Genomic DNA, 72,089 nt, shown 5'->3' with positions numbered 1-72,089 from the left:
GGGCAAAAATGGCAAAAAAGTGTCAAATAGGACAAAAAGTGGCATTTAATGGCAAAATGTAGCTTAAATAGGCAAAACTGGGATAAAAGTGACAAAAATGGGGAAAAAGTAGGATTAAAGTGGTATTTAATGGCAAAAGGTAAATTAAGTGGGTGAAATGGGGAGAAAAATCTGTGAAAAAGGGCAAAAATGGGCTAAAAGTGGTAAAAATAATGGGTAAAAAGTTGCAAAAAAAAGTGTCAAACACTGGGAAAAGTGGTATTTAATGGCAAAAGCGAGCTTAAATGGACTAAAATGGGATATAAGTGGCAAAAATTAGAGCAAATTGGCTAATATGGGGAATTAGTAGGATAAAAGTGGTCTTTAATGGCAAAAGGTAAATTAAGTGGGTGAAATGGGGAGAAAAAACTGTGAAACAGCTGTTATTCAGAGAAAAACGCCTTAAATTAAATAATTATAGATGAATATAACTCACTCAGAAACCATCAAATATGTTCAAACATGTATGTGGAAGTCCAGAACATCATTTGTGAGTAAGGGGAATCATTGTGTCCCATCTATGCAGGTCTATGGGTGCAAAAGCCTCGAACTGTTTAGTGAATTAGACTTTAAGTCTGTCCAGTGCAGCTGTGAGAGCCCCAGCCTCCCCAGCAAACCTGCTCAGAGGTTTGTTTGTAGGTTTTCTGCGGAGGATTCGGGGGTATTTCCCAGGTCCTGTGGCAGACTGAAACTCTCCCTTTCTCTCCAGAGATGTTTTTGTGGGTGAGTTTTTTATCGATCGGGCAAACCGATGCCCACCCCCCAACCAGCCAACGGAGAGCTGTCGATAACGCCAGAGGGAGGGGGAGGGGTTTGAAATGACATTGAGGAAAGGTCGCCATGCAGTGGCATCCCTGGTACTCAGGCCTCGCCCACACAGGAAGACATCGATTGTTTATCAGTGCTGACCTCCATGTGAGTGACGGGTTACTGTGGGTCCATCTGTGGTTAGCATGGGTAGGGACGTGGACTTACAGTTCCTATAAACGTCACAAACAACCCCAGTGTCAAAGGGAACACAGATTTCTACAAAGTTATGTCGACTACATGAAAATCTGTCATGTAAAATAAGTGACTGCATAAATATTCACCTTTTTAAAGTGACTCAACTCGTTCAACAGGGGTCCAGACAGTTGTATCACAATTTAGTATAAAGACTCCTGTATCTGGAAGGTCCAGTCACTGATTCATCAGTATCCCTGGCTACCATTATACCATGAAGACAAAAGAACACTCAGAGAAAAGGTTATTGAAAAGTCTAAGTCAGGGATTGAGACAACTTCTCCAAGGCTCTGAACGTCCCCCAGAGTTCAGTTAAATCCATCATGAAGGAATGTCACATGTGTAAATCTGCCTAGATCAGACCGTCCTCAAGAAGGAGACTAGAGAGAGTCCACCAAGACACCTATGACTATTCTGAGGGAGTTCCAAGCTTCAGCAGCTGAGATGGAGAGACTCTGCAGACAACAACTGTTGGCCGGGTTCTTCACCAGTCAGAGCTTTATGGGAGAGTGGAGAAGAGAAAGACACTGTTGAAGAAAACTCAGATTCAATCTGGACTAGAGTTCACCAGAAGGCATGTGGGAGACTCCATGGTCAAGAGGAAGAAAGTTCTTTGGTCTGATGAGACCAGAATGGAGCTTTTTGACCATCAGACGAGACGCCAAACACTGACATCATCACAAACACACCATCCCCACTGTGGAGCACGCTGGTGGCAGCATCATGCTGTGGGGATGCTTCTCAGTAGGTAGTAGGTTCACCCCTGATCCCTGTTTACCTGACAGAGCTTGAGCAGTTTATCAAAGAAGAATGGAGTCCAGATGTTTGATCCTGACTGAGACCTATCCACTCAGACTCAGAGCTGAGACTGCAGACAGAGGAGACTCTACTAAACACTGACTAGAAGGAGGAATATTTATGCAGTCACTTAATACCTTTTTTTTTTTGCCAGAAAGTCAAATTACATCAACCATGATTGATTTATAAAATCTATTAAAGGGTAAAACATCCAAGGATGTAAATACTTCTTATAGGCATTGTAAATTTCTAATGTTGAGTAGTAAAAGAAAATAAAGTTTTATCTCCTTTCTACTGTGCTTAAAATAAAATCACGTATTCATGTTAAAATTTGACATAAAACCACCGTTATAAGTCAGCAGGGTTCCACAGAAAAAGAGGTTGGGATCCAGGGGTTGATGGTTTTTATTTGCCTCAGCTAAACCTCACCTGTTGTCGCCTCTTTCTCCTCAAATGACTCTGATTGGTCCGGTCATTCTCTGACCAGGAAAAGCCTGTCGGCTTAAAGCTTTGGAAGAGGGATGCTCCTGATGACAGACGGCTCAGTTATTTTACCAGTGAGCTCCTAAAGTTTGATATAGTTCTGCAGAGTTCTAGGGGATTCATTGAGCTTTATTTAAAACTGTGTCAACCCTGCCACCCTGCTCTGCAAGAGCCACAAACTAAGTGGTGAAAAGTGGCAAAAACAGCTTGAAGTAGCAATAGAAATAAGTTAAATGTGTCAAAAAAATGGTCAAAAAGCAACAGAAATGGGGGAAAATGTGTGAGCAGAGACAAAAATGACTTTCAGGTGCCAAAAATGGTGCAAAATGGCAAAAACATGGCGAAAACAGTGAAAAGTGACTAAAATGGGCAAAAAGCAGTCAAGAGTGGCAAAAATGGGTAAAAATTGGAAACAAATTATATTTAATGGCAAAAGGTAGCTGAAATGGATGAAAAGTGGTGAAAAAAATGGTGAAAAAGAGCAAAGGATAAAAGTGGCAAAAGTGGGCAAATACTAGGAAAAAAGTGGTATTTAATGACAAAATGTAAATTAAGTGGGTGAAAGGAGAGAAAAAAACCTGAAAAGGGGCAAAAATGGGATAACAGTGGTAAAAATAATGGCTAAAAAGTTGCAAAAAGTGTCAAAAATCAGAAAAACATGGTATTTAATGGCAAAAGGTAGACTAAATGGGCAAAAGTGGCAAAAATTGGAAAAAAAATGGCAAAATGGGGAAGAAAAGTTGGGAAAAAGTGGTATTTAATGGCAAAAAGTAGGTTTAATGGATGAAAAGTGGTGAAAAAATGGTGAAAAAGGGTAAAAATAGGATAAAAGTGGCAAAAGTAAGGGACTAAAATGGGCCAAAACTAGGAACAAAAAAAGTGGCATTTAATAACAAAACTTAAACTAGGTGGGTGAAATGAGGAGAAAAACTGAAAAAGGAAAAACGTGTCAAAATTCGGAAAAAATGCGGCCAGGGGTAGCTTATATTGACTAAAATGGGATTAAAGTGGCAAAAATTGGAAAAAAGTGGCAAAAATGGGAAAAAAGTATGAAAAAAGTGATACGTAATGGCAAAAGGTAGCTTAAATGGGTGAAAAGTTTTGAAAAAAATGGTGAAAAAGGGCAAAAATGGGATGAAAGTAGTAAAAATAATGGGTAAAAGTTGCAAAAAAAGTGTCAAAAATCAGAAAAAGTGATATTTAATGGCAAAAGATAGCTTAAATGGATGAAAAATGGCAAAAATGGTGAAAAGGGGCAAAAAGGTTTCCCTTTTTAAAGGTTTTCTGGGGAAATAATATTTAAAATTAAGACCTAATTAGCCACAGATAATCATAAAAAACCACATGTGGCCCCAGAGCCACACATTTAGTTTCACTGATTTAAACCCTGCAGACAGAGAGTCGGTGACAGATGTCAGAACCCTGGAATAAAACATTAAAATAAAAAGTCTGAGTGTCCAGCAGCCAGTGCAGCTCGTGTTTATCACCGTTTAGATACAGGTGAGCTGTCAGAGCTCTCTGCCGTCTCCACGCTCAGAGTCAAACTCGGTGTCACAGTGGTATCGGCCCGAGTCTGACCTGCAACGTGACTCCGCTAATGGACGATGGATTTCCTTTTGCAGATCGACTTCGCCACCGCTCACGTTTCACACATCGAGCCACAAAAAAAAAAAAAAAAAAAGTAAAAACTACCCCCAGCTGGAGGTCGGCAGGGTCATCTCTGCTGCTGCTGTCATCCCGGTGGACTCGGAGAGAGAGAGCAGCGTGTGTCTGTGTGGCGGGCGAGAGAGGGAGGGAATCATTGAGAAGTTTGGAGGAGAGAGAGAGGCAAACACCATCTGTGCTGCTGATTCAGACCGCAGAGAAACCTCATTGTCTCTGCTGATGGCGGTGATGTCATCAGTGTTTTTGTGTCTTATTGACAGCATGTGTGTTCCTGTGGGAGCGTGGCGTGGAGGGATGTACAGCGTGTTTTTATCTTCCATGGTGATGGAGTAAACAGACCACCAGAGGCTTTTCCCTTCATCTGTGGTCAGATCCCTCTCTAAGCAGCCGGGACGTCCCACCCTGGCTGAAACCAAACACACACTCTAGCCTACGCTTTGCATTACGCTTGGTGATGTATGGCTGTGTAGCAGCTGTTACCATGGAAACCCATTCATGAAGCTCTCTACCACTGTTCTTGAGCTAATCTGAAGGCCACATGAAGTTTGGAGGTCTGTAGCAACAGACTGCAGAAAGTTGGTGACCTCTGCGCACTATGACCTCAGCTATGACCCCGCTCCGTCATTTTACGTGGCCTACCACTTGGTGTCTGAGTTGCTGTCGTTCCCAATGGCTTCCACTTTGTTATAATGCCACTGACAGTTGACTGTGGAATATTTAGGAGCCAGGAAATTTCACCACTGGACTTGTTGCACAGGTGGCATCCTATCACAGTACCACGCTGGAATTCACTGAGCTCCTGAGAGCGAGCCATTCTTTCACTAATGTCTGTAGAAACAGTCTGCATGCCTAGGTGATGATTTTATACACCTGTGGACATGGAAGTGATTGGAACACCTGATTTACATTATTTGGATGGGTGAGTGAATACTTTTGGCAACATAGTGTATTTACGCTGGTATCAGAATCAGAACAACTCTGGAAATAAGTTTTAAAAGTGGTAAAAAATAGGGAGAAAATTGGGTAGAAAAGTGGTGAAAGTTGGCTGACAGTGGTAAAAATTTGTCATAAATTGAAGAAAAGTGGCACCAAGACTAGCATCAATGCTACTGATCCAACTGCTGCTGTGGAGCGCCTGTTCTCTGGGATTGTCCAGGAGTTCAGTCAACCCACAGGCCCGAATCTGGTCTTACTGAGTCCTCATGAGTCCATTTCTCACCTCATAGAGTTAAACACTGACCGTACTCTTTCTCCATTCAAACCCTACATTGATGTTCCATTAATTCTCCAGTCTGTCAGCCTGTCTGTGGCTTTAACACGAGCTGCACGGGTCAGGGGAAGACTACAGAAACATTTCTGCTGCTCTGAGGGTTCCCAAGAGAACAGTGGCCTCCAGAATCCATGAAGAAGTTTGGACCAACCAGGACTCTTCTAGAGCTGGGCACCACCGGGAGAGAAGGACCTTCGTGAGAGTGAACCTCATGGTCACTCTGACTGATGATCACTCTGACTGATGGTCAATCTGACTGATGGTCAATCTGACTGATGATCACTCTGACTGATGGTCACTCTGACTGATGATCACTCTGACTGATGGTCACTCTGACTGATGGTCACTCTGACTGATGATCACTCTGACTGATGGTCACTCTGACTGATGATCATTCTGACTGATGGTCACTCTGACTGATGGTCACTCTGACTGATGGTCAATCTGACTGATGGTCACTCTGACTGATGGTCAATCTGACTGATGATCAATCTGACTGATGATCACTCTGACTGATGATCACTCTGACTGATGGTCACTCTGACTGATGGTCCATCTGACTGATGGTCACTCTGACTGATGGTCACTCTGACTGATGATCACTCTGACTGATGGTCAATCTGACTGATGGTCACTCTGACTGATGATCACTCTGACTGATGGTCACTCTGACTGATGGTCACTCTGACTGATGGTCAATCTGACTGATGATCACTCTGACTGATGGTCACTCTGACTGATGGTCACTCTGACTGATGATCACTCTGACTGATGGTCAATCTGACTGATGATCACTCTGACTGATGGTCACTCTGACTGACGGTCACTCTGACTGACGGTCACTCTGACTGACGGTCACTCTGACTGATGGTCACTCTGACTGATGATCACTCTGACTGATGATCACTCTGACTGATGGTCACTCTGACTGATGGTCACTCTGACTGATGGTCACTCTGACTGATGGTCACTCTGACTGATGGTCACTCTGACTGATGGTCCCTCTGACTGATGGTCACTCTGACTGATGGTCACTCTGACTGAGCTCCAGAGATCCTGGAGGAGACGGGACAAAGTTCTAGATCAGGGCTTTCAAAGTGTGTGAGAGTGAGCCTCCCCTAAGGAGGAATGATTCATCCGGTGGACCCCCACCCACAAAAAGGATTCAAATTGAAAAACAACTAAACAACATATCAAACATTTCTGTCTAATCTTTAAGCATTTTTAGCATTATTAATATATTTTGGATATTTTGGTTTGCAAATGTCCTTAAACATCTGCCTTTCCCTCTTATTCAGTTATAATGCCATTTAATACCCTTTATCATATATTTTTTGGCCATTTTACAACTTCTTTTGCCTCTTTTTCCCCATTTTGCCACTTTTATTCAATTTTTTGCCACTTTTCATCCATGTAAGCTGCCCATTGCCATTAAATACCACTCGTTTCCTCTTTTTTGCCCATTTCTGCCACTCTTGACTTCTTTTTGCCCATTTTAGTCACATAATTCATTTTTGCCACTTTTTAGCAGCTGTAACTCATTTGTTTGTCACTTCTTGCCCATTTTTGCTACTTTCTGTCCACTTTCCACTTTTTCTCTCCATTTTGGCCCTTTTTTTGCTGCTTTTTGACCATTTTTGACACTTTTTTACCATTTGTTGCCACTTTTTGTCTAAATAATCTACCCTTTGCTGTTAAATACCACTTGTTTCCCTTTTCCCAGATTTTAGGGTAACCCTAACCCTAATCCTAACCTTTTGCCATTTTTCCCATTTTTGCTCTTTTTCACCCTTTTTTTTGCCACTTTTTGCCAGCTGTAACTCATTTGTTTGTCACTTCTCACCCATTTTTGCTACTTTCTGTCCATTTTTCCACTTTTTCTCCCCATTTTCACCCCTTTTTACACATTTTTGTTGCTTTTTGACCATTTTTGCCACCTCTAACTTATTTTTATTGCCGATTTTGCCACTTTCCTCCCATTTATTCCACTTTCATCCAATTGTCAGTTGTCTTTTTCACTATTTGTTGCCACTTTTTGCAATGTCTTTTTTTTCCAAATTTTAGCCCATTTTTGACACTTTTAAGACAATTTTTGCCACTTTTCATCTAAATAAGCTACCCTTTGCCATTTAATACCACTTGTTTACCTTTTCCCAAATTTTAGGATAACCCTAACCTTTTGTCATTTCTTCCATTTTTTGTCCTTTTTCACATTTTTTACCACTTTTTGCCCATTTAAGCTACCTTATGCCATTACATACCACTTGTTTCCTATTTTTTGCCACTCTTGACTGTTTTTTGCCCATTTTTGTTACTTTCCACTCACTTTTTTGTCACTTCTCACCCATTTCTGCTACTTTCTGACCATATTTTCACTTTTTCTCTCCATTTTCACCCATTTTTTTGCTGCTTTTTGACCATTTTTTGCCCCTTTTCACCTCTTAGATTGTGGCTCTTGCAAAGGTATTTTTCAAAATTTTGGCTGTTTGGTTGAGTGACGCTGCTCCATAGCATAGTCCCTATAGAAACTATAAGTTTATCCATTTAGCTCCATGCACAGCAGAGGTTAGCAAAACAAATCACCTTTTTTATGGTTTAAGGTTTTGCGCCTCCCCTGAAGCTCTGTGGCGCCCCCTAGGGGAGGCCCGCCTCACACTTTGAAAACCACTGATCCAGAAGGACAACCATCACTGAGAGATGAAGACTCTCCTCTGTGTAAAACACATGGAAACCTGCTTGGAGTTTGCAGCAAAGTCAAAGTAAATAGCCGTGCAGGATTTCATGTGTTCTGCAGAGTGACCATCAGGGTCTTGTTCACTCTCTTAAGGCTCTTCGCTCCTGCTTGGCTGAAACGGTTAATCTGGTGTGTCAGACGACAACAACAACTAAATCATCCTCAAACATCTGAGTATGAATGCCGAAGAATTTTAGAAATAATGCATGTTCAGTAAGATCATTCTGTGATATAAAATCCTCTACAGAACCTTCTCAGTCGCCATTATGCTGCTGCACATACGTGATCCTCCACCAAACTAGCAGAAAGTAGTCCCTCCTGTGTGAGCGCGTGTTTGTAACTCTGCACGCTGCCGGCTAATGCAGCGATGACTCATGCAACACACACTCGCCATCTGTTTGACAGGCAGGCTGATTCACACGGCGGAGGGATGCTGAGTCTCCGTGGTCGTTAGGATGCTCTGTGTCTGAGCGCTGAAACAGGAAGTGAGGAAGGTGGTGGACAAGATGCAAAAATGGGCACAGGAAGCATGTATCTCACCGTTCTCTGATAACAGAAGGTCTCTAACAGACTCTCTTGTGGGGACGGCATCTCAGCAGAGACTCTGGTTTAGACGAGGCCTGACCTCAGAGTGAGGATCCCATTGAATCAAATAATTACTAATTTGGGCCGTAACATGCCTTAAAACATTTATCACGATTTGCTGAGATGTCAATTCTGATAAAAATGTACATATTTTGGTGTTTTTCTCTGTCAGAACTTGAGCTAAATGTATGAAATTCAGCACACATATGCATCATGTCTAAACAAACAAAAAACTATTTTACTGTCTGTTAAAAATATGCACAGGAAGAGAGCTCATGAAGGTTAAATTCAAATTTTGGACTTTTTACAGGTCTCACATCTGGAGGATCTCCTCTGAGAGATTTCATCTGATTGACTCCAGCCATTTCTCACTGATTCTAGACAAGATGTTCATCTGAACTTGTGCTAACCGTGAGTTTTCACTGAAGGATTGGGTCGCTATCTGGCCCCAAAGTTTGAATTCTGATTTTTTCCCCCTCCAAAATAATTTCAATCAATCAGCCCCTCCAGACCGTTCAGCATAGGCTGATGATGTTTGGTCTATAAATGCATCATTACTACACCTACAAAAAAGCCTCTTGGAACCATAACGTATTACAAACAGGAAGTCCACCAGCTTCCTCTGTTTTTCAAAATAAGACTTTTTGGATGGTGCTGAGTGACTTATATATATTTTAACTGTGGTATTCAATATTCTGCATTCTTCTGAATTTTAAGGCAAGACCACAGTATCATGCTGAACAAGCCTACATACAAACAACTCATGAGAGCGCCCCCCACTGGCAACAGGAACTGACACAACCAGGCAATTTGTTCATTCCTTTTACTCAGTTAAACCTATCGGGCTCTGAATTTGAGGAAAAGGCCTCAGTATCCTCACAATATATCAACACTGCACTGAACCATTTTAATATCACGCCACTTAACAGGAAGTGAGCATAACTCTAATAAGAAAACACCTGCACACTGTCCAACTTGCAAAGAAAAGGGATAGTTATTTGCAACGTTTTGGTACTAAACTGAAATGTTGTAAATAATAAATACCCCTTTTCTTTGCAAGTTGGACAGTGTGCAGGAGTTTTCTTTGAAATGTTTGCAGGATACCTTCCCCTCCAACGAACCTGTCCTGGCAAATAGATGTGTGAAGCAACCTTTCCACTACAACTCTAATATAAAACATCCGATTTGTTTTGATTTTAGGGTTGGGCAATTGATCGCTAATTACATTAAATCACAGTATGATGTGCTGCAATTTACAAATCACAGAGGTTGCAATATTTCTTTAATTTCTAAAATGTGTCAAGAAACAGTTCTATATATATAGAATTAAATAGGACATACTTCTCTCTAATTCCTGCTTGTATCAATGCTGATGAACCTTACTGCTGCTAGCATAAAGCTTCACCTCCTCCACCCCAGCCTCCTCCTTTATAGACTAAAGCTTCACCTCCTCCACCCCAGCCTCCTCCTTTATAGACTAAAACTTCACCTCCTCCACCCCAGCCTCCTCCTTTATAGACTAAAGCTTCACCTCCTCCACCCCAGCCTCCTCCTTTATAGACTAAAGCTTCACCTCCTCGACCCCAGCCTCCTCCTTTATAAACCAAAGCTTCACCTCCTCCACCCCAGCCTTCTCCTTTATAAACCAAAGCTTCACCTCCTCCACCCCAGCCTCCTCATTTATAAACTAAAGCTTCACCTCCTCCACCCCAGCCTCCTCCTTTATAGACTAAAGCTTCACCTCCTACACCTCAGCCTCCTCCTTTATAAACCAAAGCTTCACCTCCTCCACCCCAGCCTCCTCCTTTATAGACTTAAGCTTCACCTCCTCCACCCCAGCCTCCTCCTTTATAGACTAAAGCTTCACCTCCTCCACCTCAGCCTGCTCCTTTATAGACTAAAGCTTCACCTCCTCCACACCAGCCTCCTCCTTTATAGATTAAAGGTTCACCTCCTCCACTCCAGCCTCCTTCTTCATAGCATAAAGCTTCACCTCCTCCACCCCAGCCTCCTCCTTTATAGCATAAAGCTTCACCTCCTCCACCCCAGCCTCCTCCTTTATAGCATAAAGCTTCACCTCCTCCACCCCAGCCTCCTCCTTTATAGCATAAAGCTTCACCTCCTCCACCCCAGCCTCCTCCCTTAGAGCATACAGCTTCACCTCCTCCACCCCAGCCTCCTCCTTTATAGCATAAAGCTTCATCTCCTCCACCCCAGCCTCCTCCTTTATAGACTTAAGCTTCACCTCCTCCACCCCAGCCTCCTCCTTTATAGCATAAAGCTTCACCTCCTCCACCCCAGCCTCCTCCTTTATAGCATAAAGCTCCACCTCCTCCACCCCAGCCTCCTCCTTCATAGCTTGTTGTACTCTCATATTCAGATTCAGGCTACTCTGGATAAATTGCTTCTGAAATAATTTCAGTTTTTAATACACATTACCAAAAATGTATCCATCCATAATTTTTTTTTTTTTTTTTTTTTTTAGCTATGCACTCCCTGGAGAGTCAAAGAATGCTGCTTGACTAACTAAGGAAACAACTTTAGAGCAGAGCCTTCTCTGCAAAGTAAAACTGCAAATGTATTTAGCAATAACAGGGTTAAATGTATAATCACTGCTTGTATTTTTAATTATTACTCTTTAAAGCTTCATCCAGAGAAGAACTGCAGTCATCAAAAATACGCCAAAAACAGAGAGTGGTGCTGTTGTCTTAGTAGCTAAACATCCACCATGCTAACTGATGCGGTTCTTGTGTTCTGTTGCAGTGACAGCTACATTGTGCGTGTCAAAGCGGTGGTGATGACCAGAGACGACTCGAGCGGCGGCTGGTTGGCTCAGGACGGCTGTCTGAGCAGAGTGGGCGTGTGCAGACTGCTGCCGGCTGAGCTGCTGGGACGAAACAGCTTCCTGATCCATGGAGAACGCCTCAAAGACAGGCAGGTCGGTGCAGAAGAGTGGACGTACACGTTTCACTTTATTTTACAGAGATAACATCTGAATGTGGGGCGTTTTCTTGACATTTCCACTTGTCTGTCTTTTTATCTTGGTGTAACAAAGCTGGTTGTCTCATTTAACTGTGCTAACTTTTTTGAGATCTCTAGAAAAGGACCAACATGTATTTTCATTCATGTCTTGATTGTTAGAATTTTTAAGAAGTATGGGTTGTGATTTCTCCTTAGGGTGGTGGTTTGAGGATAAGCCAGCTGAGAGGCTACCCTCCATTCAGACGGTCTAAAGTTGTTTCCCCAACACAATTTTCTTTTAGGTGATTCTGGAATGTTTCTTGAAGAAGGATCTGGTCTACACGAAGGCCACGCCCACATTCCACCACTGGAAGGTGGACAATAAAAAGTGTGGACTGACCTTTCAGAGTCCGGCTGACGCCAGAGCCTTCGACCGTGGGGTGAGGAAGGCACTGGAGGACCTGACAGAAGGTACGAGTTATCATCTAGTCATGAGACTTTTAGTAAAACCTTGTTTTTATAGAGCAGGTAAGGAGGGGAAAGATTTTAACATTGCTAACAGAACCAGCAGTGAAGACATCTGTCTGTATGGAGGTAGAAACCTTGAGAACAACTGTGGTACCTTCACAGTTGTTTCAAATCATTTTTATTCTCATTAATCTACACTCAGTACCCCACCAAGGTGAAAACAGGATTTTAGATTTGTTTGCAATTTTGTTGCAATTTATCAATAAGAAAAAACTTAAATATCACACCAACATAGGTATTCAGACTGTTTGCAACAACATTATGAATCAGTGTTACTCAACCAAAGAGCCAAATTGTTGAAAAATACCTTTGCAAGAGCCACAATCTAAGTGGTGAAAAGTGGCATAAATGGCTTAAAGTAGCAAAAAAATAAATTAAAGATGGCAAAAATGGTCAAAAAGCTGCAAAAAATAGATGAAAAGGGGTGAAAATGGGGAGAAAATGTGGAAATATGGTCAGAAAGTAGCAGAAATGGGTGAGAAGTTTAAACAAAAAATGAGTTACAGGTGGCAAAAAATTGTCCAAAAGTGGCAAAAACATGGCAAAAAAATGAGTGAAAAGTGACTAAAATGGGCAAAGAGCAGTCAAGAGTGGACAAAAAGGGGCAAACGATATGAAAATTAGTGGTATTTAATGGCAAAAAGTAGCTTAAATGGGTAAAAAGTGGTGAGAAAGGGCAAAAATTGGATAAAAGTGGCAAAAAGAAGTGGCAAAAACTAACAAAAAAGGAAACAAGTTTTATATTATGTTAAAGGTAGCCTAAATGGGCAAAAATTGGCCAAAAAATGGTGAAAAGGGTAAAAATGGGATAAAAGTGGCAAAAAGAAATGGCTAAAATGGGCAAAAAGTAGGAAACAAGTGCTATTTAATGATTAAAGATAGCTTAAATGGGCAAAAAATGGTGAAAAGTGGCACAGAGGAGGCACAAATGGGCAACAAAAGATGAAACTAGTGGTAATTAATGGCAAAAGGAAGCTCAGTTGTGTGAAAAGTGGAAAAAAATGTGAAAAAGTGACTAAAATGGGATAAAAGTGGCAAAAAACTGAAAAAATGGCAAAAAGAAGTGGGGGAAAATGGGGGAAAAGGGTATTTAATGACAACAGTATCTCAAATGGGTGAAAAGTAGCAAAAAATAGTAGAAAGCAGCAAAAGTTTCCTTTTAAAGGTTTTCTCGGGGATTAATATTGAAATTCAGACATAAAAGAGCCGCAAACATCACAAAAGTGTGATGTGTGGCTGTAGAGCCACACGCCGAGTATCACTGCTATAAATGTAGCTCAGGTTCCTCCAGTTCTCTGATCTTTGCTGAGATGTTTCTACACCTTGACTGGAGTCCACCTGTGCTAAATGAACAGCAGCAGCTGCAACAAAAGAAAACGGAGAAAAAGTGAAGGGTACCGGAAAACGCTCTGAATGCCCACTTTGGACAATTCTACCTTATAGAGTGTTAAAGGTAACATATTATGCCAAAATCACCTTTTCAGGCTTTTCTAACAAAAATATGTGCTCCAGCCCTGTCCACAATCCACTCAAATACCAGAAAAATCCATCCTCTCCCCCCTCGCTTTCTCCACCTTTCAGAAAATGTGTGCTGAAACAAGCCATTCTCAGATTTTCCCCTCATGATGTCATGTGGGGAATTAGCCCCGCCCCCAGGGTCAGTTGGCCCACCCTGCTTGAAGAAAATTCCGCCCCCTTATGGATCAGTAGAGCTAAAGCCACATCCATTACCTGAGTGGGGCGTGGTCAGGGGCGGAGTCAGACAGCTCAGTAACATTTAAAGCCACAGACACAGAAACAGCTCATTCTGAGCAGGGCTGAAACAGAGGAGGTTTTAGAGACTCCTATACTGGAGAGTTTTTACAGCAATGAACTTCACAGGCATGTTTTGAGGACCTCTGAGACCAATGTGGTCTTGTCTTAAAGGGGTAAAATATTTGACCTTTAAAAGGATTAAACCTCTACTATGAAGAATACAGAAATGTCATGATTTTAACAAAAACTCTGAGAGTAATGTCTAAATTGCACAACAATCTTGGACCTGGCAAAGCACAAGGGCTTCCTTTGGATGAAGGTTATACTGTATCCAGGAATGTAATGCCTACTTATGTCATCAACTTTCAAAATTGCACAAATATGTTGGCAACATTTGGTAAAGTATGTGGAACTGGTAAGAAGTGAGGGTTTCCCCTCAGATATTGGTGCTATATCAGGTTATCAGAACAAAATAGGGAGTGACAAAGTGCCGTGTAAATTGCAAAAGTATGTTACCAACTTTCACAAAAGCTTGTGGAACTGCTGCAGAAGAGGATTTCCCTCAGACATTAATTTAAAAGTTAAGTCAAATTACTCTGAGGTAAAAAAAAAAAATCTATTAATGCTTCCAAAGAGAGAAAGCATCGTCTGAGTTGCACACATGAGTTGGCAACATTTGGGAAAGTGGGTTGACGTGGAGGGAGTGAGTGTGTCACTCTGACAGTGGTTACATTCTACCCAGGAATGCACTGTTTTGTTATTAACATGAAAAAGTACTGTGAAAATTGCAAAAAGTATGTTGGCAACTTTTGGAAAATTTGGTGGAGCTGCCAAGAAGTGAGGTTTTCCTCAGACATTGGTGCTCTGTCAGGTGATCTAAAACTAAGGTATGTTGTTAGCTTTAAAAACGAGTGACAAATCACGGGCCAAAATTGCACAAATAAGTTGGAAACATACAATACTAAATCCAGTAATGCACTATTGAGTTATGCAACCAAGAAAATAAAAATCTGTGTTAATTGCACAAATACATTGCCAACATTGCTACTATGTCTTGTAATACACCACTGAGAGCAAATCATTGTCAAAGTTGCACAAATATGTTGACAACATTTAGAAAATGGGGAGGAACTGAGTTTCTAGTGCTTGTCTCATACACCGTGTGTAGTTTGACTTCATAGCTGTTTAGGTTTCATTGTCTGAGCTGCTCCATGCAGAGGCGTTGTTAAGAAAGACTGTTGTGAAATAACTGTTAAAGCTGTTATTCCTCCCTCCACTGTTTTGCAGGGTCGACCACATCATCATCCACGCTGCAGAACGAGGCGGAGCTTGGCGATGATGACGTCTTCACGGTGAGAAAGTCTTCCTCATTTCACTGAGGAAGGAAATATGCAGGATGTGTCCTACTGTCTCTGTTTGATTTCTGCAGACTTAAACTGCAAACTTAATGAATCTTCCATCCTTGATATGGTTCGTCAGAGTGGTGGCAGTTAAACTGGTATCAGTACTGTAGAGCAGGAGTTCTCAACCTTAAAGGGATACTTCAACATTTTGGCAAATTTGCCCTTTTCCATAATCCCCACAGTCTTAAAAATAGGTTCGTTACCTTTAGTTGTCCGTGCAAGCTTTTTTTTTTTTTTTTTTTTTTTTTTACTCCAAAACGCTCTCATGGACAAGTTGTGACCTGCACATTCACCACGCTATGAAATAATAACGTATAATTATGTAACATTACGACACATGAAGCAACTATTTCTTGAGTGAACCACTGGGCGGAGTGACACAGTGCAGCAGCCATGCCTGGAGTGTGGTTCCGGCTTTGCATTTAGCTTTAAAACATCTCCTTCTTGTAATGTTCCATGATTATTTCATAGTGTGGTGAATGTGCAGGTCACAACTTGTCCACGAGAGCGTTTTGAAATTGTTGGATTGTGTATTTGATGAGTTTGATGAGGGAAAACCAGAATATCATGACACCATAGTGTTGGCAGAGCAGCTCGTATCCAAAGGCGGTTTTACCATTAGGAAAAGGTAGGCAATTGCCAGGGGCCTCCTCCATAAGGGGGGCCTCAAGAATTTGCCTAGGTTTTTTCCCTACAATTATAGCTCACTTTTGTTTTTGCCAGTCCCCAGGTCAAAGAAAATTATTCATAGTTTACCATTTAGAGCCGTGAGGAACATCATAAAAAGACACACAGCAGAGCGCAGCTGCAGCATCAACTCTGCTCTCTCAGTAAGGGTTGTCCTGTCCACCTCTGACTAGTTTCTTGCACAAGCCTTAACAAATGTCAAAGCTGGAGGATTTTGCCTTGTAGAACCAAAGTTCTTCCCCTGAGTGGGATTAAAACAGCTGCTCTCAGGATAACAAATACTTTCTCTGCGTAATTGTCCCTCAACCACAAACGCAGACATCGCATCACGCTTTGGTGAGCAACTCAGTTCAATCTCCAGCCTAATTTAATCCTACATTAAAACAAATCTGCAATGCCAGACTAATATAACCTCATTTTATTTACATAAGATCTTATTTTATGTCATCAAGAAGTGAACTTGTGGTCTTGATCACTTAAGATTAAACAGGACATCATTTATAAATCCTGTGGCATATTTAACTCCAGCTCTCATTAAATGGTAGAAATTCTTCTCATAACGGTGAAATGATTTAATAACTGAACATTCAATCCTAATCTGGACACGGACTGTCCTATGACATGAAGTCGGCATGTTTGATCTTGGCGCAGCTTATCCATAATTACGCACGGAGATGGCCCCGTTCATGATGCATGCAGGGATGTCAGGGAGATTCAAAGAGTGGACATGAAGAAGAGCTACTCTGGGGGCTCAGACATGTGCTTAAAAGTCAAGTTTTTACTCAGCAGGTGAGGGTTTGTGTCTCTATAAGCAGTAATAGTGCCGAAGTGTGATGAAGCTCCGCAAGATCCTCGTCTCTGTCTCCGTCTCTCTGTGCCTCCCCAGCTCTTTCTCTCTCCCTCTCTCTCTCTCTCTCTCTCTCATCTCCTCGTTGGACTCTATGCACTGTTCCCAGGCCCAGTGAAATAAGGCTCAGATCAGGCATTGTGGACAACAGGCTGCTGTTTTAGATCCATAAACGGTCGTGTTAAATGTATATTTATAATGAATATTACAGTCTTACGTTAAAATCTGTAAAAATGGTCATATGTTACAAGGACAGCATATTTTTGCCTCACCTGTTCAGATTACCTGCAGGTAAATTCTCTTTCTAAAGTAGCTAATTTACCTTTTAGTTTGCAAACATGCAGCACTCATTAAAATGGTGGCTACATCTAATATTGGCTCATTTCTCTTTATAAACATTACAGCAGCCTTTACATCAGCTTTTGTCATATTGATGTCACTAAAAAATTCCCAGCCAACAGGACGTCTCACTGGAGCACAACTGGCCCCTGACCCAAAATGAGTTTGACGCTCCTGTTTTCCTGCAGTACAGTATGATTCAATAAAAAAATGACTGAAAATAGAACCTATTGTATTTTTCTCTTAATAACATAGTAAAAACTCATGTAATACAGCTGATTTGATGCAGAAATACAGATGAACTGTATTAAGTTCTTAATGGGACCTTGGACCAGATACACTTACTAAGATATTGTATCTGAAAACATGAAACCCTAAGAACAGGAGAGTACATGTTTAGAAAATGATGAAGAGAAGCCACAAGTTTGTGCATTAAAGTCATTTAAGCATAGAGTCTTTATTCTCATCTCTCTTTGGAGGAGATGTCAGATTTATGTTTGTTTTTTTATTCTCTGCCTAAGGTGGATGCAGTTTGTTCAGCCTGATGTCACCAACTATTCACTAATATTCAACCCAACAGATGTTGGTTATAATGCAGATTTTCTTACACTGAATGAAGTTAAATGTGTCGTTAGTGGCCACTGCACTGTACTGCTTCTGTTAAATCGCGTTCATATGACGGTCATCAAAGAAGCTGAGGTGAGTGATATTAGGGGGGCCTCACATTGATCTTTGCCCGGGGCCTCCAGTTCACTAAAACCGCCCCTGCTCGTATCTCATCCCCACCAATCTAAAAATAGCTTGCACCAACAACTAAAGGTAACAAACCTATTAGTAAGACTATAGGAATTATGGCAATATGCAAATTTGCCAAATGTTGAAGTATCCCTTTAAGGTGTGAGACACCAAGAAGGGGTCTCCAGATTCCCTGAAAAAACTAAGAATATTTTCAGAATTACAGTGTTGCCACTTTATACCAATTTGCCAAATCCTAACCAGTTTTTAACATTTTCCCACAAATTTTAACACATTTTTGCCATTTTAAACTCTTTCCACCACTTTTTTTCTGCCTGTTTTTGCCACTTCTAAACCAATTCTTGCCAAATAAGCTCAAAACTGCCTCTGTTGACCCATAATTGCCACTATGAACTCCATTTCACCACTTTTTATGCCCAATTTTCCTATATTAACCACACTTCGCTGATATGCCCATTTTTGCCAGTTTGACCAATTTCTGCCAATATCTGCCTATTTTTTCGATCTCAGTCAGCACTATTTTGCCAGTTTTTTTCTATTTTTCTTCCCATTTCTCCAGATTTCCACCAATTTTTGCCAATTTAAAGCCTTTTCTGCCACTTTCTAATTCCCTTTTACCACTATCATTGCCCACTGTAACCCATTTTTGCCTTTGTTTCAGTTATTTTGCGTTTTTATAGAAAAATTACAAGAAACCAAACTGAAAACTGTTGTTTAATTTTTGATTTTTTTCTTTTTTCAATTTCTTTTTTATTGAAAAACAGATTGCCTTTATTTTGTTTCTTAAATGTGGCCCTAATAAACCATAATAAAGCAGTGGTTCCCAACCTGGGGTCTGGGCGCCTCTAGGGAGGGGGACCAAAGCCACCCTAAATGAATTTTAAAAAAGAAAGGAAGAAATAACTCATAAAACAGGAGCTGATGTGCAGCACAGTAATGGGCTAAAACATGTTCTTTCCTCTGCAATATGATGTCTGTAATAACAGCAACTGGCAGCGAGTCTGCCCACTTTGCACACCACTCTGCCGGCCTGTCCCAAATATTGGATGGTAAATATTTTAGTATTGCATGCACTGACCAGGAGGAAAAGGAAAACTTTCAACCCACTTGTTTGAATGTATAAAACTAGATTGAAGACAGTTTTAGTTTTTTTGTGCAGTAACAGAATGTAAAACTGAGAACATGATGTGGCCTTAAAGAGGTCATGATATAATTTTTCTGTATTTTAATACGTCCCATTAAACCCAGACAGCACCTTCTTCTTAATAAATGTGTATCGAAGAATTAGATGGCAGTCCTCTCCTCATTTAGCCATGATGTTCTGCAGGTTCTTCAGTGTCTCTGTTTTTTCTGTTCTTTAATGAAACAACTCTGATCAGAGTAAAACCGCATTAAAGCTGCGGCTTGTGTCGACCATGAGGATGACGCATACCTAACACACTACGCCGGGCGCTCTGGAGGCCGCAGGCTGGGATTCATTTAACACAGACCCAATAAAAACAGCCACACTGCTCTGGTTCTGGAGGTCTTTAAAGTTTAACTTCTGTCGTCTAATTGCACAAAGAAGTCTGGTGGAACTTCAGAGAGGAACTTAAGACTTTAAAGAACAAATTAAAACACTCACGCATCTCTTCCTTCTGTGTTGGGTTTGCTGAATTTACCATGTAACCTCGGAGAAACGCCTGCTTTGACCTTCCTGGTTTACTCGGAGATCATGCTCGGCTGCAGTTTGAACCTCTGCAGGTTTTCATCTCACCGTCTCTTCTCTCTCCTGCAGACGGCCACCGACAGCTCGTCCAACTCATCCCAGAAGAGAGAGCCCGCCATGCACTCGCTGGCTCCGCCCCACTTCTGCGAGGCCAGGCGGCACCACTGCATCCTGGGGCATTTCTACGAGCATCACCACAGGCCGTCTGATCACTACTTCCTGGACCAGGTGAGTCAGAGTAAAAGCTGCGTTCCCTCCTCTCTGATGACCTCGAGTCTCCTGGTATCAAAGTTTTAAACCGTTTCCGTCTCCTCTGCAGGCCGTGCACATGTTCCCTCGCCACGTCAGCTTCCAGCTGGAGGAGGAGGAGATCGTTCGCATCAACCCTCGAGAGCGGACCTGGCTCACCGGCTATGAGGATTACCGCCACGCCAACTCTACGCGAGATAAACTCACGCAGCCTGACAACCTGGATGCTTACGTGCACTTTGCCAAGAGCGAGCTGCCCAAACACGACTACACGTACCCGTACCCGCTCAGCTGCGACGTGCAGCGGGTCTGTGACGGTAAAGCAGGCTGCCTGGAGCTGGGCGGCGGCCACAGGGCCGTGGTGACGGTGCAGCCACGAGCCCTGCAGCCCAAAGGGAAGAGGAGAAAGGAGGACGGCGAGCGTCTGCGCTGTGTTTACTGTCAGGATATGTTCAACCATGAGGATAATGGGCGGGGCCGCTGCCAGGAGGCCCCCGACCCCATTCAGACCTGCATCAGACGGGTCAGCTTCATGTGGTGCGCCGACAGCCTGCTGTACCACTGCATGTCGGACCCGGAGGGGGATTACTCAGACCCGTGCTCCTGTGACACCAGCGACGAGCGCTTCTGCCTCCGCTGGACGGCGTTGGTGGGTCTGTCTCTGCTGGCGCCCTGCATGTGCTGCTACGCCCCCCTCAGGGCGTGCTACCGCTGCGGCGTCGCCTGCCACTGCTGCGGCGGGAAACACAAAGCTGTGGGATGAGCCATCGCAAAACCCGCCCCCTTCACAGAGACACTGCAGACTTGTAGGAGGAGGTGGGATGACGTAGCCGCTGTGATTTACCCGGTGTTTTTTTTTGTTGTTGTTGTTGTTCGTCTCGTCTCCGAGTTTTTAAAGGAGCAAAGAAGAAGAAGAAGGTTGTCTCAACTGATGGGAAAAGGTTAGATTTTTTGTTGTTGGTGGCATCGAGAACCAAACGGATTTAAATTCTCTCAGACTGAACAAAGAATATTCATTTCTATATAGAGATCTATATAAATGAATATAAATATGAATATATATATATGAACAGGTACTTTATATTTTTACACTCATATTTGAAAAGCTTGAATGTGTCTTTTTTTCAGCATCTTGTCAGTATGAATGTTTTCATGTTTGTTCAGGGAGCTGCAGTTCGCCAACTCACTGCAAAAGAATTCAGCCTTAACAGGAAATAATAATCATCTTTATTAGTAATGAGCTGTTTGGGCAAAAAGTTCAGACTAAAACATGGATACTACGTAGTTTTTCAGGGCTGATATCAATACCGGTTATTAGTAGTGCATGTTTGGAATGTTTAAAAAAATAAGCAAAATCATTTAGAGCTACCTCTGTGGCAGGAAACAGGAAGTGATGCAGCACACTCCCTGTGTCAGTGCCACCCAGGCCTCAGTGCTGATTGGCTGGAAGTTGTGTGACATCTAGCCAGTCAGATGGTGATTTTGGCAGATTATTGGTCAATAAAATGCCGATAATGATAATCAGCTAAACGCCAAATATCTGCATCAATAATCGCCCCGGCCGATAATCAGCGGCCCCTGCACGGATGCAGGTAGCCTAGTTTGGAGTGAAGAATGGAGGCAGAATGAAACTAGTCGGTTTTGTTTTGTTTTGTTTTTTTTTATTTTACTCCTAACCTTCAACTGAATCCCTGTCCTGAAGGCGAGAAAGCCTTTCTACTGCTGAACACTATGGCAGTGGTTTTCAACCGGTCTAGCCTCAGATCCCACCTGTGTCTTAAGCACTGGTTCCCAACCTAGGGTCCGAGCACCCCTGGGGGGGTGCCAAAGATCCCAGGGGGGCCCAGGACCCTGTTTGCTCTGACGTTGTCAAAATTAGATGTGCATGTAGCTTTTTAAAATCATGATTAGAAAGATAATGTACAACAGCGAGTTAAATCCACCTTCAAAGATAAATAATAATAATAATAATAAAATAATAAAATGATGAAACATAAAGAGAATCTGTTCATTTTTTAGCAATAAAGTCAAAAGTTTGAGGTAAAAAAATAAATTTAGATTATAAAGATGCATATTTAAAGGAAAACATTATCCAAATTTCACAGATAAAAATTTAAAAATTAAAGAAAAAAATCTAATTTTTTTAGTTTAAAAATTCTCAACTTTTGACTTAAAGAGGTAAATTTACAACAGTGTGAAATAGAAAAATTACAGGAAACCAAACTGAAAACTGTTGTTTCATCTTTTATTTATTTTTTATTTTTTTCAATTCCTTTTTTTTCTTGAAAATGAACAGATTGTCTTCATTTCATTGTATTTTTTTAAATGTGGCCCTAATAAACCGTTGTAATAAAGCAGTGGTTCCCAACCTGGGGTCTTGGTGCCCCTGGGGGGGGACCAAAGACCCCGGGGGGTGCAGGACCACATCTGCTCTGATGTTGTCAAAATTAGATGTGCATGTAGTTTTTTAAAATCATGATTAGAAACATAATGTACAACGGCGAGCTAAAGCCACCCTAAAGGATTTCTTAAAAACATAAATAAGTCTGTTCATTTTTGAGCATAAAAATCAATATTTGGGGGGATTTTTTTAGATTATAAAGTTGCATATTCAGAGAAAAACAAACTCAGAAGTTCACAGTTTAAAACGTTGAAAATTACATTAAAAAAAATAGATTTCTTGAACTGTGACATTCAAAACTTAAATTTACAGCAGTGTAAAGTCAAAAATGTACAAGAAGCCGAAGCTGAAAATATTGGTTTGATTTTTGATTCTTTTCATTCGTAGTCTCCAAAATTCTAAGTTTTTGTTCCTGTACATTTATTTGTACTAAAAACTGTAATTTTTCTCATAAACAGTAACACAGCAGTGTCAGTCTTCCTGCTCTTCAGGTGAGTTGTTTTGCAGCGTGGCGGTTCAGCTGTGGCTCCCTGACGTCCAGCAGAGGCTCTTAACTGTTCTGAAAGCTGCTCTGAAAACCTCCCAACAAACTGGACAGATGAACCAGTTTGGCTGACCAGTATGAGTCACCTCTGACCTCTGATTATCCCAAAACACAAAGAGAATCTGCAAATGTGTGTCGTAGTGTGTTGGGTTTAAACCAGGGCTGTCAGATGATTCAAGTCTCTAATTGTGATTAGAATATAAGAGTTAATGGTGTTTAATCAGTTTCAATCACATTTAAATATTTTTTGTATTTTAAAATCAGTTTTAAGCCCATGTTGCCAGTGTGAATGAATTCTTCATGGTGTTTGTTAGTGAATGAAATGAAGTTAAAGAGATGATTTTATGTTGATTATTCAGCTGCATTAATACTGTAAAACCAAACAAGATGAAAATACTCAAATTTTGATGAAAGTTTTTTAATCAAAGTTTATAGATAGTGGAAATACATTTTTGAGTAATCATTACCAGCTCATTCATGTTGGTTTAGTTTGTATTTTCAAGATAAACTGAACTGTGGGAACTTTCCTACACTTGAAAATTCTTATCCACTCAAAACAACATTTCTAAGTCCTTTTTATAAAATTACGTGTTCTTTATCAACTGCAACTTTCTCTCATCTCTCTCAGATACTTTTATCTTGAATATTAATGCCACCCAAGGTTATCCAACATCAGTGACTAGTGATGACTAGAAGTGAACGGTGCACACTGAACAAACATTATTTATTATGGCTGCTCAACTCGATTGGGACGTCTCTGACTGAGTCAGCAACTTCACTCATGGTGCAAAAGTGTCTAATCCCCAAAGCATTCTGGGAAAACTCTGCACATTGAGGGATAATTGTCAAAGAAATTGAGCACAATGACAAAAAATAATTCGAATGATTGTGTACGCTTTACTTAGAAGTAGACATGTGCTCTATTACCTCAGAAAAAAAAAGCTTAAAAAGGTATTTTGGAATGTTGACTTAGCACAACTAATATTTTAAAAACGTTCAACGGTCTGGTCTATCAGTGCACCAGTGTGGTCTGATTTCACGACTTAGAGCGAGGAGACAGCTTCATAGTGCTTCTTCTGTCGAACACACTGTAAAACAGGACTGCATGTACAAAATGACTCACTGTTAACGTGACCACATTTACACATTTAGTTTCTTTGTCTAAGTAAACAAATTAAGATTAACAATTAAGCCGGTTACACACCGCCACCCAGTAACTACCCTGAAAACTGCCTCCCTGCCGGAGGAGTCCCCCAAAATGCCGAGCATTTTTTAAGGCAGCTGCTGCCGCCGCGGTACGAGGCGGCAATGACGTAGAGGTGCTTCGGTGAACGTCATAGCACGGCCCGCCCACAAGTCCATCACAACCCCCCCTCCCCAAAAACACGTAGAGTACCTCACAGTCTCTGTATATTATAATGTATAATGTACTATAAAACGGTAGTACATTGTCTTTGTCTGGTTGTCTTTGTTCGACGGTAGAGCTGTGTTTTAGAGCTCAGGATATTCCGACACCAACATTATGAGCTCCTCCATTGTTCACTTTGACCTGCGAAGCCTGCTATATCCGGGCTCTCTCCCTCCTTCAATGTGATTGGCTGCCGCCAGAAAGTTCAACACACTGAACTCAAGGCGGCAGGGCAAAATCTGTGCGCGTTCACATTGGCGGCAACCGCTTCTGGATCCTACCACCGCGGTTAAAACCGTTTCCCGTGTGCCGCCCGTCCCTCATTAAAATGACTGGAGGGGGTGAGTTGCCGCACGGCGCTGTGTAACCGGCTGTAAGATCTAAAATCAGACCATGAATTTAGCCAGATTTTGACTTGATCACGTCATTGCAGCCCATCCATTTAAAGCCCCCCAAAAAATGAGTCATCTGATCAGACCGTCTAGCTAAGAGCACTTAATTTTATTTATTTTTTTATAGAAGAATAGAAGAAACTTCCACTGGGTAACGCCGTTAGCTCAACCATGAAAAAAAGACCTTGCTATGGATAGAAGGGTAAATAAAAATACAAGGTTCAGATGGCTTCTGACTGGTGAGTTTTTAAAGTCAGATGAGACATTAAGGAACAGCGGTGGACTTATTTTACATCAGTGACGGCTGGAAGACACTGCGATGAGTAGCATCCTGCCACTGCCATGCTACATCTTAACTACAGTGCACAAAAAAAACATTAAAAACATTGCTGACTTTCATCTTATCTTTTCTGTGCATTTAAGCTGACAGCCGTTATTTCAAATCTTACGTTTTTTGTAGCTGAATCATCCACATTTGTATTGATAAACATAATTTTTCAGTTTTAGTTCATCTCCTGCTGTCCTGCATACTGGTCACACTGGTCTGTTTGCACTGGTTTATTGTTGGGAGGTTTGATTGACTATAGGAGAAACAAAAATCCCAGTGATAAGAAAGCTAAGTTAGAAAACTGTCAGATTCTCACGCCTGTTGTGTGTCTGTGTGTGAAGATGTGAGTTAAAGGGAGATGAATGTGTTGGAGAATGTATCAGAGGTTATCTTTAAACAGGCAGGAGGGAAAAATTATTCCATTATTGGTGGAAATATTCATAAAAAATGCTTCTCATTGCAACCCTCCAGATGCTTGCCACCTAAAATGTCTAGCAATTTTTATACAGATAGAAAAATATGGGTGCTGCACAGGGTCAAAAATGTCTGAGAAAAGTGTAACAAGAATCATATGCTCCTCAAAGATGAGGGCTAACTGCGTAGGTAAAAAGCTAATTAAATTAGCTTGTTTTCCAACATTGGTGCTTTTTGATTCATTTTTCAAAGCTATTCCATTAGCATTTTTAAAACATGAGAATTAGCTTGGGAGTTATAGATTGCTAGCTACATTAGCTAACCAGCTAGTAACATACAATCAGTTGATGGAACTTTGAAAACAGAAGGATTAGGTTTCTAGTGGGCTAAAGCACTACCTGAATTAGCTAACTAGCTAGTAGCATAAGCTACTTCCCCTGCAAACATTAAATTCCTTTCTATTTAGCTTGCTAGTTAGCTAAATAGCTTGTTGCATAAACTGATACAGGCAGTAGCATGAGCTTAACCCAAACCAGTATGAAATGCTTTATGATTCATTTTATTTGGTGGTATTTTAAAAGCTAGAGCAGCAGTTTTCAAAGTGTGAGGCGGGCCTCCCCTGGGGGGCGCCACAGACCCTCAGGGGGAGGCGCGTAACCATAGACCAGAAAAATAAGAGGTGATTTGCTTTGCTAACCTCTGCTGTGCATGGAGCTAAATGAATAAACTTAGAGTTACTTTAAGGCAGTGATACTCAACGTGTGATCATTAGTGGCTCTCTGATGTCTTCATTTTAAATATTATTCCCCCAGAAAACCTTAAAAAAGGGAAACTTTTTTGCCCCTTTGTACCATTTTTTTAACACTTTTCACCCAATTAAGCATCCTTTTGTCATTAAATGCCACTTTTTCCTACTTTTTGCCCATTTCTGCCACTCTTGACTGTTTTTTTTAACTCATTTTTTTGCATTGTTTTTGCCGCACTTCTCACCCATCTTTTTTTCACTTTTTATCCCCATTTTTGCCCATTTTCACTCGTTTTTTTGCTGCTTTTTGACCATTTTTGCCACCTTAACTCATTTTTATCGCTACTTAAAGCCGTTTTTGCCACTTTTCACCCCTCATGCCTATGTTTGCTCTTGCAAAGGTATTTTTCAACAGTTTGGCTCTTTGGTTGAGTAATGCTGCTTTAAGGATTATCAGAGCAGAATAATCAGGTAGTATTGGCAATAAATTCATTCCTGAAACCAAATAACTGATTACCTGGTAAAGACGGATGTTTAAGATCATTTGCAGACCAAAATATCAGAAATATAAAAATGTTAAAAATAATTCAAATTAGACATAAATGTTTGAAAATATGGTTACGTTGTTTGTTTGTTTTTTGTTGTTGTTGTTGTTGTTTTAAATCTGAATCTTATGTGGGTGGAGGTCCACCAAATGAATAATTTTCTCTTAGGGGAGGCTCACTCTTACACACTTTGAAAAACCCCTATAGGTATGGTGCCTCGCTTAAAACAAGAGGGTCAGCTTGCTGGTTAGCTAAACTTCTGCGTATGATAGCTAATGAACTAACGAGCTAGTAATTTGAGCTAGCTGCTACACTGGCAAATTAGCTAACCAGCTAGTAACATAATCTTACTTGCAAACATCAGGTCTTTGTGATTTATTTTTAATGACTGCACTGCAAAAACAGAAGTGTTGGCTTGCTGGCTGGCGTATATGATGGCTTCTGTAGCTACCATGACTGGAACAATGAATGAACGACTTAACCAGCTATTTGGCTAGCATAAGCTTTCACTAGCCAACAGCAAATGTTTTGTGAATAATTTTTTACTATTTGATAAAGAGGTCAAGCCTACTAGCTAGCTAAACCACTACCTATGTATACAACTAGCAGGTTAGCTATTGAGCTAACCAACTTAATCACTAGCTTCACTTCATGGTGTATTTTTAGTGATGGCACTGAATTGATTAGCTTGTTGTTTCACTAATATTCTTTTTTTAGTTTAGCAACAAGTAACGTGAGGCTACCCAAACCGACAGTTAATCATTTATGATTTGACGTATATGATGGCACCATTAAAACACGAGGATACGCTCGTTGATTGGCTTAAAAGCTAGCTTCTAACATTACAGCTAGTTACAAGCTAGCAGCATAAGCTAACTTACAATCAATTGCTGACATGTGAGATTCATTTCAAATAATAGCACTTCATAAACAAGACAGTTAGCCTGCTGGTTGGCTAATATGCAAGCTATTATAGCTTTTTAGCTAAACAGCTAGTTTGTTAGCATCAGCATTTCACGGGCAAACGTTCACTGTGTTGTGATATTTTATTTTTTACCATTTGAAAGCAAGAGGAAGAGTCTGCATAAGATAATTAGCTAACAAGCTAGCGACATATACCTATTATGACCAACATCTAATTCTTAATAATTCATTTTACTTGATGGCACTTTGAAAACAAAAGGGTTAGCATGCTAGTTGGCTAAGTAGCTAGCTCATGCTTATCAAATGTCCATGCCAACTCGTTTTTTCTGGTTTAAACTCTTTTCTGCCTTAAAGAAATAAAGTCTAATATAAAGAAAGATGTAGGCATCGAGTAAATCTTTGCAATGGCTCTTGAACATATAAAACTGCCAGTCTGAGCTGGTATTTAACATAGAAGACGTGAAGCAGCATTCAGGAGTGAAGGCCTCTGTTAGAAAGCCGTCTGTCCTGTTTCTTGTCGATAAAGCTTCATGCCGTAACACCGCTGCCGTCCACTGTAAAAATTCCCTTGTTTACTTTTCTATCTGTGGTGAGGAGCGTGAACATGAAGCAGTGCGTCTGTTGGGCGCAGCATCTCCGGCCTGCGCTCCCTTCAGCTTTTAAAGGAAAGTGCCTGAAGCCTCCTCTTCATCGTGTCCTGATGTAAATTTAAGGAAAAAAATGTGTAAAAAAAAAAAAACAAACAAACAGAGCAAAGGTTAAAGTCATCGGTTTGTCTTTTTTATATAATTCACATTTTTACTTATGTAAAAAAAAAAAGAATATATATATAAATGTATATGTATCAAGTGTATGATCTACATTTTCAGTTCTATTTTTTTATTGTTTCTAGTATGATGGATGTAAATCTGAAAATGGAGACGAAGAGACGTGTAAAAAGACAAATACATCATCTGGAAAATAATGAAGAGTGTGTGGTTGTTTTTTAATTTTATAGATTTACTTAACCTGACACGCCAGATGGGTGTGTTTCACACATCCTTCAGCTTCAATAGGAAACGTTTGTGAAAAGACAAAGGCTTTGAAAAAAATCTTGGAGTGTGATTGGATGAATGTTCTGTCTGTCACATCTCTACAGGCCAATCGGAGCAACGAAACATGTGACGTAGCCGCTATCCAGCTGCGCGTGCGCAGCTACCGAGGAATAATGCGAAACATGGCGACTATAGACATGCAAGTACTCGACTTTTGTCATTTTTGAAAAGAAAACAACTCACTGCTGTTCTTTGTTCTTCTTTTAACCAAGAATTGTTGTCAAGTTCTGATAAAAATGGCGCTTTAGCAGCATCCACGCTAATCTCTTCCGCCATAACTGCACCAGCTCATGTTGCTGCTTGTTTATGTCACGACCACGACTCTGCTGCCATTAGTAAAATCACGAAAGCACTGCCCGTCATCACTGATTGGCCCTGTCACTTTCTAACCGGGCCCAAACGGTTTGGACGGGAGCTTTGCAAGATGGATTCACCAGTGAAAAACAAGGAAATGGGCGTATCCATATGCCTCGCAAGGTTAGATTTACTCAGCAAATATGGACTTTTCTACAAACATGTCACACTGCTGTACCTTAACATATAAATTTTTTTTAAAAAGTAAGGCCATTTGTGTTTGGTAGATTATTTCTTTGTTGTAACAATGCTTCTTGGTAATAAATCTTATACCGTCGGAAAGCCTGTTTATTACGCTTTTAAATGATGCCACATTTGTAAGGATCATGCATTTGTGGGATGAGCAGCAGAGCTGAGTATGTGGCTTGCGGCCATGAAAAATGTGCCAAATTTTCTCTGCCATTGCTTAACGGCTGATTTTGCTGTTGCTATTGACTCTTGTTTTGAGCTTCTGGTACCCCCAGGTGCTGTGAGCGTGGGCCCTGCTACAGTGGTCAGTAGATGTCTGCTTCAAGAATCGGCATGCCACGTTTGACTGATCTGGATAGGGCCTGTCGGTTGGGAAACTTCAAGCTGGTGTTCTGTAAAACCAAGCTGCTGCATTGTTTGGAGTGAACCCTAGAACCATCTCCAAACTGAAGGCCAAGCTCCATATAATTTCAGTCAGAGACAGGCCAATGTCAGAGACAGGCCGCGAAGAAGACAACACCCCAAGAATACTGTTTTCTCACCCTGTCAGCAAGAACTCTATCCTCCGAGATGACAACACTCGCCCCCACAGAGCGGGGTTTATCAGAGACTACCTCCACAATCTGGGAGTGGAGAGGATGGAATGTCCTGCCAGCAGTCCTGACCTTTAACCCCACTGAACACTTGTGGGATCAGCTTGGGCGTGCTGTTGGTCCCAGAGTGACCAACACAACCACGTTGGCTGACTGGTGACAAATGCTGGTTGAGGAATGGGATGCCATCCCACAGCAGTGTGAGACCAGGCTGGTGACCAGCATGAGGAGGAGGAGCCAGGCTGTTGTGGCTGTGATTGGTTCTTCCACACGCTGCTGAGGCTCCTGTTTGTTAAATGAATAAATTGTTAAATTGTCAAAATGTCTTGTTTCCTAAACTTCAATCATCCAATCCACCAAACGCCAAACAAGAGTCAGTGGTAGGATCAGCTGTTTGGCATTGGCGGAGAAGATTTGGCACATTTTTCATGGGCGCAACCCACATACTCAGCTCTGCTGCTCATCCCACAGATGCATGATCCTTACAAATGTGGCATCATTTAAAAGGAAATAAACAGGCTTTCCAACAGTATAAGAATTATTACCAAGGAGCATTGTTACAACACAGAAATAATCTACCAAACACAAATTGCCTTACTTTTTGTTTTAAGTTTTTATATAAGTAGAGTTCAGTCAGTGTCAGAGAAAGTGACATCACACCATCTGACCAATCAGCAGTGGTCCACAGTATCTCAAACTTCCTGTTTCCTCCAGAACTTGAAAAATGCAGTTTTACATCTCTTTTGGTTCCAAACAAAAGGCCCGGATAAAGTTGTTGAAACTCACGTATTATAAAAATGAATAGTAGAAATAAATGTCACAACAGGCTTTGTGTCAGATTTCTTGCAGATACTAAAATTTGAGCATGAAAAATGGAGAACTATCTTTGGACAAATGGGTGTATAGAAGTGTACAACTGGTCAACTCATAGCAACCATACTAAGGGGATTTTCTTGAGAAATAACTTATTATTATGTAGGATATGGTTCTCTATAGCAGTGGTTCTCAAGTGGTGTGGCGAGGTACATTAGTGTGCCTTGAGACAAGACTAGGTGTGCCTTGGGAATCTGGCTGGACCCCTGAAAAAACCCAGAGAATGGACCCTCCCCAGTTGGGATTTATTGATGAGTGTGTGTGTTGGATCAGTAGCATTGGTGCTAGCATCCTGGCTAACAGTTAGCTCATTTGGCAAGCTATTATTGAGTTGAAATTGGTGTTGAAATGATCTTCATTCATGCTACTTTTAACCAAGTTAACCAATGTTTCTGCCTATTTTGCCACTAATTTTGCCAACTTAAACCCTTTTTGCTGCTTTTTTTGCAATTTTGCAATTTTTTAAAAATACTTTTAGCCAATTTTTTGCTACTTTTTTTCAAACTTTTTGCCACATTTAACCTATTTTTGCTACCTTTTTGAAAGTTTTTGCCTGCTTTTGATATTATTTGGACATTTTTTGCCAATTTTTTCATCACTTTTTACCATGTTTTAGCAACTTTAACCCTTTCTTGCCACTTTTCTGCCACTTGTAACCTCTTTTGTCACCTTTTTGACACTTTAAAGGAGACATACCCTTTTAAGACAAGCTCAAACTGGTCTCAGACGTCCCCTAAACATGCCTGTGAAGTTTATTGCTGAAAAACACTCCAGTATAGGATTTTTGTACGTTTAAAACTCCCTCTATTTCAGCCCTTCTCAGAACGAACCGTTTGTGTGTCTGTGGCTTTAAATGGTATTTGGCTGTCTGACTCCGCCCCTGACCACACCCCTCTCAGGATGGAAATGGATGCAGTACTCCTGGTACTACAGACACTTTTATCCAAAGTATAGAACTTGACTAAGATTTGAACCAGCAACCCCTCTCACCACAGTCAGCAGGACAACCCTCTGAGCTATCCAGCATCTCAGTTGGAAGTAGAGAGGATCAGCAGAGGAGGGCAGAACTTTCCTCCAAGTGGAGGAGGGCCAACCAAACCTGGGGGCGGGTGCTTAGGCTCCTGGTGAGGTCACCAGGAGCTAGATCTGAGAACAGCTTGTTTCAGCACACAGAGAGGGGGAGAGGGAATGGATTTTTCTGGTATTTGAGGGGATTGTGGACAGGCCAGAGGCACAGATTTGTGTTACAAAAGCCTGAAAAGGTGATTTTTGCATAATATGTCTCCTTTAATCCATTTTTGCCACCTTCTTGCTAATTTTTACTCACTTTGCCCACTTTTTTGGCTACTTTTGCCCATTTTTAATCACTTTCAAACCATTCAACCACTTTTTTACAACATTTAACCCTTTTGGCCATTTGTAACCCATTTTTGTCACCTTTTTGACACTTTCGACATGTTTTGCCACTTTTAACCAATTTTTTTGGCCCATTATGCCAATTAATAACCATTTTTGACTTTGTCTTGTCACTTTTTACCCGATGTTGCCATGTTTGATCATCACTTTAACCATTTTTTGCCACCTTTCAGGCACCTTTTGCCCACTTTTGCCACCCCAGTAGTCTGGGCCCCAGAAACCTCTCCCCTTTATCCCCCCATATGGGCCACCTTGACTGTTATATTTTTTAAAAGTCTATTTTGTATTGATATGAATATGGTGTGCCTTGAGATTTTGGCCTAACCATAGGTGTTAAAAAGGGTTAAAATTTGGTAAATTGGTGTAAAGTGGCAACAGCGTGATTTTAAAAATATTCTTTTTTTTTTTTTTAAGGCATCTGGAGACCCCCTGTCAGTGTCACATGGCCCCCAATGGGGTCCCGACCCCAAGGTTGAGAACCATTGATGTAAAATAAATAGAAAAGTGAAAAAAGTATTGGGATGTCCAACAATAATATTCTCAATTCTTGCAAGGTTTTATGACATAAATCTGATCTTTATGAGAATCAGAGCAGTGAGGATGAGGAGCAGACATCACCGTTTACTGAACATGACCAGCTGGAGATGATCCGTCTGTTAACAGATACTACAGGCTGCAGAGTTGTTCGCTTCCTTCACTCGTAAACTGAGACGAATCAGGGCAGATGAACAGTTCAAGTATTAGCTTATGCTCCCTCCAGGAGGAGGCCCGGCTGTTTACTGCATGACAGAAACGCTACAGGACGTGAATCCGGATGTCACCACGCTCATAAAACAACAGAAACACAGAGGCTGCTTCCTGTCACAGCCGAAGGGAGAGGCTGTTTTCCACAATGCCTCTGGACAAACGGACGTCTTCCCTGTCCCTGTGTGTGCGTTGGGTGGGGAGCGGTGTTGTTATTGTCTGCTACAGCTGTGTTTGTTTGTGATCTGAGTATCTGGTTGCCCCGGCAACAAACAAAGACAAATATGACAAACTAGACCCTCAAATCTGAAATCGAGGTGATTTCTGGTGGTAGCCCTGCAGGTTAAAAACAGCTGAATCTGGTCTGGTATGCTTTGGTGCATTTGTCAACAAACAGGGCGGTGAAGCCAGCAGAGATGTTTTCACTGAGCAGCCTGCTTCAGTTTAGGACGCTCTGCATTTGCAGTGCTGGGAAAAAGTTCTTTCCTCTTCCTCATTCATTGTTTTTTTAGCTTATTTTCACACTGAAATGTTTCAGACCATCAAACTCATTTTAACAATAGAGGAAGATAACCTGAGTAAATACAAAAGTCAGTTTTACATAATGATTAAACACTTTTTTGAGTTCAGTCTGACTATCCACACCTGGACCTGAATACTGCCAGACCTGTTGGATCCAGAAACCCTTAACTAGAACCTGTCTGACAGTGAAGTAGACTAAAACAGGGGTTCTCAACCTTTTCAGCCTGCAACCCCCAAAATAAAGGTGCCAGAGACCGGGGACCCCACTGCACCTGAAGGTGGATGAACACAGCCATGAACATTCAAGAACAGTCATGTGGAGACAAGGCCGTCCATGAGGGGGATAAAGGGAGAACTTTCTGGAGGTCAGAAAAACCATGGTCCGTTATAAAGTTAAGCTGTGATATCCTTATTTTATATTTAACCTGAAAAAATAACCACTCTTATCAATGAAAACTCTCTTTTTTAAATCGTTTGTGTAGTATACAGCCTTCTTAAAAATGTAAATCTGTTTGGTAGACAAAAAAAGAATTAAATTGGGTTAAAAATTGGAAAAAAAAGGTTAATAACAGCAAAAATGGTGAAACGGGTGGTGAAATTGGATCTTAAAAGTAGCAGAAATGGGTTAGAAGTGGCAAAATTATATAAGAATGACAAAAAATTGCCAAAAAAAAGGCAAAAATAGGTTACAGTGGCAAAAATGGGCATAAATAGTGGTAAAAGGGAATTCAAACGTGGCTGAAGAGGCTTTAAATTGGCAAAAATTAGTGGAAATTTGGAGAAATAGGAAGAAAAATCAGTATAAACTGGCAAAATAGTGCTATCTGAGAAAGAAAAAATAGGCAGATACTGGCAGAAACCGATCAAACTGGCAAAAAAAATGGTCGTATCAGATCGTGAAATGTGGTTAAAATGGGGAAAATTGGGCATAAAACGTGGCAAAATGGAGTTAATAGTGGCAATTATGGGTCAACAGAGGCAACATTAGGCTTATGTGGCAGAATTGGTTTAGAAGTGGCAAAAACAGGCAGAAAAAAAGTGGTGGAAAGGGTTTAAAATGGTAAAAATAAGTTTTGAAATTTGTGGGGAAAAAATGATGAAAAAGTGGTCAAAATTTGGCAAAATTGGTGTAAAGTGGCAACAGTGAAATTCTGAAAATATTCTTAGTTTTTTTTTAGGGAATCTGTAGACCCTCTTTAAGTGTCTCGGGACCCCCAAGGGGGTCCCAACCCCAAGGTTGAGAACCACTGGACTAAAAGCTCTCCAACCCATCGTGGAGCCGTCTAAAGCAGCGATACTCAGCTTGTGGCTCTAGAGTGAGCAGAGAATTATGTCCTTATTTAAAACATTATTCCCCCAGAGAACCTTAAAAAGACAGAAACTTTCTTTTCCCAATAAATACCACTTGATTCTGATTTTTGCCCATTTTAGTCACTTTTCACTCATTTTTTTGCCACGTTTTGCCACTTTTCTCCCCATTTTTGCCCTTTTTCATCAATTTTTGCTGCCTTTTTACCATTTTTGCCATCTTTGACTTATTTCTATTGCTACTTCAAGCTGTGTTTGCCACTTTTCACCACTTAGATTGTGGCTCTTGCAAAGGTATTTTCAGCTATTGAGTAACAGTGCCCTGAAGAAAACCAAGAACAGATGAGAAACAAAGTCACTGACATCTATCAGTCTGGAAGGGTTACAGACATTTCTAAGGCTTTGGGACTCCAGACAACCATGCTGAGAGCCATTACTCACAACAGGGGAAAACTAAGAACAGTGGGGAACGTTCCCAGGAGTGGCTGGCTTACCAACATGACTCCAAGAGAACATGGACGACTCATCCAGGAGGTCTCAGAAGAACCCAGAATCACATCCAAAGACCGGCAGGCCTCACTGACTCAGTTAAGGTCAGAGGTCATGATTCACCAATCAGATAGATACTGGGCAACAACGGCATCATGGGAGAGTTCCAAGACCAAAGCCACTGCGGACAAAAAAGAACACAAAGACTCGTCTCACATTTGACTAAAAACATCCTGATGATCCCAAAGACTTCTGGGAAATATTCTGAGGACTGACCAGACAGAAGAGGAACTTCCTGTTCCATCAGGAGTCAAACTAACACAAAAGAACATCAGACCAACAGTCAAACATGGTGGTGGTAGTGTGATGGTCTGGACCAGGACCTGGACCACTAGAATCATGAATTCTTGGGTTATGGAGCAGGACAATGATCCCAAACACACCAGCAAGTCCACTTCTGATTAAAGACTAACTGAAGGTTCTGGAGCAGTCTAGCCAAAGTCTGGACTTAGATCTGACTGAGATGCTGTGGCGCGACCTTAAACAGGCCGTTCATGCTGGAAAACTCTCCAATGTGGCTGAATGAAAACTATTCTGCAAAAAAGAATGGGACAACATTCCTCCACAGTGATGAGAAAGACTCACTGACAGTTGAAAATTCATGGAACATTCTGAAGGAATTTCCCCTCAAAATTTCCAATCAAACTCCCAAAATTGACTCAATAACCTCAGCAGTTTAAACGTTTTCTACCTGTTAGAAAGTATGTTAAAGTGAACTCTGCTTTGAATAAACTGTAGACTTTGTCTTTAAAAAGGTAATGAAAAGTTGTTAAAATAAGGTAGGAGATGGAAAACAGCTTTAGATTTTAACAGGGATGAAAACAGACCAAGTTTGATGAAGAGCGGTTATAAATACATCTCAGAGTGTGATGAAGGTGGAGTCTCATCACATCAGATCAGTGTTCAGTAAAAGCAGCAGAAAACAGACTCAGGATGAGCTAGGGGGAGTTTCTGGGTTGTGTTGGTGGTCCATCATGGTCACATTTGTTTCACATTTCATCCCAGTAAACAAAATGAGGCAGGCAGACTCACTGGGGCCTCGCTAAATCAGGCCCAGACCAGGGAGGGCTCTGCTCTGCTCTGACAGGGAGGCCCCTCACTCTCACACCAGCAGAGTTTGAAGGTTCATTTTGGAGCTTTGTGCATCTTAGACTCTGAAAAAGTGTGAATTTTTAGACTTAAAAAAGCAGCTCAGGACACCGATTTCTACAGAGCAATTAAATTTAAAAAAAGAATGTAAATTATGTGACTGCATAAATATTCCCTCCTTCTAGTCAGTGTTTAGTAGAGTCTCCTTTGTCTGCAGTCTCAGCTCTGAGTCTGAGTGGATAGGTCTCAGTCAGGATCAAAGATCTGGACTCTGAAATTTTACTCCATTCTTCTTTGATAAACTGCTCAAGCTCTGTCAGGTTAACAGGGATCCGGTGTGAACCTGCTACCTACTGAGAAGCATCCCCACAGCATGATGCTGCCACCAGCATGCTCCACAGTGGGGATGGTGTGTTTGTGAGGATGTCAGTGTTTGGCGTCTTGTCTGATGGTCTAAAAGCTCCATTCTGGTCTCAACAGACCAGAGAACTTTCTCTCTCTTGACCATGGAGTCTCCCGCAGTCCTTTTGGTGAACTCTAGTCCAGATTAAATCTGAGTTTTCTTCAACAGTGTCTTTCTCTTCTCCACTCTCCCATAAAGCTCTGACTGGTGAAGAACCCGGCCAACAGTTGTTGTCTGCAGAGTCTCTCCATCTCAGCTGCTGAAGCTTGAACTCCTTCAGAGTAGTCATAGGTGTCTTGGTGGTCTCTCTCTCTCTCTCTCTAGTCTTCTTCTTGAGGACGGTCTGATCTAGGCAGATTTACACATGACATACTCCTTCATTTCTTCTTGATGGATTTAACTGAACTCTGGGGGATGTTCAGAGGAAATGTTTTTGTGTCTAGACTTTTCAATAACCTTTCCTCTGAGTAGCCTGGAGTGTTCCGTTGTCTTTATGGTGTAATGGTATCCAGAAAAACTGATGAACCAGTGACTGGACCTTCCAGATACAGGTGTCTTTATACAACAATCACTTGTGTTTTAGATTCTTTATCAGCTGTTCTTCAGTGCCTTACCTTATTTCTGCCGCGTAATCCCAGAATGCTTTTTGAGTAGCTCAGTGTGAACAATGAAGGCTACTTTTAACAGCTTTTCTCTCTCAATATGAGAAGTCCATCCATGAAACTACAACATTGGTTTAGCGTTGAGTAAATAGCCCTCATGGAGAGCAGTTTTAATGAACAGTCCTACTTTTATTGAAAGCCCCCTGATAGAGGAATCTGCACACTGTGAGTTTAAAATCTAATGAACTCACAAAGTAAAGGCTTGTGTGATGTGGCAGCCCCATGGATGGTTCAATCTTGTTTTCATGGAGACCTCAGGATGTGGGAATTCCTCTGTTAGCACCTTGGAACCGTCCGATATTTTTAACAGGTGTGTCTGAAGTTCAGTTGTCAACACTGACCGTGTAAATCAGCAGGTTTCCTCAGAATAAAAACACATGCTCTGTCCGTCCTGTTGATTCAGTCTGTGTCCTTTGTCTGCTGAGGAAATCCTTTAAAACGTCACCAAAATAGACGAAGCGCTTCCTTCTAAATCCTGATTTTAATCCCGTCATGCAGAGACAGAGTCATCGTTATTTAAGACACGAGGACACCAGGCGTCTATAAATCACTTTGCTTTATTTAAATCAGCTGTTGGCATTTATGCTATTAACAAAACATAAAAAGGATGACCAAAAATAATACCCAGCGAGAATAACTGAACCTGGCACTTGATGCTGTGAGGAAATTACACATTTATATTTATACACGTGAGCCCAAGTGCCTCCGATACACACGGGCGGAGGACCACAAATACCAGCTTTGGCCTGGCCTCCGACTCAGATTCTTATTAAAATTACAATTAATATTCATCATGTCACCTTCTCCTGTAAACCAAAGACTAATATTCAACTTTACTTCAAGAGGACTGAGAAGAAGAGGAGGAGGTGAGAAGATTCAGGAATGAAAATTTAAATCAAACTAAATCTGACTTCAGTCTTTCATAAGAGGTGGTAACAGACCCAGGCTGTATCTCATTGGTTGAAGACTGCATGTGTTTATTCACTGTCAGCTCCAGAAAGCAACAACACAGGGGTCCAAGCATCTAAGTTAGATGAGATTAAAGGGCCATCCCTCATAATTTTACACATTTATCATAAAGAATCACCAATCAGAGCTCCCCTGTGCACAGATTTTACTGCTCTTAAGGGTGGAAACAGGACCTGAAGTTCATATTAAGGCAGTGATACTCAACCTGTGGCTCATTTGTGATGATTTGTGGCTCTTTTATGTCTTAATTTGAAACATTATCCCCCCCAGAAAACCTGAAAAAATAAAATTCTACCTCTAAAATTATCCATTACAAGTCACATCAATCAGTTTGTTTCCCACCCTTAAACAGTAGGCTCTAATTGTCAACCTCTGATTTTTGTCTGAATATTTCTATTGCCCTTATTTGTAATTTCTTGCTTCTTTAATGCCATTGTTACTGGTTTCAGCCCTTTTTCTGACACTTTTATCCTGCTTTTGCAATTTTTTGCCCCTTTTTACACTGTTTTTTTGGCACTTCTCACCCATTTAAGCTGCCTTTTGTAATTTAATGCCACTAATTTCCCATTCTGACATTTTTTCATGCTTTTTGCCCATTTTTAACCACCATTTTCTAATTTTTTTAGTCACTTTTAACTCATTTATCTCCACGTTTGAGCCGCTTTTGGACCATTTTTGCAACCTGTAACTCATTTCTTTGCCACTTTTCTCCAAGTGTTGGCCGCTTAAAGCCAATTTTGCCTCTTTTTAGTCACTTTTCTTCTGCTTTTTGCCCATTTTAGTCACTTTTCACTCATTTTTTGCAGTGTTTTTGCCACCTGTAACTCATCTCTTCGCCACTTTTCACCCATTTTTGCCATTTTTCTCCCCTTTTTGACTCTTTAATCCTGCTTTTTGCAGATTTTTGCCCCGTTTTACCATTTCTCGCCAATTTAAGCTGCGTTTTGCAAATTAAATGCCACTTTTTGCCCATGTTTCCCTACCTTATTTCTGATTTTTACCCACTTTAGTCACTTTTCACTCATTTATCTCCACGTTTTTGCTGCTTTTGGACCATTTTTGTCAACTGTAACTTATTTCTTTGCCACTTTTCTCCAAATATTTGCCGCTTAAAGCCCATTTTTGCCTTCTTTCTGTCACTTTTCTTCTGCTTTTTGCCTATTTTAGTCACTTTCACTAATTTTTTGCAACAGTTCTGACACCTGTAGCTCATTTCTTTGCCACTTTTAATGTTTTAGCATTTTGTCTCCCGTTTGAAACTTTTATCCTGCTTTTTACAATTTTTTAACCCCGTTTGCCCATCTTTGATTTAGAAACAACGGCCAACTCTTGAACAAATCAGTGCTTTCTGAAGCACAGCTATTTAACGTCATCGACTCAAAACACAACATCATCAGCTCTAGATGGCCTTAAAACAGGTTGCTCAGTTATGGTGGAAAAGCTAAACCCCTGCTGATCTGTGCTGGGCTGCTGTGCCGAGTCAAACCAAGTAGAGCCAAGCTGCTCAGTGTAATGGAAAAGCCCCAATTATTTCACAACCTGGGGTCTGGGACCCCCTAAAGGGGGCGCCAAAGATCTCAGGGAGGTGTGAGGCTTTGTCTGCCTCTTACTAAACACTTTAAAGATAGCTTTTACCAAAGTGTTTGGTAAAAAAAACAAAAAAAAAAAAAACAAAAGTGTCATGTTTCCATGTAAGCTTTTCTTAGAAACGAGTAAGGGAGGGTGCCATGGAATAAAGGTTAAGAACCAGAGGTTTAGGGCAGAGGTTCTGGGCCTTGTGGAAGTCTTGGTGTGCTGTGGGACTTTGTACAACCATACGCTATCACTACCACTACACAACAGCTATAGATGTTTAAAGAGACTATTATAAAAACGGTGTTCCTTGAGATTTTTTCTTGTTCTTGGGTATAAAAAGGTTGAAAACTGCAGCTTTAGGAGGCATTAAAATGGAGGTTTTACTGAACTAAACTGTAACATTGTGTTAAGCTGAAACTAAAACATTTCCTGATATGGGCGTTTCATAATAAAGGTAACAGAGTTGGAAAAAGTCTAACAGAGATAAAATGCCTTTATCATCAAGTCCACTGAGCTTCAGCCACAACAGTTTTCAGCGAGTGTGACACAAAGGTACAGTATTTACAGCCGCTCCTTTGACCACGACTCACAGCCACAAGTCGCTGCTTTTAATCTTCTTGGATTGCGAGAGCGCCACGAGTTATAACACACCTTTGAGCAGGTAGATTGTTATGGTTTTTTCCTTCTAGTTAAGCAATTTTCCTCTCCAAGCATTGCTCATTGTTTTCATTGCAAGCTGAATATAAAAATAATGTACTGCAATCACCTGCTGGGATTAACTTCAACCAATGAGACGGGTCATGGTAGCAGACATGTTTGCATCACCAGCTAACACTGTTGACTCACATCCACACCTCCTCCTCTGCTTCTCACACAAACATGGAATCAAAATTTCCTTTAAATGGATTTAAACAGGTCATTTTTTATTTGGCCCCCAAGGTCTGACCCTGGAACAGCTGATCGGTTTGTCCAACAGACTTACGCAACAACGACGCACTGACAATACGCTCGATTTCATTTTAAGACTAAAAAAAAAGTTTCTTGCTTGTCAGTTATACGTGACATTAAAAACCATGGTGCTTTAAAAACTTCCCATGTTCACGCTGTTGTTGTGTAAACAGCCAAAACAGTAAAGCTTCCTGTTTTCAGATGAAGCCGTTATTGTGTAAATGTGACCTCAAACTGAACCCTGATCAGCTGTGGAGGGCAGAAAACCTCGCCGTGAGCCTCTGGAAGCAAACGAAGGAATGACACAAGAGAAGAATCGGACATCTGAGACCAAAGCCTGGTCTCTGACAAAATAAAGCACATAAATGTTTTTAAAAAAGAAAGAAAGGGAGTAGAAAAAGGAATGAGAGAAAGCTGACAGCTTCAGTTAAAGCAGGAAGGTGCATTATCATCACATGACTCAGGGCCATCATATCACAAAGTCCCAGACATTCTAGTCACCCTGAAAGAATGAAAGTAAAATCTCTGGATGGTTGGAGCCTCTAATGAGGCTGAATGATGGGAGAAATGATGCTAAATAAATGCTAACTAAGGAGAAAGATCCCAGTCCTTAGCACCCATGTAGCCCTCATGAAACGATGCTGCAGGAGCCGATCGGTAGAGTACTGAGGTGTCTGTTCCACATTTAAAATGCCAGCTCTGAACTCTTGATCACTGTTCAGGTCTGGGTCTGAATTCTGTTTCATTATTGCACAAATTCCAGGATAAATCACTGAAATGACAAGATAACTTCAAGGCACTCTCAAATGTTTTTCACTCTTTGTCAAACCGTTCTTTTCTACTGGCTTAACTCGTCTCCACATTTCCTCTTTTGTTCTTAATTTTCTGTGAGGGCTCGTACCTGCTACCTGGGTAGGGCAACCGTATTTTCAATCCAAATATTTGATGGCAAACCCACATGTATGAGTTCATGGGATGGGATGTTTCCATCAGTGCTTTTTTAACATTTAAAAAATGTTATTAAACTACAGGCTTCACGGCGGCGCTGTTGCCTCACAGACATCATGAGGGGAAAATCTGAGAACAGCTTGTTTCAGCGCACATGTTCTGAAAGGTGGAGAAAGAGAGGGGGAGATTTTTCTGGTACTTGAGGGGATTGTGGACAGGCAAGACATAAAACTACCACTGTATGAAGTCTTAACCAATCAGATCAGGCCATTTTACTCTCCCCAGACTTGTGTGTAGGTGCCAGTCAGTATGGTTATGTCAAAGACTAAAACTACGGATATTTTGTCTCCATTTTTATTTTATTTTAGTTAGTTTTCGTTTTTTTTTGGTAAAGCTTAGTTTTAATTTAGTTTTAGTTAACTATAATAACCTGGGGTCTGGGACCCCCTAAGGGGCCCCAAAGATCTCAGGGAGGCGTGAGGCTTTGTGTGCTCCTTACTAAACATGTTTGAGCTGCTTTTGGACCATTTTTGCAACCTGTAACTCATTTCTTTGCGACTTTTCTCTAAGTGTTGGCCACTTGAAGCCCATTTTGCCTTGTTTTTGTCACTTTTCTTCTGATCTTTGCCCATTTTAGTCACTTTTCACTCATTTATCTCCAAGTTTGAGCCGCTTTTGGACCATTTTTGTCACATGTAACTCATTTCTTTGCCACTTCTTCTCCCATTTTTGCTACTCTTCTCCCAGTGTTGGCTGCTTACAGCCCATTTTTGCCTTGTTTTTGTCACTTTTCTTCTGATTTTTGCCCATTTTAGTCACTTTTCACTCATTTTTTGCAATGTTTTTGCCACCTGTAGTTCATTTCTTTGCAACTTTTAACCCATTTTGCCATTTTTCTCCCCTTTTTGAAACTTTTATCCTGCTTTTTGCATTTTTTTAACCCCGTTTGCCAATCTTTGATTTAGACACAACAGCCAACTCTTGAACAAATCAGCACTTTCTGAAGCACAGCTATTTAACGTCATCGACTAACAACTGCACCGCATACAGTGCTGTTGGTATTTCCCTATTCTCATCGGCTAAAATCAGGGCAGGGTTCTTCAAAAATGGGACATATTGCTGTTTATTGATTTTTGTCAGGACACAAAGCCTGAAAACAGGACTGTCTCGGCTAAATCGAGGGATATGATCACCTCGTACCTGGTCATTTTTATGGTCTCAACTCCAGAGGGATTTCAAGCTGTGATACAAAAACGTGACCCTGCGATCCGCCGATTTGTCCGTGACTAGGAGCATCACAAGCGGATGTCTGACGTGGGGGTCAAACCCCTTTCCTCTGCTTCAAACTGCTGTATGAACTCTCCTGTACTTTTCAGTGCAAGTTTCTGTGGACACGGGTGGAAGTATTCCAGTTCTCAACTACCGTATTAAAGCTAATAGATGCACAAACTCCACACGGCAAAAGCATATGGCATTAAAAGAACAAGACGGCTGCACAGAAACTCCACACTGTGGAATGCAGGAGGACGGTTAAACCTCCTCTCCTCTGGGAGATTTCAAACAGACTGCAGCTCATATACTGGGGTCATATACCTGCTAACAAAACCAAGTAAAATAGAACCGAGTTGAGCCAGCACCACATATGGAGAGGGCCAAAAGGGCATAAATGATCTAAAATAGAGTATCTTGAAGTTATCTTGGCGTTTTTATGTCTAGAGGTCCTCTCACTCTAGTCTAGACAGTACATCAGAGTTTTGGGGCTGCAGAAAAGAAAACACAGTAAAGGATTTAGAAAATAATGCCGTCTTTATGCTAAGCTAACCATCCTGCTTTGTGATGAATGGTCTTTAAAAAAAGAGTCATGTCATTTTTATCTTTATATCCAAAATTTTCTTAAAATTTTGTACTGTTTCTTTAAATTTCAACACTTCATTCTTTAGCATTAATAGAAATACCAAAGAGATTTTCTTCACGTGTTTGGGTGCAACCATTTAAAACCCCACAGCCCTCGCTATGAGACGTCTTACCCAACCTTCACATCCTTTATCCTTCGTTCCTTCCCTTCCTCCTTGCATCCTTCCCTCTTTTTAAAGCAAACTGGCGACATCCATCCGTAAATGTCAGGCAGAGCGATGCAGCCGGCGGGGTGGATGGAGGGACTGTAGGAGGAATCAGGAAGTGTTTTTGTCTGTCTGTCTGTGTTTTATCTGACGGTGACTCCCAGCTTCTCCAGCACCCGTGTCCCTTTCTCCTGGTACTCCTCCCGCGTCATCCAGAAGTTGTCCTTGTCCTTCATGATGTCGGCCAGCACGGCGCCACCCAGGAACACCATGTGTTTACGCCGAGGGGGGTCTTCTATCCGGATCTTGAATTTCTGTGGTTGAAGAGGAGCAGAGAGTGTCAGCAGAGGGAAAAGGGACATACAATAAGGCACGGGTGTCAAACTCAAGGCCCGGGGTCCAAATCTGGCCCGTGGTACAGATTTGCCCGGCCTGCATGATCGTATCATATATTAATTAAAACTGTCCAGCAGGTCTGAGGTCTGCAGGTTTCCTCCAGTATAAAAATGTAAATTTAATCTTGAAGACTGAAAATATCCTTGTTAAATCATAAAAACTTGAAAAAGAGTAGATATAAGTAGATAAAAAGTCAGAAATGAGGGAAATAAAAGTAACTTGTGTTTTCATTTCATATTTTTATTTTGCATCTCAAGAATATGACTTAAACTCAGAATTGTGACTTTTAATCTAATATCTTGATCTTTTAAATTCATAATTCTGACCTTTTCTCTCCTTTTGTGACCTTTTTTGTTCACAATTTTTGGTTTTAAATCTTATTTTGACCTTTTCAGCTCATGATTTCAAATGATATATCATATTGTCACCTTTTACATTCCTAACGTTGACTTTAATCCCATATTTTGACTTTTTAAACTCATGATCTAGAATTTTATCTCATATTTTGACCTTTTAGAGCACTGGTCATCAACTGGTGGTCCGGGAGATTTTCAGAGTATCCTTTTGCTTTAAATGTCTGCAGCTGTTAAATCCATCCCACAAACAATTAACACTGAAATTGTTTTAGAATAACTGACCATTTGATCTGTTTTACAGAAATTTACTGTCAAAATTAAGATATTTAAAAAATGGTTAAGGTTGGCAGAAGTGCTGCAAAAATTGGCAGAAAAAAAATTGTGAAAAGAGGTTAAAATGTGTCAAAAAATGGTAAAGGAGGAAAAAAGGGGCAAAAGGTATCAAAAATTGGTTACAAATTACAAAAAAATAGTGCAAGAAAGCAAAGAAAATGGGTTAAAAAGTGGCAAAAATAGAAGGAAAGTGACAAACATTTGCACAAAGGGCATAAAACATGCAGAAAAAGTGGTTTAAATGAGATTAAAATTTTTTAATAATTGGGTTAATGGGGCAAAAAGCAGCAAAAAGTATCAACAATGGGTCAAAAGTGGGGAAAATGCTTTTGAAGTTGCAAAAATTGTTGAAAAAATGTAATAAAAGGGGTTAAAAAGTGGCACAAATAGAAGAAAAGTGGCAAAAATGGATAAAGAGTGGCACAAAGGGGATAAAATATGCAGGAAACGTTGTTTAAAAGGGGTTAAAATCATGAAAAAATTTGGTTAAAGAGGCATAAAGCACCAAAAAGGGGTTATAAGTGTCAAAATGGGTTAATACTGGTGCTAAATGACAATTAGGGAGGCCCCATTCTCTTGGTTTTTCAGGGGTCTGGCCAATCCTGTTGTCAGGCCGGCTACATTATCGATAACAGGGATAGATCTCACTGCTAATGACTAAAAATGTCCTGTAGTTTAAAAGAAAATACAAATACTACAAATAGTTGACTTTTTATCTCAGATTTGGAGATTTTCAGATTTTCAACTCATCATTTTGACTTTTTTTTTTTACATCTCAAAATCATTTAACATCAGTGCAAGTTTTTTCCCTCTTAATTTATTACATGTGTGAATGTTGATGATTATGGTTAAAAGTTGACCGTTAGGCCCTCAGGTTAAACCTAAACTCAGATTTCAGCCCCTGCTGTGATTGAGTTTGACACCCCTGCAATAAGGTGTTGAAACCCCCTGGAATAAACTCTTTCATGACAGGCAGGATTCCCCTGAGCTCTCTCCTCTCTCTGAGGAACAATGAGATACTATAGTCTCACCTGGTCCACATGAGACTGGGACAAAGAGGCCCTGACATGTCAGAGGCTGTAACCACATTTAGGGCTTTAGTGCCATCTAGTGGTGTACGTGGTAACTGCAGCAGAACGCAGGAAATCCCTGAGCAGAAGCATTGATATGCCTCTGCACACCTTCCACTCTGTTTCTGTCCCCTTTAAAGGGATGCCTGGGTTAACTGGCTGCGTGTTTTCTCAAAGTTTAGGGACCAATCATCGTAACACCACCAGATATTGTGGGGGCAGAGTTCAAGCCAGAGCAGCAAAACACAAATAAGAAAAATAATTTAGAGATTGGCAAAGCTTTAATATTAAATGATGGAGGACAGAGAGAGCAGCAGCTTAGGAGTTATGAAGGTCTGTGTGAGACAGCGACCTCTAGTGGTTACATTTTTTAACATCCACCTCAGCGTAATGGATGCATGTGAGGATGTGAACAGTGACAGCTGCTTCTTTTAAAACAGTGGTTCTCAACGTTGGGGTTGGGACCCCCTTGGGGGTCGCGAGACACTAAGAGGGGGTCTCCAGATGCCCTAAAAACACTACGAATGTTTTCTGAACAAAACTGTTGCCACTTAACCACAAAATTGTCAAATTTTAACCCCTTTTTATCAGTTTTTCCCACCATTTTTTACATTTTTTACATTCAACACCTATTTTTGTCAGTTTTAAACTCTTTCCACCACTTTTTTTCTGCCTGTTTTTGTCACTTCTACACCAATTCTCACCACTTAAGCTTACTGTTGCCTCTGTTGACCCATTATTGCTACTATAAACCATTTTATCACTTTTTATGCCCAATCTTCCCCGTTTTAACATTTCACTATTTGATATGCACATTTTTGCCAGTTTAACAATATCTTCCATTTTTTTCTTTCTCAGTTAACCTTTTATGCCAGTTTATATCAATTTTTCATCCCTTTTCACCAAATTTCCACCCATTTTACACTCCCTTTTACCACTATTTATGTCCATTTTTGCCACTTTAACACATTTTTTGCCATTTTTATCTAATTTTTGCCACTTGTAACTAATTTCTGCAACTTTTAAAATCCAATTTCACCACCTTTTCCACCATTTTTTTTTTGCCATAACTAACCCATTGAAGCAATTTTTAAACCATATTAATTATTTTCTTAACAAAGGTGATTTATATTTTTGAGAAGGCTATTCACTACATGAATGATCAAATAAAAGAGATTTGTTTCTTTAATAAGAGTGGTTATTATTTGAGGTTAAACATGAAATATGCTTACCACAGCTTAACTTTACAATGTACCATGCTGACCCCCGTGGCCCCCCAGTTTGGCGGGACCGTACACATGACTATTCTAGAATGTTCATAGCTAAGTTCAACCACCTTCAGGTGCAGTGGGGGTCCCCGGTCTCTGGCACCTTTATTTTGGGGGTCATGGGCTGAAAAGGTTGAGAACCACTGCTTTAAAACACAGCGGTCTATTTTTGCATATAAAGGGAGCATGAATGAACCTCAGCACCGGCTAAACCTCCATGACTTTATTCGGACTTTAGTTGAAAATGATCTGCTAGAAAACACATTTGGTTTCAGATGGGTTTAACTGAAGAGGAGGAGGAGTTCCCCCCTCCATCTGTTAGTGTTTTGATTTACATGAACTCACAGAGAGCTTGTCGACGTCTCCCTTCAGCACTCTCTCCAGGTACAGTTGCTTCAGCTCTCGCTCCAGGCGGGACGGCAGGCCGGGGTACATGGTGGAGCCTCCGGATAGGACGATGTGTTTGTAGAACTCAGCCCTGATTAGAGAGACACAACCATGAGTGATGTACGGCTAAAAGGATTGGAGATTTCCGACTCCTGAAGACCACTGCCAGCTCACCTGGTGTCGATATCTGCGGCCTGGATGGTGTTGAAGAGCAGCTCGGCCACACCTACTCCCTCTACATTGATGAGATGAGGCTGAAACAGAGCCTCAGGGGCTTCAAACCGCTCACCCCCGACCTTTATCACCCGACCGTCAGGGAGCTGCAGACACAAACGATCGTCCTCAGAAATATTCACCATTAAATACATGAGTATGTTTGACTGTCATGGGATGAACGTTTAGTTTACTAAAACTGACCGTGTAGGACTCGACCAGCACCGTCGTCTCCAGTGCCAGCTTCTGCTCCTGTTCGATGTTGTAACCCACGTAGCAGAGCTTCTCCTTCATCATCCTCACTGTCTCAAAGTCGGCTGAATGGTTGAAAGCGTAACCCCGCAGCAGCAGCAGCTGGAAAAATACAGACATTCACATCAAACATTTACAGACATTTGATTATGGTTAAAGATCTGTAGTTTCTTCTAGCTTCAGCACCGTTTACCATGGTTTCAAATCACCTGGTCCGGGACAGTCATTTAGCATCAAACATTCTGACATCCTTAGCCTGCAGGTACCTTGATGAGGTAGCGTGTTATGTCCCTCCCTGCGATGTCCAGACGTCGGGTCAGATGTGGCAGAGAGAAACCTTCGTACACCGGACAGATGTGAGTGACGCCGTCACCAGAGTCCACCACCACGCCGGTCAGGAGACCTGAAAGAGGAGCGAGAGCTCTGTCAGCTGATACCTGCACATGCATTATGTAGACCAGTGATACTCAACACGTGGCTCTGGAGCCAAATGTGGCTCTTTTATGTCTTGATTTGAAATATTATTCCCCTAGAAAACCTTTAAAAAGGGAAACTGTGAGATCAGAATTTATCCAGTGCATGTCACTTTAATCAGCTTGAATTCCCACATTTATACAGTTGGCTTTAGTTGTCAACCTTTACTTTTTTTCTGTATATTTCCATCGCCCTTGTTTGCAATTTTTGCCAACCTTTTTCAATTTTTTTGCCACTTTTAATTCATTTTCACTGCTTTCAACCCACTTCTGCCATTTCTTTTTGCCACTTTTTGGAGAGGGACCCAACTGCAGTCAAGATGGCCGACATGGGCGTCGCTATACATCCAATCCATGCCGGAAGTCCCAAGCGGAAGTTTCTTCTTCGTGTTGGACTCAGCTGCGAGTGTTTGTCAGTCTTTTTCGCGCCTAAGCCTAACCATTGGTGCTGGATCTCAAATATATCACCTTCCCCTGCCTTACCCTGAACCTAACCACTTGGGTTTTAATGCCTAAGACTAACCTTAGACCTAAGGAATTCCGGTTGAGACTTCCAGTATGGATTGTATCTACACTGCCTGGCCAAAAAAAAAAAAAAAAAAAAAAAAAAAGTCGCCAACAAAAAAAGGTCGCACACTCTAATATTTTGTTGGACCGCCTTTAGCTTTGATTACAGCACGCATTCGCTGTGGCATTGTTTCGATAAGTTTCTGCAATGTCTCAGGATTTATTTCCATCCAGTGTTGCATTAATTGTAATATTGATGATGGGAGAGTCTGACCACTGCACAAAGCCTTCTCCAGCACATCCCAAAGATTCTCAGTGGGGTTGAGGTCTGGACTCTGTGGTGGCCAATCCATGTGTGAAAATGATGTCTCATGCTCCCTGAACCACTCTTTCACAATTTGAGCCCCATGAATCCTGGCATTGTCATCTTGGAATATGCCCGTGCCATTAGGGAAGAAAAAATCCATTGATGGAATAACCTGGTCATTCAGTATATTCAGGTAGTCAGCTGACCTCATTCTTTGGGCACATAATGTTGCTGAACCTAGACCTGACCAACTGCAGCAACCCCAGATCATAGCACTGCCCCCACAGGCTTGTACAGTAGGCACTAGGCATGATGGGAGCATCACTTCACCTGCCTCTCTTCTTACCCTGATGCACCCATCACTCTGGAACAGGGTCAATCTGGACTCATCAGACCACATGACCTTCTTCCATTCCTCCAGAGTCCAATCTTTATGCTCCCTAGCAAACTGAAGCCTTTTTTTCCAGTTAGCCTTACTGATTAGTGGTTTCCTTTAGGCTACACAGCTGTTCAGTCCCAATCCCTTGAGTTCTCTTCGCACTGTGTGTGTGTGGAAATGCTTTTACTTTCACTATTAAACATACCCCTGGGTTCTACTGTTGTTTTTTTTATATGATTTGGCCAAATGTTTAAGTGATCGCTGATCACGATCATTCAGGATTGTTTTCTGACCACATTTCTTCCTGGAAGACGATGGTTCCCCACTATCCTCCCAGTTTTTAATAATGCGTTGGACAGTTCTTAACCCAATTTTAGTAGTTTCTGCAATCTCCTTAGATGTTTTCTCTGCTTGATGCATACCAATGATTTAACCGTTCTTAAACAGACTAACATCTTTTCCACGACCACAGGATGTGTCTTTCAACATGGTTGTTTAAGAAATGAGAAGTTACTCATTGCATCAGCTGGGGTTAAATAACTTGTTGCCAGCTGAAAGATAATCACCCATGCAGTGATTATCCAATAGGAGGCTCGTACCTATTTGCTTAGTTAAATCCAGGTGGCGACTTTCTTTTTGGCCAGGCGGTGTATGTCGGCCATCGTGTCTGCAGCAAGGTACTCTTGACTTTTTGCCCATTTTCACTACTTCTGTCCAATTTTTGCCACCATTTTTTTTGCCTCTTTTATCCTGCTTTTGCAAGTTGTAATTTTTTCTCTTTGGTGCCACTTTTCGTCCATTTCAGCAACATTTTGCCATTAAATGCCACTGTTTTCAGCATTCTTGCCACTCTGCTGCTTTTGACCATTTTTCCCACATTTTAGCCCATTTTAGTCACTTTTACACTCATTTTTTTGCCATGCTTTAGCTATTTTTTGGCCATTTTTGCCACCTGTAACTCATTTTTTGGTAACTTTTCACCCATTTTTGCCATTCATTTTTACCATTTGATCTCCTGCCCTGAGTTAACCTATTCTATTTATATAAATACCTTCTCCCTCTCCTGTAAACATCTCCTTATAAACCTGTTTGATTTTAGACTCGAAGCATTTTGATAAAGGAGTAGATGAAGCGCTGCAGAGGTGCGCCGACAAGTGCTTATTTAACGTGTTTTTTAAACACCTTGTGGAGATACTGTTTAGTCCTGTAAATGTTTGTTTCCTCAGCTTCTCTGTTCATTTTTGCTGACTGTCACATGTGAGGCCTGTTTTTTTACGGAGGTGAGGCATTGATAAGGGAATTGCTAAGATAAAATGTAAATGATGTTGATGGATCGAGCCAATTGGAACTGGTTCTCTGTTCCCATCCCTATGCTTTAGAACACAGGTGTCAAACTCAAGGCCCAGGGGCCAAATCCGGCCCGCAAGATCATACAATCCTTCTATTATAATATATGAGGTTTGCAGATTTCCTCCAGTATAAACATGTCAACTTTACCTTGATGATTTAAAGGTGCAGTGTGTAATATTTAGCCTAGTAGCATTAAGTAAAACAAACAAACTTGGTTAAATGAAACATGATGTCTATAGGTAGGTCTATCCTGATTAGTGTTTATCCATCTGAAAAAAACGTGTGTGTTTTTGTTTTTATATTAACGCAGAATAAGCCATCTATTCATACATAGGGAGGGTCCCCTCCACGGGGGCCGCCATCTTGAATTTTTGCATTTTGCATGTTTCTCTGCTGAAAACTCTGGCAACCAGTGGAATTAAAAAAAGTGTATCTGTTATTTGGTCGCTTCTGTGGCGCCATAGAAATATGCAAAATGCAAAAATTCAAGATGGTGGCATCCGTGCAGGGGACCCTCCCCATGTATGAATAGATGGCTTATTCTGAGTTAATACAAATAAAAACCCCACATTTTTTTCAGGTGGATAAACACTGATCAGGATAGACCTACCTATAGACATCATGTTTCATTTAACCAAGTTTGTTTGTTTTATTAAATGCTACTAGGCTAAATATTACACACTGCACCCTTTAAATATCCTTGTTATATCAAAAAAATCTAAAAAAGTAAAGAGTAAAAGAAGTTAGATAAAAAGTAAGGGAGAATAAATTAATGTTGTAATTTCATACTTTCAATTTTAGATCTCACAGTTCTGACTAAAATGTATGGTTTTGACTTTTTCATGTTTTGACCCTCAAGATTCACAATTCAAAATTCTAAGTCATATTTTTACCTTTTAAACTTGTGATGTTGACTATATCTCATTTGTTTGCCTTTTAAAAACAGTATTTTGCCTTTAAATTTCACGTTTTGACCTTTTGAACTAAAAAGTTTGACTTTTTATCTCAGACTTTGAGCCTTTAAACTTATCATTTTTACTTTTTTTAAAATCTCAGAATGATTTATTATCAGTGTTATTTAAATTTTTTCATATTTTACTAATGGTGAAAATAAGGTTGACAGTTTATGTTTAAATGTTGACCTTGTTAGACGCTTAGGTAAGGCCTATATTCCAAAGCTGGGATTGACTTTAACAATCCGGGCCTTAATAGTCCGGCCCTCAGGACTTCTCATCAGAGAAAATCTGGCCCCAGACTCGATATGAGTTTGACACCCTGCTTTAGAAAGTCTGCAAGCCTGGATCTCACATTAAAAATGTGCAAAAACAGGAAAACTTTTACAGACAAGTGTTAATGGAGCTTTACAAGTGGTACAACAGATTATATTTTTCTATTAATAAATGTAGGTAATTCTGGTTAACTGTGGAAACAGTTACAGTACGGATAGGAATGTATGAATATATATTTGTAGGAATGGATGTTTATGTGTTTAGTATGTTCACATAGGAAGTTTATGTAAAAAAAAAAAAAAAGTGATCACGCATCCAGGTGTTTGTAGCCTTTTTTTTTTCTAATGGATGTTGACTAATGATTGTGAGATGGGGCTACGATAGAGGTTACATTTTGGTATTGTTTCTATGAAAATGGAAGTTGGACAATGAATTATAGTTTGTTCTCGGCATTGCGTTTTTTTGAACACCGTAAAGAAGGGGCAGAACTAGATAAGCTTTTGCTTCATTCTGTCCTTTCTCAAACTAGAATTGTACTGACATACGTGTGTATATGCATTTGTTTTGTTTATGGTAATATATATGAAATGTTTCATATGCATACAATTTGTCTTGACCTTGATGGTTTCTTTTTTGTTATTAATTTATTTTTTTCTCTTTTAAAGTTTGAGATAAATAAAAATCAAATCAAAGTTTTTGATTCACATATCTGTTAGATATTTTTATATCATGTCTTTTTTGCACCAAATTATGTAGAGAAATATCAAGAAAAATCACTACAGATGGATGATACTGAAAAATTATCTAACTGTAATTACTCTAACTCACATTGCAAATGCGATCTGTTGTACTAAAGGGGATGATCATTTTTAGAAAGATAAACATTTTGCACATTTTTTGCAAATTATTATAAAGAACAAGGACACTTGCATGTTTGCATGATGTGTAGAGCAGAATATCTCTGCTGCAAGAAAATGCATTAAACTGTTATATTGACACATTCCAGGTTAAAGCTCCTACAGTTTAAAAGTTGCAGTAGACTTCCTGCATTTCAATTAATTAGAACTGTTTTTGATCAAATCCAAACCATGCCTTGTTCCCTCTTTAAGTGCAATTTTGAGAGGAGTCGTGGAAACAAAAGGAATGAGAATGCTCTTCTTATTCACCTTAACATATCTGAATGATAACTGTGGATGATCAAAATGACTGATGAGCATGATTTTTGTGTTTTTGGCACCACACATTCAAAGTAAAGTGTCACAACTGTGTTTGAAATATCAGCCATCTCTGCATCTCTGCTGCAAAGTATTGAAATTAAAAGGTATTTTGACACATTTGACCTTAAATATTGCACATCTTGCAAGTTGAGAATGCAGTAAGCCACATTGTCGTTGTAGCAAAATAAAAAAACTGATTAATTGCCCAGTCCTTGCATACAGAGACCCCTGAAAGCACCATGATACACTTCTTAGCCACACCTGGGAGTGTGGGGGATTTTCTGACAGCAGAGATAGTGCATGAGGAGCGGTCTGATGGTCTGGTCTCTGATGCCATAAATCAGACAGCTCAGACATCTGGGGGAGATGATCATAACCACATAAAAAGCAACCTGAATATGAAAAATAGCTGTCCTTGTCACAACTGGGGCCAGAGCTGTGATCAGCGGGCTGTGTAAAGTCGAGGAAAGGCTGAGGCCAAGCTGAATTAAATGCAGCAGCAGCGTGTTACGAGCCTTTCCTGCTGACCCTTTGTCTGTGGAGGCAGACCTGGCCGCTACCATCACACCAATGTAAGAGGAAGTGATTGCAATGCCCGCTGAAAGAAACAAAATAGTAGTGTACACTGTTACATAATATTCAAAGTTTGGAATAAGTGTCCACATACGTACACTGCAATAGTACGGCATCTGCAGAGTCTCCAGCTTTTCAAATGGAAACTGCAACAGCAGAGAAAGTCGAAGGAGCACATTCAGAGAGCTGAAGGCCCACACTATGATGATCGCCACCCCTGTGTTTCTCATGGTGACGATGGAAGCGTGCTTCAGCGGGTAGCACACAGCTACGTACCTCTCCAGAGACATTACTGCCAGAGTGGGGGGAGAGATGTCATTACTGAGAGCAGAAAGCAGAAAAAGAGCATAGCACGCAGGAAACGTCAAATGTAATTTACTAGCAGAGAATAAGTACAATAACTGACTCATTATTAGGATGACGGTGTCTGCAAACAGGAGGTTGAACAGAAGAATGTAACGCGAGGTTTCACAAAACACACTTTTGCTCCTTAAGATGATCAACATGGTGAGGTTAATGGAGAGAAACACACAGCATGCTACAGTGGAGAGAATGGAGATGAGCAGCCGCTCCAGCTGACTTTGGTATGGCTGCTCAGCAGTGACGTTGGTCAAAGACGCATTAGTAGCAGACATTCAAAGGAGCTATTCAGACATTTAAAAGAAAGCAGACAACTTCAGCCCAGATACCTGTGAAGTCTACAAGCAGAACTCACAATGACCAGAACACAGCATGTCAGTCTAAAGGAGGAAGCAGGTTAGAATCAGAGTTTCCATGAGAAGAGCAGAGCTGCTCTGCTGGGCTGTCCGCCCTCTCTCTCTGTATTTATGGTTTCACCTCCATGTCAGCATGGTTTACAACTCTGACAGAGGTGATGCAATCCGCCGATTCACTGGTGGGCAAAGTTGAAAACAGAGCTGCTCCATAGTAACAATAATCATCAGGATAGTTAGGGCATTGACCTCAGTCAGTGAAGACCCTAAAGCAGGGGTGTCAAACCCAATCACAGCAGGGGCCAGATTCTGGATTCAGGTCTAACCTGAGGGCCAAGCAGGGTCAAGATTTAACCAGAAACTGTCATCATCATATCATCAGTAGGGCTGGGCAATTAATTGCAAATTAGATTAAATCGCAATGTAGCATTATGCAATTTTCAAATCACAGACAGTGCAATATTTCTTTAACTTAAAAAGTGTCAAAATATCAGTTTGATCTTTTTTCTCTTTTTTATGCTTTATACCAGTGTTACTCAACCCTGCTCAAACAAAGAGCCAAATAGTTGAAAAATACCTTTGCAAGAGCCACAATCTAAGTGGTAAAAAGTGGCAAAAACAGCTTGAAGTAGCAATAACAATAAGCTAAATGTGGCAAAATGCAACAAAAGTGGGTGAAAATGGGCAAAAATGGGGAGAAAGGGGTCAGAAAATAGCAAAAAAATGAGTGAGAAGTTCCAAAATATGAGTTACAGTTGGAATAAAATCGTCCAAAAGAGGCAAAACTGTGGCAAAAAAAATGAGTGAAAAGTGACTAAAATGGGCAAAATACAGTCAAGAGTGACAAAAAATGGAAAAAAATGGAAAGAAGTGGTATTTAATGGCATAAGGTAGATGAAATGGGTGAAAAGTGGGCAAAGAATGGTTAAAAAAGGGCAAAAATGGGATAAGAGTGGCAAAAAGGAGTGGCTAAAATGGGCAAAAACTAGGAAAAAAGTGGTACTTAATGACATAAGCTAGCTTTAATGGGTGAAAATGGGGAGAAAAAGGGTGGGAAGGGGCAAAAATGGGATTAAAGTGGCAAAAAAAGTCCTTAAACCTCAAGTATTCTTTTAATTTTTTTTACGAAAATCTTACCTTTCATACTCATGCATTTATTTTTCTTCATCAAAATGAGAATAATATGAGAAATGATCATCCCCTTCAATAAAGCAATTGATATCAAATTTGCTATATGAGCCAAAATCACACTAAGATATATATTTTTTTAATCTGACCCTAGTTTAACTTATCTAATAATGTACTTGTTATAATATAGAGTGATTTCTTGCTAATGTTTGTTGAATAACAGAAAAATTAAGAACCTAAATAATCTCTTTTTAAATCGCAATCACAATATTGCAGGAAAAAATTGCAATTAGATTATTTTTGCAAATCGTTCAGCCCTAATAAGGAATATGGGATCAGTTTAAATCACTTCTGATCTGAATCAGGACCCACAGAATCATAATGGAACTGAATCCTGAGATGCTGAAAGAGTCACATCTCTAAACCGAAACAGGCTTATGGTTCATTTCCATCAAACCAAACAGGTTTGGAGTAAAACACCCTAAAATATAAACACTGCTTAGCTAAGAAGTGGATGTACACCTTATGACTCACTTTTTCAAAGACAAAGCTTTACCAGCAATGTTTGAGGAAGTTTTCCAAGTTTGCTTCAAACTTCTTGTGTTTGTTAAACTTTGATTTAAAGTCGCCCCGTCTTTATTGGGATTACTGGGAGCAACCACACGGGGCTTCTAAACACAGCAATCACACCACTGTTTACTAAAAACATCCATGGCCGAGGGATTGAATATCTAATGAGCCTTGATGAGACATCAGGAGACTCCGTGATACCTCGGAGCATTTCACCATGCTGACAACATGTTTTCAGTAACAAACTTGATGAAGTTCAACTTTTAATGACTTCTGATGAAACAATGTGTATTGATTTGTTTGGACACTGGAGTTTATCAGTAAATCAGCAAAAACCTAACAGAAAATCTACATGTATGGAATACAGTGATGCTGAGAGGTACGATTCCTGCATCTTTAATGCATCAAAGTCTAAAAAGATCACATAAACCCAGCGTCAGTGCTCCACCTCTCCTGTGCAGAGTGGAGTCGAGGTCTGCAGGACGAGCATGTGTCTGTAGAGCTGATGGTCACACATCTGATCATGCTCACATATTTCTTTGTTGTGTAGTTAGTCTCATCATTACTGTGTCTATGTCTTATACTGATCTTACTATGGCATCTTTATCATACTGTGTCAGATCACTACAGTTTGCATCATTTCTTCAGCTAAAACAAGCAGGAAGTAAAGGCGTGTGTACTTCTTCAGGAAACTCTATGTGTTAGTTCACTGAGGAGAGCAGAGATGGGTGGAATGGCCAAACATTTCTATAACAGTATCTTTTATTATTAAATTATGATGAATAATGCATTAAAATGCATTTTCAGGTGCTACTACACCTAATCCTAAAACAAACCTGGGATGGAAAAGTGAACTCATGTTTACAGAAGAGGACAAAGGGCACTCAACATTTTCTTTCAAATTCTAGGAAAAAGTGAGACAGAATGAATTCTAAATTCTGGGACTAAAGTCAAAATGTTGGAATAAAAGTCAGATTTCTGAGAACAGAGATCAAAGTCAGAAATTTAGATTATACTTTAAAAATTAGGTTAAAGTCAGAATATGAGATTAAAGTCAGAATATGAGATCAAAGTCAGAATTCTGAGATTTAAGTCAGAAGTCTGAGATTAAAGTCAGAATTCTGAGATTAAAGTCAGAATTCTGAGATTAAAGTCAGAATCTGAGATCAAAGTCAGAATTCTGAGGTCAAAGTCAGAATCTGAGATTAAAGTCAGAGTTCTGAGATCAAAGTCAGAATCTGAAATCAGAGTCAGAATTCTGACGTCAAAGTCAGAATCTGAGATTAAAGTCAGAATTCTGAGATCAAAGTCAGAATCTGAGATTAAAGTCAGAATTCTGAGATCAAAGTCAGAATCTAAGATTAAAATCAGAATCTGAGATCAAAGTCAGAATCTAAGATTAAAGTCAGAATCTGAGATTAAAGTCAGAATCTAAGATTAAAGTCAGAATCTGAGATTAAAATCAGAATCTGAGATTAAAATCAGAATCTGAAATCAAAGTCAGAATATGAGATTAAAAACAGAATCTGAGATCGAAATCAGAATCTGAGATCGAAATCAGAAACTGAGATCAAAGTCAGAATTCTGAGAACAGAGATCAAAGTCAGAAATTATGATTATACTTAAAAAATTAGGTTAGAGTCAGAATTCTGAGATTAAAGTCAGAATCTGAGATCAAAATCAGAATCTGAGATTAAAGTCAGAATTCTGAGGTCAAAGTCAGAATCTGAGATCAGAGTCAGAATCTGAGATCAGAGTCAGAATTCTAAAATTAAAGTCATAATTCTGAGATTAATCAAAATCAAAGATTTAAGTCAGAATATTGAGATCAAAGTCAGAATCTGAGATTAAATTAAAATCTGAGATTTAATTCAGAATTCTAAAATTAAAGTCAGAATCTGAAATCAAAATCAGAATTCTGAGATTAAAGTCAGAATCTGAAATCAAAATCAGAATCTAAGATTAAAATCAGAATCTGAGATCAAAGTCAGAATATGAGATCAAGTCAGAATTCTGAAATCAAAGTCAGAATTCTGAGAACAGAGATCAAAATCAGAAATTAAGATTATACTTAAAATATGAATATGAATATGAGATTAAAGGCAGAATTCTGAGACCAAAGTCAGAATTCTGAAATCAAAGTCAGAATATGAGATTAAAAACAGAATCTGAGATCGAAATCAGAATCTGAGATCGAAATCAGAAACTGAGATCAAAGTCAGAATTCTGAGAACAGAGATCAAAGTCAGAAATTATGATTATACTTAAAAAATTAGGTTAGAGTCAGAATTCTGAGATTAAAGTCAGAATCTGAGATCAAAATCAGAATCTGAGATTAAAGTCAGAATTCTGAGGTCAAAGTCAGAATCTGAGATCAGAGTCAGAATCTGAGATTTAAGTCAGAATTCTAAAATTAAAGTCATAATTCTGAGATTAATCAAAATCAAAGATTTAAGTCAGAATTCTGAGATCAAAGTCAGAATCTGAGATTAAATCGAAATCTGAGATTTAAGTCAGATTTCTAAAATTAAAGTCAGAATCTGAAATCAAAATCAGAATTTCAGATTCAAGTCATAATTTTGGGATTAAAGTCAGAATTCTCAAATTAAAGTCAGAATCTGAAATTTAAGTCAGAATTCTTATTCTCTAAATGTTTGATCTGATATTTTTCTTTCTTTTTCATGAACTTTCTTCTTTAGGTGTCTGAGAATAAATTCACAGAAAATATTTTCTTTGTCTCTCTGTGTTCACTTCTTTGCAGCTGCACCTGTAGTTTAAGTTTCATTTCTCTCCTGCTGAGGTCAGTGTTGTAGTACTCGAGTCCAGGACTCCGACTCAAGTCTGACTCGAGTCCTGATTTGGAGGACTTGTGACTCAACTTGGACTTGAGCACTGATGACTTGGACTTGGACTCAGACGCAACGATGAAGAGGAGGACTCAAACCTTTTTTGCTGAAGACTGTTTTATTTTGTAATATTTGTTGTTTTTGTGTGAGAAAACCCCTCATCACCGATCAGTGTACACGCAGTGCCTGGTGTGCGCGTTCACGTGAGTCTAACCTGTCTGAGAAAAAAACCAGAGGAGAAAGGAGGAGTGGGTGAGCCTGGGTGACAGACAGAGGAGCTGATAGGTTGATAGGTAGCTTAAACCTGTGGCTCTTCTCTGTATTCCCGCAGTAATCTTTAATAGAAATTAAACTAAAATGCAGCCAGTCTACCTGAAAATCTCCATCAGCTGCTCAGACTGGTCATAGTGTGTAATAAAAGTGATAGTGATAAAAACTCTGAAACCTCGTAGTGAGTCCCTTTAGTTAAAAATATCAAACCAACATTGAAATCTGCGTTAACATCAGCGAGATCGGTGTAGCACACCCGGAAAGCTGTAATGGCTTAAAAAAGATTAATTATTCAATTTATTTTGGCTCTAGCTTTTAGGTACTGGGGACTTGTCTAGGACTTGAACACGGGTAATGGGAATTCGACTCGGACTACGGTAAAGAGGACTCGACTCGGATTTTTCTTTGGTGACTCGGATTTGTATTGGACTCAAATACTAGGGACTCGCGACTCAACTCGAACTCGAGGTTCGGTGACTCAACTACAACACTGGCTGACGTATGTTAAGCTGCTACTGAGATCACCACATTTCCTGATGAAGATTTTCACAATAAAAGCACTCAAACAAAATAACTACAAACTTTTGATGTGAAAAACTGACAGTTAACAGCACGTTTATCATTGATTTTACTGGGCTGGAGCACAGGTACTGGCAGGTGTACGGAGCTACCATGTTTACATCTGCGTCTCAAACCTTGTTTAACACCACAGCCTGCTTCTTTGACTCATAGTGGACACGTTTTAAAAACACCTTTAAACAGTCGTTGAGGCTGTTAGGCTACGAGCTCACTGCTGTGTTTAAAGCCCCTGACAGGCTGACAGAGACGCTGTGCAGACTGAGTACACTCACTGTATGTTGCTGTTATTACAGACATCAAACTTGGAGAAGACGTTTACCACCAACCACGATTTCAGAGAGAGACTAACCTTGAGCATACAGAGTGAGGACGGCCTGGATGGCGATATAAACTCCTGAAAACTGGTACGTTTCAAACATCACCTGACAGGAGAAAAGGAAAACTGTCCTTTAAACTTGACAACAAAGACTAAACACAACAAACACACGTGTTCTTCTGTTTCAGAACCATTTCATGTAAGCATGTTTCATCCTCTGCTTTAACGGCACCGCCTCACCTCTATGATCTTCTCTCTGTTCTTGGTGGGGTTCATGGGCGGCTCAGTCAGGAGGATCTTACAGTCCCGGGAGCTGATGTTGAGTTTCTCGGGGCCGAAGGTGTAGTCCCACAGGTGCTTCATGTCGTCCCAGTTCCTGACGATGCCGTTCTCCATGGGGTAGTTCACCTCCAGCATGGAGCGCAGCTCGCTCGCCTCATCGCCCACCATCAGGTCCTGCAGGAAGTCAGAGTCAGCAGTTCCTCAGACCAAAGAACCAGAGGACTTCTCTGCCGACTTTATCATGGGATTTAGCAGCTGTGACTTTTGTTTAAGATCTGAGATACCACATCTTTGACTTTTTAAGACATTACCATTCAGAATGATAAAAAGGAACTGAAACAGAAAGTTTCTAATTCAAAATGAAGCGCAACACTGTAGACATAAAAAAGGCTATTATAGCGTTCATATTTTTGCTGTTTTAGGTCCTTAACCTTGTGAATGCAGCATGAAAAAACATGTCTGAAATGATTTTTTTTGTCAGAAAAGAGAGAGAGTTACCTTAATTTCAATGTTGCCAACTTTGGCTGTGGAGCGGATGATCGGTCGACCAACCAGTGCTGGAAAAATGTGTTCAGGGAAGTTTGATCCTGCATAGCCACACTTGACAAACTACAATAAAATCAAAGGAAAAAGTGAGAATAATGTCTGCTTTTAAATATTTAAGCTTGACAAAATGCACACAACTTCAACTCTTTTCAATACCACACGTTTTAAAAGACAGTACATGGTCAATGCAAAATGCATTTTTAAGCAAACAAAAGAACAAAGAAAATATAGTTCCTGCTGCCTCTATTGCACTTTTAGAAACCAAGGTGCATGCTGGTCTTCTTCCTTCCTACATACACCATATTGCCAAAAGTATTCGCTCACCTGCCTTGACTGGCATATGAACTTAAGTGACATCCCATTTTTAATCCATAGGGTTTAAAATGACGTCGATCCACCCTTTGCAGCTATAACAGCTTCAACTCTTCTGGGAAGGCTTTCCACAAGGTTTAGGAGTGTGTTTATGGGAATTTTTGACCATTCTTCCACAAGCGCATTTGTGAGGTCACACACTGATGTTGGACGAGAAGGCCTGGCTCTCAGTCTCCACTCTAATTCATCCCAAAGTTGCTCTATGGGGTTGGGGTCAGGACTCTGTGCAGGCCAGTCAAGTTGATCCACACCAAACTCTCTCATCCATGTCTTTATGGACCTTGCTTTGTGCTCTGGTGCATAGTCATGTTGGAACAGGAAGGGGCCATCCCCAAACTGTTCCCACAAAGTTGGGAGCATGGAATTGTCCAAAATCTCTTGGTATGCTGAAGCATTCAGAGTCCCTTTGACTGGAACTAAGGGGCCAAGCCCAGCTCCTGAAGAACAAGCCCACACCATAATCCTCCCTCCACCAAACTTTACACTTGGCAAAATGCAGTCAGACAAGTACTGTTCTCCTGGTAACCACCAAATCCAGACTCGTCTATCAGATTGCCAGATGGAGAAGTGCGATTCATCACTCCAGAGAAGACCTCTCCACTGCTCTAGGGTCCAGTGGCGGCGTGCTTTACACCACTGCATCTGACGCTTTGCATTGCACTTGGTGATGCATGGCTTGGATGCAGCTGCTCAGCCATGGAAACCCATTCTATGAAGCTCTCTACCACTGTTCTTGAGCTAATCTGAAGGCCACATGAAGTTTGGAGGTCTGTAGCCATTGACTCTGCAGGAAGTTGGCAATCTCTGCACAGGCCCCTGGCTGAGGGAATATGTGACCAAAGCCAGATAAAGTTCCTGCAAGTCAGCATTCCGGTGGTTGAGAAAAATGGATGCAAAGTCGTTTTCTTCAAAATTATCATTTTTCTTTTATTCTCATTTTATGCAAGTCCGACATTTAAACTACTCATTCAATGAAAAAAGTAACACAAATATGACATTTAAAAGCGCTAATTTTGTGTTTTAAAATGCCCTATTCTCGCAGTTGCTGCAAGGATATTAAGGGTAGGGGAAAGCGAAACTGCAGGGTGATAATTGGCCGCTCAGTCTGCCATTGTTCCCAGTTTGCCCATTGAGATGGACAATAACAACCACCGCATGGCTCAAACGCCACCCCCCTCGGCATGTAACTACAGCTGTTTCTAGTTATCACCTTTATCAACAAGCCTCAAGATGCACCCTGCAGGGAAGAAAAGTAGAAGAGACGATGAAGAAGCAGCAAGAATTATCAACAGACTTCAAACAACTTCAAGACCACTCGACAGGGCAAGTTTGATGACGGCGGATTTCCTGTGGGAATATTTTGATGAGCGTCACAAGTCTGATTCAGAAACTTGGTTTGGGTGGACTTTATGTAAATGTGGCCCTATTGTTCATGCCCATCTCCTGGCCTGCCTGAAGGTAGGAGAAGTCCTGAAACTTTGAGCCTGTTTTTCTCAGAACAGACAGGAACTAGAAGTTAACATTCATATGAGCATGTCTTTGTAAAATAAGCTCAGATTAAGGTGTACGATACACCATTTGAAAGCTTGGAATCTACGATTTCATAATGTGTAAAAAACTCAAAAATGACCTTGGACAACTTGCAGGACTTTTTACCAGCTTTGGTCACATATGTTGAAGACTTCTCCAGTGAACGAGAGGGTAGGTGGCTCTTCATTTGCCACAGAAGAACTTCTTGCACATTCTGGGGTAGGATGGGGACATGGAGTCTGAGTGGTCTGTGTTCAACAGCCTACATTGTGGAAATGGTTGTTAAGAGTTGCAGCCTGAAGACCGCCGGTGCCTTTGGTAGCAGCAACTTAAGAACCTGCTGGTTGTCACCTTGGCTTGGAGGTCTTCAGCACCAGCAGGTGTGGGACAGGGCCTATGGAGTGGCAGACCGGGTGGTTGTTCCTGTTTTATAGAAAGGGGATCTGAGGGTGGGCTTGAGTTATCGGCTATCATACTACTCAGCCTCCTAGGGTAAATTTTGCTCTAGGGTACTGGAAAGGAGACTCCGGCTGATTGTCAGACCTCAGATTCAGCCGGAATGATGCAGATTCCATCCTGATCATGCCATTTTGGCCATGCTGAATGAATACACACACATGATTATACACCAATAGCAGCACACACACCATTTCAGTAGCAAAGCAATCTTGCAGAAAACAGTAAAAAGTGTGAAATTTTTTCAGCATGCTTTGAATGGGAAATAGCAGCACCATCTGGTGGACAAATATAAAAATCAAATATTTGGATTTTGATGATAGTCTTGAGTTTATACACCTGTGGCCATGGAAGTGATTGGAAAACCTGATTTCAATTATTTGGATGGGTGAGTGAATACTTTTGACCATATAGTGTATGTCACCTCAGGTACCTTCAGTGTTGACCAGACAAGACAAGAAACTATGAATAATGCAAAACTGAACATGCAAAGCAAAGAATTAGCAGGAGACACTGTCGAGCCCATTCTGAAAAGAAAAAAAACACCAAAAATAATCATTATAGGAAAATAAATACCAAATAAATACAAACTACAAAAGCATCACCCATATATGGATGAATTAATTTTAAAAAGTATTGTCGCTTTACAAAAAACTCTGAGAGAGTCAGAGCACTGTCTAAACAGTGCAAATACTTTGGCAGAATCTCTCCGTCTCAAAGATACGACGGAGTATTAGGTCCACACGAAGAGAAAAAAAATAAAATAATTCTTTTTTTTTTGACATTACGAGAATAAAGTCATAATATTACAAGAATAAAGTTGTAATATTACGGGAACAAAGTTGTACTAATATTACGAGAAAAAACTTGTAATATTACGAGAAATAAAGTTGTAATAATACCAGGATGAAGTCGTAATAATACGAAAAAAAAGTCGTAATATTACGAGAATGAAGTCGTAATATTACAAGAAAAAATGTTGTAATATTATGAGAAAAAAGTCGTAATATCCTGATAAAAAAAAGTCGTAATATTACGAGAATTAAATATTACAAGAAAGAAAGTCTGCCGGGGCGCCGCCTCCGTTAAAATGAGCACTGTTGAGCATATTTTATTCTCGTAACATTACAACTTTATTCTCATAATATTACAACTTTGTTCTCATAAATTATGACTTTATTCTCGTAATTCACGACTTTATTCTTGTAATATTATGACTTTATTATCGTAATGTCAAAAAAATATTTTCATTCTTTTATTGTATTTTATCTCTTTGTGTGGCCCTAATTCTCCGTCATACAAAGATACCTTGATGATTAAAATAAAAAGTTACAAAATTATTATATTTGTGGGATTATCAGATTAAAAGATAGAAATCCTCATTACAGCTGTGGGTATTACATGGCCTGATTTATAGCATTATAGTATTTATAATAGCATTTGTAATCATTTGTATTTGTTCGTATTTTACAATCATTTAATTAAAAATTTAAGTATTTTACTTGTTACTTTTCAGAGGAAACAAACTTCCTACAGTTGGTGGCCGCTTTCATTCAAATTTCTAAAAGCTGCAGCAGACTGATCAGGTTTCCTTACATGGAAGAACTGTCTCTACTTCCGCAATCAATATTTAGCGCCTGCGCATTGGTTCAAATCCCTTTTCCTATTTTAGCTGAACTCATTGTGTTTAAAGTGCTGCAGTAAATATTTGAGAACAAGTGCTTCTAACTACACTATGGCTATAAGGTGAATTTTTGTTACAGTTGTGAGTGCAATCCTTCATAATTACGGCAGGTGTTATGGTTTAACAAGTGACCGTGTTAATTGGTGATTTTTGTCGTCGCAGCGACAGCAGACGATGAGAACGAGTCCTCATTTATGTCTCTTTTTTCGTTGAATATATGTCTGCTGCGTAAATATTAACAATAAAAGAAATAAATCAAAGAGACAGTCTGGTTTTAACTTAGACAGCCAGAGGCGCATTTTGGCTGAGATTCACCAGATAGCACGGTCGCTCATTTGATCGAAACATGGGGTCGTTTGGATTGACCACTGAGCCAGCGCTGCTGAGTTAAAGGAGGGAAAACGCTAAAAACAGTGGCGCCAATACGCGGAAAAGCGTCTCTCTTTAACCATCACACAATTTTAACCTGAGTCTGATTAAGTCTCTTTCAAGGAGGCCGAAGATAAGAAGCTAGCTTCAGGGGCTAGGAAATATTAACATCCCAGATGCGGAAGTGTGTTTACTTTGATTGTAACGTTCGAAATAACGTTAAAACAGACATGTAAGGACCCTCGCCCACTGTCTCTGTCTATAACTTTGAGTAGGAAGGTTTTTGCATTTGTCATTTTATCAATGCAGTACCCTGGTCGGGATGAATGAGGTGAATCCAGCTGACAGACACATTCCAAACTCAACCCACCCAGGCAAGCTAACAGTTAGCCTGTTAGCATTCCACTTCCTGTTTCTACACTCTCTTCATTTCCCTTTTAAACTCTCTACTCAGAGAGTGACAGGAGAAGAAATTTAACAGCTCTAGGTGTGCTCAAACTCACCCCTGTTCCATTGTCACAAACAACGACTTTTCTCCCTTGACTGTCCATGTTAGTCCCTGACTTCTGCAGAAACCTCCCTCTGCCTGCACACCAGCTAACGTCAAGCTCACCAACACAAAGGAAAAGCGGAAGTGGCGTTTCTGGTGAAAACCCTTCAGAATAAAAGCATGATCCGAATCAATGTTGCTGGTTTGTTCTTTGAAGCAGTGGCAGGCTCCAGATGTTTACGGAGCAGGGGCAGAATTATTATAAATAAGTGTATCTGCTGTATGTGGAGGGGCTCCAGCACACAAACATTTAAATGTTTTCAAACATTCAAAGTGTAATGGTTGAAAACCATTATGATTATACCAACTAGACCTCTGTAAAAAAACAGTTATTAACAAATCAATGTAAGAGTAAATTACTGCTGAAGTGAACCTGTGTTCAGGACTCCAGCTGATACAAAATATTTAATTTTAAGCCTTCATTTGTAATATATACGATAAATATATATATATATATATACATATATATATATGATATATCTGATCAGGTTATAATATAATATGTATTGTTAACATTCACTTTTACACCGCTTTCCACATTATTAAGCAAATGACATTTTTCTCTTATTTTCCTAACATTAATGCAAATGACAGTCAGAGTATTTTTCGAGTCATCAGCTGTTAGAGTATAATTCAAATGTTTTTGAAAAAACTTCATAATGATAACCATTATTCTTTTTAAATAAAAACCTCAAAATGCACGTTTCCACATGTTCCACATTATTAAGCAGGCCACAGGTTTCAGCAATATGGGAAAGAAAAAGGTTCTCTGCTGCTGAAAAGTATCAAATAGTGTAATGCCTTGGACAAGGAATGAAAACATGAGATGTTTCATGAAAAATTAATTGTGATCATCGTACTGTGAAGAATTTGTGGCTGATTCAGAGCACAGACGGGTTCCTGCAGATAAAGACATAATGAGGAAGGTTTCTGATGGACAAATACATCAGATTAAGAGAGCAGCTGCTAAAATGTCATTACAAAGCAGCAAACAGGTATTTGAAGCTGATGGTCCCTCTGGAGTCCCACCAACCTCAAGGTGTAGGATCCTCCAGAGGCTTGCAGTCGTGTATAAACCTACTATTCAGCCCCCCCTAACCAATGATCACAAGCAGAAACGGTTGCAGTGGGCCCAGAAATACATGAAGACTCATTTTCAAACAGTCTTGTTGACTGATGAGTGCCGTGCAACCCTGGATGGTCCAGATGGAGGAGTAGTGGATGGTTGGTGGATGGCCACCATGTCCCAACAAGGCTGTGATGTCAGCAAGGAGGGGGCGGAGTCATGTTTGGGCCGAAATCATGAGGAGAGAGTTGATAGGCCCCTTTAGGGTCCCTGAAGGTGTGAAAATGACCTCGGCAAAGTATATAGAGTTTCTGACTGACCACTTTTTTCCATGGTACAAAAAGAAGAACCGTGCCTTCAGTAGCAAAATTTTCTTCAAGCATGACAATGAACCATCTCATGCTGCAAAGAATCCCTCTGTGTCATTGGCTGCTATGGGCATAAAAGGAGAGAAACTCATGGTGTGGCCCCCATCCTCCCCTGACCTTTAACCCTACTGAGAACCTTTGGAGCATCCTCAAGCTAAAGATCTATGAGGGTGGGAGGCAGTTCACATCAAAACAGCAGATCTGGGAGGATATTCTGACATCCTGCAAAGAAATTCAAGCAGAAACTCTCCAAAAACTCACAAGTTCAATGGATGCAAGAATAGTGAAGGTGATATCAGAGAAGGGCTCCTATGTTAACATGGAACTTGTCCTGTTAAGATGTTTTTGATTGAAATAGTTTTGATTTCAGTAAATATGACCTCCTGATGCTGCAACTTCTACAAATGACCATTTTCAGTTCTTTACAACCTATAAAATGTTTTAAACTCTGCTGTGCTTAATAATGTGGAACAGTGCATTCTGAGGTTTTTATTTAAAAAAAAAAATGGTTATCATCATGAAGTTTTTTCAAAAACATTTGAATTATGCTCTAACGGCTGATGACTTGAAAAATACTCTGACTGTCATTTGCATTAATATGTAGGAAAATAGGAGAAAAATGTCGTTTGCTTAATAATGTGGAAAGCACTATAAACAAACATGGTCAGCTCTCACCATATACACAAAAACAGTGTCTTGGCTCTTAAAGAAGGAACACTTTTACCAGTGTTTGCCACTACAACCCATGTTCGCCACTTCCACTATGTACTTTTATCCCACATTTTTGCTGCTTTTTGCACATTCTGCCCTTTTGTGCCACTATCAACCCATTTCTGCCACTTTTCATAGTTATTTAGTCATTTTCCATTAAAGCTGTTGGAGTTTCTTCGACTTTATTTTCTGGCTTCCTGACATTGGTGCTACTAACGGCCTAGCTATGAAGACTGACATTACTTTCCTGGTGGTTTAGGTCGGTGTGTCCAATCACATCGCTGACATCATGAATAAAGGGTAATTCTGTTTTAATTAAAGGGTTTTGCATTTAAAAGTCTAACAAATATAACCAAACAAATATGGATATCACAGATCAACTTTACAATGGTCCGTGATTTGCTGACCTCCATGGCCCCCTGACAGCTCTCCCCTTTATCCCTCCCTATGGACGGCCTTGAGTATGAGTGAACTATAGAGCAGTGATCATCAACTGGAGGCCCGGGGGCCACATCAGGCCCGCCACAGCTTCCCATCTGGCCCCCAGAAGATTTTTTAAATCAGAAATTGTGCAGAGGAAAAAAAAAGAGTTGTGGTATTTAGGGTGTTATTTCAAAGAATCCTGGTAGACTTTAAATGTAGGTTAACCCTTGTGCACTCCTCTGCCATTTTTGGCCATTTTTCTCAACTTTTTTTTTTTAATTTGTGATCATTTTTTCAGTTTTACAGCATGTGGCATGACGTTTTACAGGAACTTTTCTTTCTAGATACATTTTTGAAATCCAACATGTCATTCATACTCTCTCAATGAATTTACTACCCTCTGGACACCTTTGAGGCCAAAAATGTACACATAAAAAAATACTGCTAATAAATCAGCATACGTCAATATTTTTTTCTACTTTTTTTCATAAATCTCTTTAACAACTTCAGACCTGCTCAAATCTACCAAACATTCAATAATTTTTAAGATTTTAACCTTTTAAATGCTCGTTTGATTATTTGAAATATTTTATTTTTCACTACAAAAAAACACAAAAAGTGAATTATTTTCCATAAAATTACCAGTAGAAAGATGGGGCTTTGTTGCTGATGAGAGTCTTGGATGGATCAAAGATTAGCAACTAAATTGATTTCATTGCACTTGCATTTTTTTTATGTAGCACCAGCTTTAACATTCGGGCACCCTCTGGACACCTTCAAGGCAAAAATGTACACGTACAAAAAAACTGCTATTAAATCAGCATACATCAATTTTTTCTACTTTTTTCATAAATCTCTTCAACAACTCCAAACTTGTTCAAAACTACCAAATATTCAATAATTCTCAGGATTGTAACCCTTTTAAACGCACACAAAAACTCTCCATAATATAACGGGCAAAACTACAAGAATGTGGTGCATGGTCCTACAATGAGTAAATGGTTGAATCTGGTTGAATACGGTAAAAATGTCAAATTGTCAAATGACAGTGAGATTAAAAAACCTGGTTTTAATGGAAGTCAATGGGGGCATTTTTGCCTCGGAGGTGTCCAGAGGGTATTTCTGACATTACATAAAAAATATTAATGCAATCAAATCAATTTAGTTGCTAATCTTTGACCCATCCAAGACTCTCATCACCCCCAAAGCCCCATCTTTCTACTGTTAATTTTATGAAAAATAATTCTTATTTTTCTGTTTTCTTTTTTAGTGAAAAATAAAATATTTCAAATAATCAAACTGGCATTTAAAGGGTTAAAATTTTGAAAATAATTGAATGTTTGGTAGTTTTGAGCAGGTCTGAAGTTGTTAAAGAGATTTATGAAAAAAAGGTAGAATAAAATATTGATGTATGCTTATTTAATGGCAGTTTTTTGTACGTGTACATGTTTGCCCTGAAGGAGTAAAGAGGGTAGTAAATCTAGGAGGGTTAAGAGCTGCAGGGAGCAGACGTGAACTCGGTGAGTCGTCCATCTGAAGAGCAGAAGAAATGGAGGAGAAGATCGTTCTAGTCAAACGCTTCCTGAAGTGCCACATGTGCACTCAGACGACTGTTGATCCCGAGTCTCTGAGCTGCAACCACAGCTCCTGTTCAAGCTGCCTAAAGGAATTCTGGGAAAAGGCTGAAAACAAAACCTGTCCCATTTGTCAGAGGAAATCATCGAAGGACTGTCTGATAGTGAACTTTGCTCTGAAGGAACTGGCTGATTCTTTTGAAGCTGGAGCATCTGATCCAGAGAGAGGGGGCATCAGGGTGGAGGGGTTGTGTGGTACACATCAAGAAGAGCTGAGACTATTCTGTAAGGATGAAGACAAAGCCCTGTGTCCCGTCCTCTCCACGCTGTGGTTCCTGTTGAACGGGCCGTCAGCGACCCGAAGGAGCAGCTGAAATCTGACCTGAAGTCTCTGCAGGACGAGAGAGACAAATACAGACGAGCAGAGAGAACATCCAAGCAGCCGAGGACCGCAGAGAGGCAGATGCGAGCAGATTTCACCAAGCTCCAGCAGTTCCTGAGAGAGGAAGAGGAGTCCAGAGTGGCGGAGGCGAGGAAGGAAGGAGGGACAAAGAGGAAGGCGATGAGCAGAGGGATGGAGAGGATTCAGGAGCAGATCTCTCTGTCTCACAGCATCCATGCTGGTGAAGAGGAGCTGCAGAAACACCACATGTCCTTCCTCAGCAGCTGTAGAGCCGCTCAGAGCAGAGTCCGACCCACAGCTGGTCTCAGGAGAGCCGATAGATGTGGGCAAACACGTGGGCAACCTGTGCGTGAGAGTCTTTGAGAAGATGAAGGACATGCTCCTCTTCAGCCCTTTCATCCTGGACCCTAACAAACCCCTTCCTGTACCGGTCTGAGGATCTGACCGCAGTGAGACACGGAGACTCAGAGCAGCAGCTTCCCGACTGACCAGAGAGATTCACCAGGTACCCCATCGCTCTGGGTTCTGAGGACTTCAGCTCAGGGAAACTGGGACGTAGAGGTCTGTGACCATCCCTGGTGGAATGTGGGCGTGGCTAAAGAGTCGGTGGACAGGAAGGGAGAGGTCTGTGCTTCACCTAAACATGGAATCTGGTGTTTGTGGCAAAGTAACGGGAAGTACACCAATGGTCTCGATGAGACCCTCACAGTGAAGAGGAGGCCTCAGAGGATCAGGGTCAAGCTGGACTATGATGGAGGGGAGGTTTCCTTCCACGACCCTGAAACCATGACTCACATCTACACTCACAGAGACGCGTTCACGGAGAAAGTCTGCCCTTATTTCAGCATCGGAGCAGCTGGTGACACTGAGACTGCTGGAATCAAAATCTGTGGCATCAAGACCTCTCTGTGATGTTCATGAATGGTGCCTATTCAATCCATCAGAAACAGGAGAGAGAGATGCAGAAAAGAGAGAAGAGGAGGAAAAGAAGAAGAAGCAGGTGCAGACAGCAGAAGAGGAAAATACCCAAAGAGAGAAAGAGGAAGCAGAGGCAGAAAGAGAGAAAGAGGATGCAGAAATGGAAGGAGGATTTGCAGAAAAATAAAAGAAGGAGTTGTAGATAGAGAGAAGAAAGAGAGGCCTACAGAGAAGATGTGGATGCAGAAAGGCAGAAGAAGGAAATGCAGAAACAACAGCAAAAAGAAAGAAGAGAGGGA

General features: G+C 40.4%; 2 protein-coding genes and 1 pseudogene across 2 annotated transcripts in view; 2 read left to right on the top strand and 1 right to left on the bottom strand.

Annotated features, from left to right (window-relative positions):
- The window catches only part of spred2a (sprouty related EVH1 domain containing 2a), a 38,618-nt gene extending 16,578 nt beyond the window's left edge, over nt 1–22,040 (top strand). The window contains exons 2-6 of the mRNA XM_041785539.1: nt 11,340–11,514; nt 11,840–12,008; nt 15,108–15,172; nt 19,630–19,788; nt 19,880–22,040. Of these exons, the coding sequence (XP_041641473.1) occupies nt 11,340–11,514; nt 11,840–12,008; nt 15,108–15,172; nt 19,630–19,788; nt 19,880–20,572 (1,261 nt within the window). The 3' untranslated portion in view covers nt 20,573–22,040. The remainder of the gene's footprint in view (nt 1–11,339; nt 11,515–11,839; nt 12,009–15,107; nt 15,173–19,629; nt 19,789–19,879) is intronic.
- A 20,032-nt stretch (nt 22,041–42,072) lies between these two features.
- actr2a (actin related protein 2a) lies at nt 42,073–66,384 on the bottom strand. Its single transcript, XM_041784633.1, has 9 exons — nt 66,281–66,384; nt 61,319–61,429; nt 60,779–60,994; nt 60,572–60,644; nt 48,348–48,484; nt 48,034–48,183; nt 47,791–47,936; nt 47,575–47,707; nt 42,073–44,120 (listed from the first exon to the last, which is right to left on the bottom strand). The coding sequence occupies exons 1-9, from the start codon at nt 66,326–66,328 to the stop codon at nt 43,950–43,952; spliced, it is 1,185 nt and encodes a 394-aa protein (XP_041640567.1). The 5' UTR covers nt 66,329–66,384; the 3' UTR covers nt 42,073–43,949.
- A 4,060-nt stretch (nt 66,385–70,444) lies between these two features.
- Nucleotides 70,445–71,784, top strand: LOC121509123 (annotated as a pseudogene).
- Nucleotides 71,785–72,089: the final 305 nt, after the last annotated feature.

The sequence above is a fragment of the Cheilinus undulatus genome, linkage group 4, assembly GCF_018320785.1.
Source record: "Cheilinus undulatus linkage group 4, ASM1832078v1, whole genome shotgun sequence".
Taxonomy (NCBI): Eukaryota; Metazoa; Chordata; class Actinopteri; order Labriformes; family Labridae; genus Cheilinus; species Cheilinus undulatus.
Note: the sequence above shows the minus strand (reverse complement) of the source record. Positions and strands in the feature narration are given on the sequence as shown.

Coding starts and splice junctions, on each gene's coding strand:
- actr2a (XM_041784633.1), bottom strand. CDS start 66,328: ATGGACAGTCAAGGGAGAAAAGTCGTTGTTTGTGACAATGGAACAGGG. Junction 48,184..48,347: donor TAACACGCTACCTCATCAAG/GTACCTGCAGGC, acceptor GTATTTTTCCAG/CTGCTGCTGCTGCGGGGTTA. Junction 44,121..47,574: donor GAGACGTCGACAAGCTCTCT/GTGAGTTCATGT, acceptor CTTCAACCACAG/AAATTCAAGATCCGGATAGA.